This window comes from Nicotiana sylvestris, chromosome 1 (assembly GCF_000393655.2).
Source record: "Nicotiana sylvestris chromosome 1, ASM39365v2, whole genome shotgun sequence".
Lineage (NCBI taxonomy): Eukaryota > Viridiplantae > Streptophyta > Magnoliopsida > Solanales > Solanaceae > Nicotiana > Nicotiana sylvestris.
This window is the reverse complement of record NC_091057.1, coordinates 124,346,470-124,418,558: the sequence shown is the minus strand read 5'-3', so window position 1 is coordinate 124,418,558 and position 72,089 is coordinate 124,346,470. Positions and strand designations below refer to the sequence as shown.

General features: G+C 36.5%; 2 protein-coding genes and 1 long non-coding RNA gene across 3 annotated transcripts; all 3 read left to right on the top strand.

The window, feature by feature from the left end:
- The first annotated feature begins 13,943 nt into the window (after positions 1–13,943).
- On the top strand, positions 13,944–16,646 carry LOC104214767 (zinc-finger homeodomain protein 4). Its single transcript, XM_009764481.2, has 3 exons — positions 13,944–14,214; positions 14,403–15,155; positions 15,702–16,646. Exons 2-3 carry the CDS (start codon positions 14,926–14,928, stop codon positions 16,390–16,392), a joined length of 921 nt encoding a protein of 306 aa, XP_009762783.1. The 5' UTR covers positions 13,944–14,214; positions 14,403–14,925; the 3' UTR covers positions 16,393–16,646.
- Positions 16,647–20,643: 3,997 nt separating this feature from the next.
- On the top strand, positions 20,644–31,633 carry LOC104214768 (CLP protease regulatory subunit CLPX2, mitochondrial). The gene is made up of 15 exons (XM_009764482.2): positions 20,644–21,512; positions 21,709–21,770; positions 23,005–23,111; positions 23,431–23,510; positions 24,820–24,870; positions 25,548–25,622; positions 25,700–25,777; positions 25,950–26,006; positions 26,431–26,501; positions 26,589–26,688; positions 26,856–26,960; positions 28,182–28,244; positions 28,349–28,471; positions 29,224–29,382; positions 31,380–31,633. The coding sequence occupies exons 1-15, from the start codon at positions 20,781–20,783 to the stop codon at positions 31,449–31,451; spliced, it is 1,935 nt and encodes a 644-aa protein (XP_009762784.1). The 5' UTR covers positions 20,644–20,780; the 3' UTR covers positions 31,452–31,633.
- Positions 31,634–47,860: 16,227 nt separating this feature from the next.
- LOC104214769 (uncharacterized) lies at positions 47,861–68,760 on the top strand. Its single transcript, XR_011405199.1, has 4 exons — positions 47,861–48,411; positions 50,352–50,593; positions 61,863–61,950; positions 68,609–68,760. It is a non-coding gene; the product is annotated as an uncharacterized lncRNA (long non-coding RNA).
- The last annotated feature ends 3,329 nt before the right edge of the window (positions 68,761–72,089 follow it).

Here is a 72,089-nt window from a genome sequence, read left to right as displayed (position 1 = left end):
GCACCTCATGTGCAGATCCAGGCGATACTAGTCGCAACGACAATTGCTGATTGAGGTTCCACAGTTGGGAGACTATCGAGGTATCTGCACGGTGTTCGCAAGTCTTGACTCTCCTCCTTTATCATTTGTCATATTTTCAGTTTATTTCTCTAGATACTATAGTGGACTGTATTCTGATTTAGACGCTCATGTACTCAGTGACACCCTAGTTTTGGGCTGGATTGTATCGTATTTTGGAATTTATTATGTTTCAAAAAGGTTTCTTTAAATTCTAAATGCTTTAGTTTTATTTTCAAACTTATTGTTGATGTGATGGGTTGTTAAGTTGAGGCTGACCTAGTTCCACGATAGGCGCCATCACGACAGTCGATTTTGGGTCGTGACAAAAATTATTTTTCTTTATAGTTGTTTGTGATTGCAATTTTATTTTTCTCTGCATAAATTTGTTGCAAACAGAAGGTCGGCCGGAAATTGGCTCGTCGGAAACTTTTCCAATGGACCTCCCTGGATGTTTTTGGTCGGAAAATTTGCTTTGTTTTAATTAGTAGGGCATGTTATGTGATAAGTAAGAGTGGCAAACAGGCAGGTCGGGACGGATGTGGTTCGGGTAAAAAATAGGTAATGAAAAACGGATAAATTATCTGACCTCGACCCATATTTAATGCGGATAAAAAATGGGTTAACCGGTTACCCATATTATCCATGACTTCTTGTATATGATCACTTTTGGGAGAATTTTTAGTCTCTCTAACTTGAGGAACCCCTAATTTGAGGCTTTACAAATGTAAAAGTTAGACTCATTGGTTATCCATTGGTTACTCATTGGTTATCTATTTTCTAAATGGATAATATAGTTCTTATCCAAATTTGACTCGTTTTTAAAAAATTCATTATCCAACCCATTTTTAATGGATAATATGGGTGGTTAACTATTTTCTTTAACCATTTTGTCACTTCTAGTGACAAGGATGAATCTTCTTTAAGAAGTTTGAGTTGATATAAAGAACTTTTACACTACGAGTGCAATTTAACTGGTATATAAGGTTCTTATAACTTTATATCTAAATTACTATCATATTAGGCTTGACGAAGAGTTAAAGCATCTATTCTACTTGATGCTTTTACAAACATATACATTGTCAGTAAATAAGAATTTAAATTGTTAAAGGGTGGACCAATCATCTGAAAGTGCTTGAGAATTAGAATCTCCAAAGTCTTTTTGTTTTCTCAATAACTGCAGATTATAAAAGCTGGTTCAGAATATTTACTTTTTAATCCAGCTTCTTCTTCTTCTTTTTTTTCTTTTTTCTTTCAACATGGACCATTGAGCATGTACTATTTAGAATAAAGGAGCTTATAGCATGTAAAAAAGGATTTGAAGAAGAAAAGCAAAGAGCATGCAAATATTCTCTAATGAAAATTTGTCGTGTTTTAACCACGTCATTGAGGTTTGTCTGAGCAATCTCGTATTGGAATGTGTGCACATTGTTCTGTCAAGGAGTAAAGTTTCTTATTCTTAAAGTGATGTATGATATTCTACTTAAGAATGTAACGTGACATATATATAGTGCTAGTTGCTATGTATTAGGCTCAAATTCATGTGGGCAATTAACTAGATTTCTTTGTATATATCGTTGTTCTTCATTACTCCAAGTGTGTGTTATCCGGGCACAATGGAACGTCGCAATGGTAAAAGTTGTTATTTCTACGATAAGAAGGTCATAAACTTGAGTTATAAAACAAGTTTTGAAGAACCACAAATAAAAGCTATCTTCTGTATAATCAAACGTGCTCCGACCCTTTCTTAGAGCCATGCATAGCAAAAGTTAAATGCATCAAACCGCCATAAATAAATTTTTTATTTAGTTGAATTAATACAAATCAAACAAATGTAACGGAATCAGCTTCGTAAAGAGAAATAATTATATCGATCGATCTATTCATTAGTTCTATGCAGAGCATTATATTCAAAACTTTTTTGAGGCTTCAATATTATGTCATTTAGCTGATTTGAAATAGTATTAGTTTCCCATTACCATGCGTGTGTGTTTTATCTTTGCTATATTGCTAATGAATTTTGATGTTTCTATTTTGAATCTTTGATTGAACATTAAATGAATATCTTATAGTACTCTTTAGGAAGAACTATTTCGCTATCTCTCTGCCCCTTAGATTCAGACTCAGTACCGAATCATCACATAATCTCTACATCTTATAGATTTTGGATGCACTTATATATATATATCGAAAATTCACTATAAGGCACCAAAACTGATTTAATGCTATTTAATTAATATTCTTCAAATTCTCAAACATCATTATCTAGAGGAATTTAACTCCACGTTGTCGCTTTTTCCTCATTATCTCCAACTATTTTTTTTCTTGTCAAATTATCAAACATCAAATTGGAAGGGCAGTGAAATCGGAATTTTAAGTAAAAGGGATTTCAAAATATATAGAATTGAACACAAAAGAAGCCAAGTAGGTTCAACATTTACTATATAGTATATACATAAAAAATAATCCCGACATTATATATATATATATATATATATATATATAATGTAATTTTCAAGGGAAGTAAGTTCGTATCGCCCATGCAAGGGGGTGTTGGGGTAAAGTAGAATTATTGTAAGATATATATACAATGTAATTTAACTCCACGTTGTCGTTTTTCCCTCATTATTTTGAAATATATGTTTTCCTGCCAAATTCTCAAACATCAAATTACAAGGGGCAGCAGAACTAGAATTTTCACTAAGAGAATTAGAAATATAAAGAACTAAATACAAAAGAAATCAACTAAACTTAACATTTACTATATACATATAAATAGTCCTAATATTATACTATATAAAATGTAATTTTCAAGTGAAAGAAATTCGTGTGAACCCTTTACGTCCCTAGCTCCACCCATGCAAGGGGTGTTGGAGTAAGAGAATTGTTTTAAGATACCAATGGATATGTTGTGTAAAAGAAAAGGTAGTCTTTTTAAAATGTAGTTGCTTTGAATCTCATGCCTTGCCTTGAAAAAGAATATAAATTAATGTCTGGTCTGATGTGTGCATGTGGCTTTTCTGAATCTAAGTCCGATCCAGACAAAAATTTAAAAGCCGAAAGAATGTTCTCAAATTAACGGCTACTCGATCTTTAATTTGCCTTTTGTTTTCAACCTTTTCAAATTTTCAAAAGAAGAAAAAGGGAGACATTGCTTATGCCTTGTCTATATCATTGCACAATCCCCTCTCTCATTTAATAACAGCTTGAAATTGACGTATGATTCCCCCCACATATGCATTTTCCCAACAAAAGCTTTTGTTATCATTGTTTTTCATCATAGTATATATGAAGTTAATTCTATTTAATTGATATGTCAATTAATCTTACGAAATAGTAGGTCACATTTCACCTATTACACAAATAGCCGGCCAAATTTTCTAGCCATTAATATATATAATTCATTCGTTCGCTATTTTTAGTTTATGAAATTAGATGGGCGGCTACTTTTAAAACTAGATGGTTGGGCATGCCTACTTGACTTTCCGATCAGATTTATTGGATTTTCAAAGATATAGGGCTGACTTTGCCTTATTCTTGAAGCTATATTGTCTTCCTTAATCGACCTATACTTCGTCCTACCTCTGTCTTAGCCTTAACCAATCATAAGTACAATAAATTTTAAGTGACAAAATCAGTTTATTGACTTTTGTGAAATAAAATAAAAAACATAAAATTATTTTGGCATTACTTACGTGCATCCCGTATTAAAATCTTGAATTCTTAACGTATATGATAATATATACAAATATAAAGTTGGAGAAAGTCACGTCTTGCATAAGTGCAAAATGTGGCAAAATGATGGTAGTGTGGCAGCTTTCGAAAACCCTATACTATGACTAGAAGCAAAGCAATGGCACATATAACTATTGAATTCTAATTTCTAAGGAATCCCATGGTTGAAAGCTGTAGAGCTTCTATATACTTATAATATATTTGTCAGTCATCATATAGCTTCTATATCTGTGGAAGTATATGAACTTGAGCCCACGTTACAATATATCCATTTTATTAACATATACAGAGAAAAGGTAAAGATGTATAATAATGAGTATGAAGTTAGAGAACAAAGATTGATACTACAATAATGGGGTTCACTGTTTCTGCTGTAGCATTTTCATGTTTATGTACATATATAACCTATATGTTTGAGTATTTCCTATACAAAGGCCAAACTTCAAACAGAGGCAATTCAGAATTTTTGCAATGAACAATGATTCGGGAAATAAGATTTTTCTTTTCTTAAAACAGGAAAAAAAAAAATACATCCCCTTCTTTCTTAACGAGAATTTCCGAAAAATACTAGTTTATTTTTACGACGGGTTCTGTATTTATATATTTGTATATAAGTATTTTCTATATATTCTATAAGAGAAGACTTTTTTTATTAATATTAAATGTTAAATGAGACCAAAAAAGACGAAATGAGCAGACAAATTGTATATATCAATGAGGGAAATATCAATGGATTTTAGTCTCTAGCTCTGCCCCTGACATCAAAGGCCTTCTTTTTCCTATCTTGAAATGTAATAGACTTATGCAATAAGAGAAGAGCAGGAGGAGATGCAATAAATCAATGATTTTATAAATCTTTTCTACGTATACTGAAGCAAAAATGATTATAAGGCTTTTATTTCTTGTTCCGTGGTGGAAGCGTAAAAGAAAGAGGAAAAATTGAAGCAACTTATTATATTTTAACATTAGTATATATCTATATGAAACAAGAAGAAACTAAATAAGGTGGGTACTTCCTTTGTTCTCACACTATTTATTAGTATAATTTCAGAGACTATAGCAAGTTATTATTGTTTTATATTGCATGTTAATTATCATATCATGCTTGCTATAAATTAAGGAATTATACATATTATATTGGATGATTTAACATAATGATATGAGAAATTTATACATTATCAGCACATATAACTTAATTAAATACTATTTCAAGTAGATGATATTGTTAGAGCTATTTTATTTGAAGCTGTAGTTACTAATACAGCCTTTTGTTGGCTAAGATCGACTAATTCTTGAATCAAAATATTTAAGGACGCGCAAGCCCAACCAGGTAATTGAAAAGAGTTCCATTTCTTTTCTCCTTAAATATTTTGAAGGAAAAAAAAAGAGTTAAATAGTAGGCAAAGGTGATATTTCAAGCAAAAAAGTAAAATTTTAACGATTTTCATAAATAAGTTAACACCAAAGTAATATTAAATATTTATTTATTGCTATTTTACTTATAGAGTTCGCATGAGTAGTAAGCAAGAAGCCATAGGGGTTATTATGATAAGAAAATATCAAATATGCTATCTGACAATTGCAATTATCTGCGTGATAACTATGGTCAAACACACTTTTAAAAACAAAAGGAAGCATGAAATAATTCTCCTTTTGAAGTAAAAAAGAAAATGAGAAAAGAGAGAGAATTTGCTGTAAGTGAAATGATTGGCTTGCTAAAGCAGCTTTATATATAGTTAACCTAAAATCTACTAATTACAAATTTGTGGAAAGGTTGTCTGAGATTATTATTAGAACTAAAAGCAGATGATAATTAAGGAATATCTAGGAATTTGGTTTTGATCAACTATTATAAAATCAAAAAGTTGATCTTCTTTTAAAGTGAATTTCGAGGATTAAAGTTTTAGTCTAGCTTACAAAGTATTGCGGGATCAAATGATCATTTTGCTTAAACTAAATCTAGCAAAAAGGCGCAGCTATAATTTAAAGTTTACGAGTTCTGAATTTAACTCGTCTTTGTTATTGAATTTGTAATTAAATATATTTTAATATAAATACAATATCTAAGTAAAAATAATTAGGTGCGATCGAACCTGAACCTAATAGGCTCGCTCGGGCTGAGCGCGCCCTTGGTACTTCAATAGGGTTTTGCCCCCGGTTGTGGCGGATCCAATTTTTTTTAATTATAAGTGCTCTACTATCTTTAATATAAAAATTACTACTTTAATTGGTTCTTAGTTAATATATTTATTTAATTATTAGTTTTTCTATTAAAAAATAGTGTTTTGTCTTCAAATGCAATGAGTGCTTATCCGCCATTGAGAAGAAGTTATGTTTCATCGCAAATATAATCCACCCTTTTTTTACTACCTCACAAACTTAATTTTTTTATGACTCACACAATGGTGAAGCATTAATTTCTGTGAGGACAGACACTGATCGATTTAGCAAAAATTAATTATAAAAGATTTTGTTGTTATTTAGTGTAGCTGGTTTGTGCAAAAATACACGTAATAAATGCTTGCTTTAAAACGTTTAAAAAAAACATTAATAGTGAATTACTCGAGAAACAATAACATTGAAGGATCGTTCAAATTCTTAAATGATAAAAAAGCTAGGCCTTTTGAATGTTGACTGTCACTACCAAAACTGGACATTTGCACAAATGGCCTTTTTGGTGGCCACTATCTTACCTTCTTGTTTTCCTTAAGCTTTCCTAGTTGCTTCCTACAACAACAACAACTACAACAACACAGTATAATCCCATTTAGTGGGGTCTGAAGAGGGTAGTGTGTACGCAGACCTTACTCCTACTTTGGGGTAGAGAAGCTGTTTCCAAATAGACCCCCGACATCATTCCCTCCAAGAACTTCCCACTTTGCTCTTGGGGAGACTCGAACTCACAACCTCTTGGTTGGAAGCGGAGGTTGCTTACCATCAGAGCAACCCCTCGTTGCTTCCTACCTAGTATAGTTTTTCCATATCATTTTTACGTATGTCACCTTTTTAGAATGCAACCTTTTTACTTACTAATCTACAATTAACTACTAGTTTCTCCCATAAGATAGATTTTCATCTAGCTGCATAATCGGGCGCACATTGGGACAGACTGTCTACATCACATTTCTTGAGGTGTGATTCTTTCTCAAACTTTGTGTGAACGCATAATATCTTGTGTACTAAATTGCATAATTGGTATCCTGCAATATTTATTTAGCATATACTTCGATAATATAGATACATGAAATACCGAATATTGTATCAATAGCTCATGGAAGTTAAATCGATGCACAACTTTTCAACTTTCCTAGATATTAAGTTTTCACATATATCATTATCTATTCCAATTCTACGAATTTAAGAGTACATCTATTTAGTCACAAGATGGTACAATTAGAAATAACTACATATAACTGTAAATTACACAAATGGATGATTCTGCTAGAATTTGTAAGTCTAACTAATGAAACATTGACAAAAAAACACAAGGAAAGTGTGAGATAACAATGACGAAAATAAATACACAGATTATTAGGGGCTGGCAGTGATTGAGATAGATGGACTCAGAATCTTGAAATTTGTGATCAAAGTTGTATGTGTACTGTAATGTATTCTATCTACCCCCATTTATTATTCATGTGGCCCTGCTTTCTTACAGTACCATAATAATTAACCCAACTTCCTTTCTACTCAATATTCACTCAGTCCTTACCCTTAACCCCCCACCCCCCACCAACTCAAAACCACTCTATTTGGAATGTTGAACAAATCCTTTTTTGGTATCAGAAGTTGAAATACCAGAAATAGTCATCTATTTTTACATTTATATTTAATGAAATTTGAAAAGGAAATTATTACATCTCTTCTGTCAGAAACAGTAAATATTTTGTAGTAGTACATGTCTACGAAGAACTAAAAAAAAATAGGAAAAAAACTGAATTGTTTTGCTTTTTGGGGTTGACTAATTCATAGGGTAAAATAATGGAGAAAAAGAGAAAGGGAGGATGGAATCATATGGATTAGTGGATTTGGAATAAATAAAGGAAAGGATAATGAAGAATATTTCAATGCCCTTTTTTTTTGGATAACTTAGTAAAGAGAAGGGTGTATAATTTGATTGCAGAATTTTCTACATTTGATTGTTTATTTTTTTTTTAAGATCCAAACAAAAAAGTTTGCAAGGAATATCCTAGTATTTACAACTTTTGATTTTTGAAAATACAGTCAAAGGGGTCTTTTAATACCATGAAAGGGGTCCAGATAAATTCAGCAGCTTTTGCTTAGACGGTATATTTTTATTAAAAAGGTTATTAAATATATATAAATATTTATTTATAAATACGGTAGCTAAGACGAATTATAAATCAGACAAATTAAAAACTCAAAAACTTTAACTTTATCTCCGCCTCTAATTACATTTTCTTCTCTAAAATATGTTAATACTAATGGACTAAGGCTACCAATAAAGATCTCGGGTTCGGACCCTTAAATATGGAGTCACCTTTGTTAAGGAACTGTGTGATAAATTAACCTACATAAAAAATTGACTCGTAAACTTCATATTTAAAAGACGATTGCTTGTGTCCCTCGTTTTTTTCCGTAAAAGATGGTACCTAAATTTTGAAAGTGGTTCCTATGGCTCTTTTATTTTTGTTTTCCATTCGACGTGGTACCCACATGAAAGCTTAATTATATTCGGATTCATACTGCGTAGGGCCTCATTCGGGGAAAGCGACTTTTTACAGGTACCTAAATTTTTAAAGTGATTCCTATGGCTCTAATCTTTAGGAAACAAAGAATATAGGCGGAGTACATATTCCTTAAATTTTTACTAGATAGATTACATAATTTATAGCAAATGTTATAACATGTACCGTTTAAAAATATTATTGACACTTTAAAATATAGAAACTTGAGAAAAAAGCAAAGAGACGATAACAGAAAAAGGAAACGAAAATAAAAATTAATTAAGGAGGAGTGAATTGTCTTCGAACTCAGACTTTTTAACCCGTGGAATTGTCTGTGTTGGTGAGATTGCGTGTTTGAAAGAAGAAGGTGATGGACTCTGAACAAAATGCAGTTGTCTTTTTGTTTTATAGTATTCCACAAGGAAATCATTATCTTGTTCAGTATTTTCTTATTCATTTCAATCTGATTATATAGTAGTAATAATAAAAAATAATTTAATTGATTGACAGTGTAATTTTTTAAATGGTTAGTATTTTTTAACAGGTTGTAGAAAAATTATTTTATTTTAATAAAAACATTCAATTAACTTTTATTTAGAATCAGACCATAAACGAAAATTGGACATAGGGGTTAAAAAAAGTTCTATCACTTGATTAGGTCTAGGGGTGTACATGGACCGGATTGGTTCGTTTTTTATCAAAACCAAATCAAACCAATTATATAGGTTTGGATTGGTTCGATTTTGTCGGGTTATTCGGGTTTTCGGGTTTTTGTTACTTAAATGTTATTTCAATTTTACTTTGTTAAATTTTTTATAAGTAAATATATGTTTAGTAAAAATATTAAAAAATTGACAAATATATTATCATTTAAAATATTCTTATGAGAGAATTTTCTTAATAACACATAATAGTTATTTTTCTAGTCGTCTGACAATAATTTTCGTTGATATATACTTTCAAGGTTAACCGAATTTAGTAATTAAACATAAAAATCAATATGATACCTAAATAACAATAATCACTCCGCATTCGAAAAAGAAATAAGAATTTAATAGATCTTAACATAAGATATGAATATGGAAGAACAAAGAGATTGGCGCATTTCAGTAACACTTGATAAGAAAGTGATCATACAACCCATTATTTAATGTTAATAAATATGGAGCACTGCATATTCTTTTAAATATTATATTCCGCAAGAGAATTTCATATATTTCTAGACATTTTTAAAGAAAATTCTATATAAAATCGTAAAAGTATATATAAAAATTATATATTTATATGCCGGTTTGATTCGGATTTTTTTATTCAATACCAAACCAAATCAAACCAAACCTAGTCGGGTTTTTTAATCGGATTGATTTGACTTTTCGGTTTGATGCGGTTTTCCGGTTCGGTTTGTACCCCTAATCAGGTCCCTCTAATTTAGTGATAATTCAATGAACTTTGACTCTAATTTCAGAAATATAAAATCGTCACTTTGGTGGTTCGTTGAGCCTACCAAAATACTTTTATTTGTAGATTGCTATGTCGGGGCAGGTTTGCCGTTCTCTTTTCGACCAAATAATAAAGAAAATAGAACTTCGAACTGAACAGAATATATATACATTAAATGAAACGCATTCATATTGACATCTTTTAGCAATATATATAATTCACTTTTTGTACTACAGCCCTAAATAAATAAATAAAATGCACACGAATTTTCAATTTTCTTGTTTTAACTTTTTATAGTTTTGAGGTCGATACACTAGAATCATAGGGTAAAATTAAAACAAGAAAATAATAATATGTTGACGATATAATATCATTGTTTTAAAAAATCCTTGTAATATAGGGGAGGTTTTTACTTTTTCTCCCTTATGATTCAAATTTTTTTTTTTTTTAAATTTCTCATGACCCGGTATCCGGTACCCACATTGGAGCCCGACTAATCCGGATTCGGGCCGGGAAGTCCCACTTTGGGGGGTAAAGTGCTCCCTAACAAAGGCGACTTCATACCTAGGGGCTCGAACTCGAGACCTCTAGTTAAAGATAAAGGAGTACTTACCACTCCACCACAACCCTTGTTAGTTCAAAAATATTATTTCAGCACTAAGTTTGTTTATGAAAAGCTTCATGCACGTGAAATGGTGATTTTTCTTATTCTAATTACACCGAAAAGTTGATTTGCTTTTCACTGTTAATTAAGTGCTTTATTAATTAATACTCCTATATAATTGCTTCCAAGAAACGTACTAGATTCTCTCCTTTTAAAACAAAAAAATTATTTAAGATTCGTGCTTTTATAATAGGGTGTTAATGTCATTAAGATTCACATGAGTTGCATGGATAGGGGATATTTGGTCAAAGCTAGTCTTAAATAGAGTAGCTTTACATTAATAATATATGTAACTAAATCACGAGTGGCATAATGAGCCAATAAAAGCTTTGTTGCTATATTTCATGCCATTTGCTTTGCTAGATATAATTAATACGGTCTTATCATCCTTTCATCACTTTATTTTTTAAAATTTTAATTTATATACATTGATAGTGCAAAAAATTTATACTGTTAATTTTTATTTATATGTTGTGACGTCATTTATATGTTTATAGGATCATAATGCATGTTTGTCATTTAAAAGTTATATGTTATTAGCTATGTGATATGATATTGTAAAATTTCTTGTCAATTTAAGCATATATTAGTTAAACTCTTCTTCAAAATGAATTTAGGTTATACATACCGACAATATAAAAGTTTTTAACACTATATCAAATTATCAATACATAACTTAACATGTGATAGTAAGTTAGTATTATTTTTAAAGATAAATTTCACAAATGGTCATATAATTATGACGTTTTTTATTATCAAAGTCATATAACTATATTTTCTTACACAAAAATCATAAAACTTTTATTAACTCACACAAAAATTATAGTGACCGAAACATATAACTTTTCAGTCACGTATTTTTTTTAGTCTAACAAAAAATAACCTAATTAAATTAATACTAAAAGTGAATCTTTCAAAACACGAAACTTCTACATTTTGTTTTTCTTTCAAGATTTCCATTCAAATTGATAACATTTTCGTTTTAGGCGCTCTTTAGTTATAGCTTTTTTTTTTGTGAGAATCTCATCCATTCCAAACTAAGTTTTTTTGTGGGGGAAAAATTTCACTTTTAGTATTATTTTAATTTATGTATATGGGTATTGACCCATTCCTATTTTAAGGAGAAAATATAAAATTGATCGGTCGGTTGAAACTAATTGCATTCTCCAGCCAAAAAATATATAAATATGTATATAATACACACGCAGACATATAAATATATATTCTATCGGCTATAGCCTATATATATATCCTATTTTAATTGGATTATTAATTACTAGACTAAAAATAAAAAATAAAAAATGAAATAAGAAAATACTACCAAAAAATTGTGTTTTCCCGTTACAATAATATTTGTGTGAGTTAGTGAAAGTTTTATGATTTCTATGTGAGAAAAAAAGTTATATGACTTTGGTAAAAAAAAAAGTCATAATTATATGACCTTTTGTAAAGTATACCCTAATTTTTTTATATGCAACCTATTAGTAATATTTATGAGTATTTTTTTTACCCATTGCACTTTATAATGTATAAATAGTTGTTATAATATTTAAGCAAAAAAAAAACGTTAACTCTTTAAAAATAATTAGATATAAAACTCTCATCACCTTTAGCCCCGACTCACATTTATTTCTTCACCTTTTTTGGTTTCCTCGAAGATAGCCAATTGTTTCCTCTAAGTAATGAAGTTTAACCTCCACCTCCCCCCCCTCACCCCTCCCCCCCACACAAAAAAAGAGGCTAAAATCAACCATCAAGAAAATTTTATATACGGAATAGCAGGGGCTAGCCAGTTTTCGGACTGGTAATTGAAAAATAGTCAGCATTTGCAAAGTCATTGAAAAATAACCATTTTTTTACTGCAACATGAAAAATTCTAGCATAAAATACTGTAGATTGATGCACTTGTGTATGACCTTCCAGCATATTATGCTTATCTCCAACACACGAAAAGTTCAGTATAATATATTGAAGATTGGAGCACTTGCGTATGAACTTCCAGCATATTATGTTAGACAGTATATTATGCCGGAACTCTAGTAATTTATGCTGGAATATTGTCCCGATTTTGAACAGTATTTTCGTTCAAATTTATATTTACATAAAAAGCGACTAAATTTTGATTACTTTTGAAACTGTGGCTATTTTTCAATTATCGCTTATAAATCTAGCAATTTTTAAATTTCACCCTTACATTTATTATAATGTGTATTCACAAATATATTATGGCTGTTAGTTGTTTTGCTTTTGAAACTCACCTCAAAGTAAAAGAATTGAAGGGTGCAATTTTGAGGCAAAGAGAAATGTCCACCGATCACCTCTTGCTTGCCCTAATCTAGCAGTTTAGATCTATGTGCTTCTTTCACCAATATTCATCTAATTATATGTTCAAAGAATTTTTCTTTCTGTTTTAAAGAAAAGGAGGAGATTGCTTGTAACACAGTTTATTTCTGTAAAATTAATTTGAAGGATAATTTATTTTCTTTTTTATTCATTCAAAGAACTCTTTATTGGATTCTCTCTATCTCTCTCTTCCCTTCCTTTATCCTCCTTACTCTGACACACTGCACTCTCTATATGGCGTAAGTTTGGTGCCTGATAGTGCAAGCTAAGCAAGCACCCCACTTTTATTTTTGCCCTTTTAATTTATTTTCCAGAAATAATTTATCTCCACTGTGTTTAACCAAAAAGAAAAGATAAAAATAGTGCTCTCCTCTGCCTGTAATAAAATATACATTTATATTAATTCCATCCGATATTTGGTAGCTATTTTTTGTCGGTTAATTCAATTTCGCGGGAAAAACTCTAATTTGGGGGTAAAACGCTTCCCGTCAAAGGCGACTTCATTCTCAAAGTTTGAATATAAGACGTCTAGTTAATGATGAAGAGATATTTACCAACTCCACAACAACCTTTGAACGTGTATTAAAATAATTATTTAAGTTATAAAGTTAAACCTTTCTATAACAACCTCGTTTGTTCTAAATATTTTTGGATGTTATAGCGAAGTGTTGTTACAGAGAACATATATTATAACATACTACAAAAATTGGTTCCGAAAAAGCTTGGCTTTTATAGTGAAGTGTTGTTATATAGGGATGTTGTTATAGAGAGATTTGACTATATATACTGAAAGTATAATTTTTTTTTGTATAATATACCGATTAATGTAATTTAATTTATTATAACAAGTTATTAACTATTTTTTTTATAAATTATTGATTAATATTCATCATAGAAATTTACTTGAAATTACTAGCTTATGAAAATAAAAAGTTAAATTTTTTATACACAATAAAATTTGGTTATTCCATTTTATTTCTTTCGTCTCTCTCCTCTCTTTTTGAGTCCTCACTACTTCTATAAGCTTATGTTTAGTGCTTCACTAGCAAAACCCACTGCAAAACACTCTTTCCCTTTGTCTCTTCATCCCATTCCTTTCTTTTTGTCTATCTCTTCTTCTTCTTCTTCTTCATCATCTCTTAGTACAATTATATATTATTCCAAATTAACTCCATTTCCTAGTCAAAAGAAAAGAAGAGAAAAACTACAATCTTGATCATTTTGTAGTTTTGTCTTTTGCTTTGGAAGCTGCTGTCTTAAATTCAAAAGCTAAAGAATCTCAATTTGGTAACCCTCTTAAATTTCTGTCTTCACTCTACTTCTCTATACAATCTTTTTTTTACTTAGAAAAAAAAATAACATTACTGAATTGCTAGTATAGTAACTAACTAGCTTTATTTTCATGCCATATTGACTTCCATTTTCCTTCTTCATTTGCAGTTCTAATTTTTTTCAACTATTATTGTCATTTTCAGGAGAACAGTTTTGGAAGTGTTTGACCTTTTTCTCTCTTTCTTCTTCACTTTCAAGAATACACTTCATCTCTTTTCTTCTTTGGGTCCAAAGTCAAGACTATTTTTAGTTGAAGAAATTACCTACATTTAAGAAACTAAAAATTAACATGATCCTAGTACCCAAAAAAACTTTCTTTATTCTGCATTTCCATAATAAAATGGTGAAAAATTAGTTCAGTTGATGATGCATGCAAAAAGAAGAAGGGGATAATGGAGTTAATAATGCATTATTTCCTAGTTGTGTAGCTTCTTGTTTCAAAAAGAGTGGACAATTGTGAAGATCTCCGAGGTTTATAATATTTTTTTTTTGTTTTTCTTTCTATTCTTTTTTAGTTGAAGTCAGCCACAACTTTCAATTTAATCATTTAGTCTAGCTAGTTTTTAATTAATAAGTTCCTATCCTGTCCTTTACACTTTTGGACTACACAAAAATATTAAAAACAAGGAGTTAGTGGAATTTAAGACACTTTGAAAGAGGTTAGAAATGGAAATTCCAAGTCAAGAAGAGGAAATGCCAATGCCAATTAACAGTACATATGTTGGAGGAGGAGGAGGACATGGTCATGGCCACATAATACATCATGATCCTACACCAGTACCCAACAATACTAATCACATTATACCTTCTTCTGTTGCAAATTCCATCAATGGCCCTCCCATTGAAGCAACACCAGTATCAGCAGATCATCATGTGCCTTACAAGAAGATTGTCAGGTAATGTCGAACTGTGACACCATCTCATTTAAAAGTTTAAACGGACGACGTACTTCTAATTAAATTATCTCAACTTGCCTCTTTACTTGTGGGACTTTTACATGTGAGACTCAGTATTTTGTTCTGCTCTGATATTATGTTGAATTGTGTGATCATCTCGTTTAAATGCCAAAAAAAAGGAGCAATCTGGTGTATTAAGCTCCCGCTATGGGCGGGGTTCGGAGAAAGGCCGCACCACAAGGTCTATTCACTGTTTCCACCGCTTGAACCCGTGACTTCCTGATCATATGGTAGTAACTTTACCAGTTACGCCGAGACTCCCACTCGTTTAAATGTTTAAAATATTATTTTTTTAAAAGTAGCTTGGTGCACTATGAAGACCGAACTACCAGGATCTACAGTACGCAACATTATCTGGCATATCTGCAAGAGGCTGTTTTCATTGCTCGAACTCATAACCTCCTGGTCACGGAGCAATAACTTTATCACCTATGCTAAAGCACCCATTCGAAGAGCATAATTTAATTATAGTATGTGTTTCCATAGGTACAAAGAATGCCTCAAGAACCATGCAGCAGCAATGGGTGGAAATGCAACTGATGGATGTGGTGAGTTTATGCCAAGTGGTGAAGAAGGTACAATAGAAGCACTCATTTGTTCAGCTTGCAATTGTCATAGAAATTTCCACAGAAAAGAAATAGAAGGTGAGCAGCAACTTCTTCAACTACAACCACCACCTTCCTCTTGTGATTACTATAATCTCAACAGGGGAGGGAAAAAAGTTTATTTAGGACACTCACACAACCATCACAAAAGCCTTTTGGGACCTGAACAATATGGAACTATAATCCCTTCTAGAGCAACAGCACCACATCATCATCAGATGATTATGTCATATAATAATATGGGGTCACTTCCTTCTGAGTCAGAAGAGCATGAAGATATTAATGGTGGTGGTGGGGTTATGGCTATGGCTATGGCTAGGCCATTACATCATCATAATCAAATGGTGAAGAAAAGGTTTAGAACAAAGTTTACTCAAGAACAGAAGGAGAAAATGTTCAATTTTGCTGAGAAAGTTGGATGGAAAATACAAAAACAAGAGGAAACTGTGGTGCAACAATTCTGTCAAGAACTTGGAATTAAAAGAAGAGTACTTAAAGTTTGGATGCACAACAATAAGCACAATCTTGCCAAGAAAAACTCCAACGTTACCATTCCTCAAAATCAAGTTTAATTATCCTTTTTTATTTTATTTTATGTAACTCTTTAATGTTTGAATTTTATATTATGGGGGGTATGGTCATTTCTAGAATTAGCATAATATTTAAAATAATACTTACTTTGGTAATGTAATATAGTACTACTACTAGCTAGTGCATGTGGGAATTGGACTGGTGTAGCTTCTACTTATTGGTTGGATTTTGTTTTACTAATTAATACCTCCAGTGCGGACTGGATTTAATTATATTTATACATCCTTATAATGGATTTCTTGGGATTACTATTTTAATAATCAGTGCAGTTTATGAGTCAATTTTATGTAGTAGTATTGTATTTGGCCCCAAACACTAGAATATAGCAAAGGTCTTACATTAATTTGAGTAGGAAAAACATATGTTCGTACGGAGGGTGCTTGTGTGAGCTTCCAAAGCAAAACAGCAATCCCTAAAAAAAGGGAATTAATCGGACCCCAAAAAAGTAAAAGGAAAAAAACAGAAATTGAACTTAAAATTACTCGTAAGATCTTGAGAAAAAATCAGAAATAGTCAAATTCAAAACTAATAGTTGAAAAATAGTGCGTAACAGTTTCAAAAGTAATCGAAATTTAGTCACTTTTTCATGTAAAGATAAAATTTGAACAAAACCCCCTTAAAAATCCGGAAAAAATTTCAGCATAATCTGATGGAGTTCGAATTTTTTACATATGAGATTTTAGTATAATGTGACGTGCTAGAATTTCATAATGTACCAGAGTTCCAACTTAATATGTTAGAAGTTTATACGGATGAGCTACATAATCCAGCATATTATGCTGGCACTTTTCGTGTGCTGGAGTTCCAACATAATATGTTGGAAGGTTATACATAGGACCACCATAGTCCAGCATATTATGCTAGAACTTTCCGTGTTTCAGTAAAATAATGGCTATTTTTCAATAATTTTGCAAATGCTGGCTATTTTTCAATTATTGATCCTAAAACTGGCTAGTCTGTGCTATTTTTACTAAGATCTTTTAATCCCCCAACCCCCAAACCAATGTAGGGATAAATTGGGAGCATCACAAAATAATTTTCTTCTTAAACAAATTTAAACAACTTTATTCAAAATTATAGTTGTGCGCGTTCTTCTTCAAAAGTAGTTCTCCGAAGAGTAGGCCAAGTCAAAATCCAATTTGAGACAAAATGTTTAATATGATACTCTAAATATCTTAATTTTAGTCCAGTGAACTAAATATGTACCAATAAAAGTATATTCACTAAATAATCTCATCATTATTTAATCTCTATGTTATAATCCTCGCATTAAGAAGTGGCCTACAAATGAACCTGGCTGACGGATTTGCTGTTATTTCTGAATTAAAACAGATGCAGATATGAAAACAACTCATAGAACAAGCGCAAAATTGTTCACTTCCCAAAATAGTGAAATATATTGAAGTATTGAACTCTATACCAATTGTTCTCTTTTAGTTTTGTTTTTTCTAAACTCTACATGTAGAAATTAAAAGATTTTCATGACCACAACATATAGAAATTAAAAGGCCATTAAAATCTCAGACCGACAAACAACTATATATATTGTCGAGGTAAGACTTAAAGTAGTAAAAGTTACAAATATAACATGAATACTATTGCAGCTAGCTGAAATGAAGATGTTTGATTTCCAGCTAGAGAGCTGAGAGTGTGACCACATATGAAACTTGCATTATTCTTGGTATAAGCTTGTGGTCCATTTTAGAAAAATCCAGATTGGTTTGACTTCCATCTTTTTGGATCTCAAGCAAGACCTGAATATCACCATATAAGATGTATGAATTAATTAGAATCCACTAATCAAAAGATTGCACTGTTTCCACCAAACAGTTGTTCCTTGAGTAAAGAGGTAGAGAAAGAAAAAGGAGTGGCAGTTACATTACATCATCTGAAAATAATAAAGTGGAGAAAAGAGGAAATTAAGATGATTCCAGATCTCAGTAGAAGAAACCTTACTTCTTCTGCAAATTCAACTCCAAATATTATGTATGCAGAATGTCAACACATGGGAAGTCCTCATTGGACTAAGTCACAACTTGACTACATCATGGGTGCGGTCCTTTTTCAGACCCCTGCATGAATACGGGATATATGTCTTGTGTACCGAACTGTTTTTTTACCAAGTCTAAAGCTGTGATTAGATACGATTAAGAAGTAATTATAACATCTTTCAGCCATGCAAAAATGTAAAATGATTAAAAATATTATAGTCCAACTCTTCCAATCTCACAAATATGCTGTAATTAAACCTGCTCAAGCATACAAAGTGATTTATAGTATCAGGCCGGCTCTGTTGATTAAAAACAAATAACTTTTGCATACTGAACATATTAAAAGTTTACAAGATAAGTTTGTTGAAAATCAAAACATCTCTTAGTTTTCGAAGATATATATTGCATGAGTAAGATAGTTCGCCCCAAGATTATATTTGCTGATTCCTTTTTATATCTAAACTACTAACATTATTATCAATCTTTAATGTAGTTTTCATTATCCGCTCTCTCTATTGACATATATCCCTGTTCAATACTATGTATTTTATACAAGTCAATAGTCATTATCTCCAGAACCATCAATATAAATTCTTTAGTTATGACGCTCGACGTACAAAAAATTGTTTTTATCACTCGCGATGTACAAATGCTCCGATCCATAAATAGTCTGTCGGATTCATTGTTTATTTTTTCTAATCTATATACATAAACTATACATTGATTATACACGATTGCATACATATCATATATGAATTATACATATATTAAACATCTATCGGCTATTTTTAATTTAAACAGTTGGGTGAACGATTATTTTGGTTAATTCTTCTATTTGTTTCTGGAGTGAAGAAAACATTCTCTTCATCATAAATGCAGAAATGTGGAATATGGACTAAATAAAAGCCCATATAAGTTCAATTCTAAGGGAGAAATTCAAAAATAGCCCAGTTTCAAAAGTAATCGAAATTTAGTCATTTTTCATGTAAAGATAAATCCGAGCAAAAATACTGTTCAAAACCCAGAAAATACGCCAGTATATTATACTGGAGTTCCATCATAAGTATGCTTGATCCTGTATATTATATTGGAGTTCCAGGATAAGTATGCTGGAACTCCAGCATAATATGATGGAGTTCCAACATAAGTACACTAGAACTCCAACATAATATACTAGAGTTCCAACAAGTATAATTGTCCAGTATAATATACTGGAATTTGGAGCACTGGTGCTCCAGTCTCCAGTATATTATACTAGAGTCAACAAAGTATACCGGTCCAGCATAATATGCTGGAGTTCATACACAGGTGCACCGAACTCCAGTATATTATGCTGGACCGGTCTCTATTACAGCAAAATAGTGGTTATTTTTCATTGACTTCGTAAACGCTGGCTATTTTTGAATGATTAGTTCGAAAACTAGCTATTCCGTGCTATTTTTACGATTTACAACTGGTCGTTCAAAAATAGCCCAGTTTCAAAAGTAATCGAAATTTAGCCACTTTTCACATAAAGATAAATTTGAGCGAAAATACTGTTTAAAAACCGGAAAATACGCTAGTATATTATACTGGAGTTCCAGCATAAGTATGCTTGAACTCCAGCATATTATTACGGGAGTTCCAGGATAAGTATGCTGTAACTCCAGCATAATATGATGGAGTTCCAGCATAAGTACACTAGAACTCGAGCATAATATACTGGAGTTCCAGCAAGTATAATTATCCAGTATAATATACTAGAGTTTGGAGCACCAGTGCTCCAGTCTCCAGTATATTATACTGGAGTTAGCAAAGTATATCGGTCCAGCATAATATGCTGGAGTTCATACACATGTGCACCGAACTCCAGTATATTATGCTGGACCGGTCTCTGTTGCAGCAAAATAGTGGTTATTTTTCATTGACTTCGTAAATGCTGACTATTTTTAAATGACCAGTCCGAAAACTGGCTATACCGTGCTATTTTGGGGGCATTTGCACAGACAATCACTTTTAATGCTATTCTTTAAAATATGGTAAAATATTAGAAAATTAGTGCAATTTTAGCCATAATGAAACTTTAAACCAGTGGTCTGAAGTTTCGAGATACAACTCTACGAAATAAATCTGAAGTTCAGCCCAGTAGGGTTCTTGTGCCGTTTTTTCTTTTCTTTTTCTTTTAGGTTTGCAACATTTCTTAAAATTTGACTACATTTTAAATACAGGCCACACAAGTGGCTACCTGATGTAAATTATCCCAAGTGGGGCGGGTATCGGGTGCCCATTTTCTTCCACAACTCCTCCGCACCAATTCTCTCTCAATAGCAAAACCTCCATTGAAATGCTCGTGACTGAGCTCAGAAGAACCAAAGAAGAAGACGAAGAAGGCTTAACAAATGTCTGTTATATTCAGATACAAATCAAAGCTCCATAATTTCACTTTCAGAACATCTCTTTTTTTCTTATCATCTTCCAAGTTCCATTCCTCTCCTTCTTCTTCTCTCAAATCCAAACCAAAACCCGCGCTCTTCTTCAACTCATTTCAAGGTTCTAGAATAAGTTTAGAGTTTAAATTCCAAGGTTCTAGACTAGGGTTAGGGTTTAGGCATAAATGGGAAGGAAGCTCCGACAACTATGATCATATGAAAGCAGAGGTGAACTGCCCGCGTTGTTCGAAGTTGATGACGGTGCTATTCTCCAACCGGCCGTTGTCGATCACCGCCGGCGAGACAGGAATTTATCAGGCGGTGAATTTGTGTCCTCATTGCCGGACGGCGTTTTACTTTAGGCCGTTTAAGTTGGAGCCTTTGCACGGGAGTTTCATTGAGATTGGGAGAGTTAAAGAGAAAGAGAATGATGGTGAAATGGTGGGGAGTTGTGGGAAGAATGACGGTAAAATTTGGGAAAAGTTGAGGTCTTACAGTGGGACTAGTGGTAGAGGCGATGATGCTGGCGGGAAGAGTAGTTGTGATACTGAAATGGAGAACAATATGACGGTGAAAAAGGAAGAAGGGTGTGGTGAAGGAGGAGGGTGGGGAGGTGCTAATTTAGGGATGGAGTTGCCTACACCAAAGGAGATATGTAAAGGGCTTGATCAGTTTGTTGTTGGTCAAGAGAAAGCCAAGAAGGTAGGTAATCTTTGTTCTGCTTTTTCTTTGATTGGATTTTTTTGCTAATATAGATAATTGGAGTAATGAAGTGTGGTTAGATATAAGGGATCATATTTGGCAAGGTTAGTTACTTAATTCTTCCCTTTGGTTGGGGGTGAGAAAAGCATGGGATTCAATTTAGTTCCTACTGACTTGATAATACTCCATCTTGCAGGTGCTCTCTGTTGCAGTTTACAACCATTACAAACGAATATACCATTCCTCTTTGTATAAAAAGTGAGTAAATATGAGCTGTTAAATGACATATCATCCAGCTAAAATGTACTGAACTTGTGAAGTTGTCTTGCCTTAGTGGAGAGTCTGATCCTATCGCCGGCCATTCCATCTAGAAACTTGTTTATGTTTTACTTGTCTCGAACAATATCAATTAGCAAGACATTGACTTCTCCTTAGATGCTGTAATTTTATTGCCAGAAACCTGCTCTTGATGCTTTTCAAATTTGAAAAAATCCCCCATCGCGTTCATGAAATGTAAAAGGACTTTGCAGCCACTTAATAGGATTTGATTCAAGCGCAAGAGGGAATAGTAACTAAAGGGTGACCAAGGATCCAATGTAACAAATTGGTAATGTCGCATAGAACACTTTCAGAGGCCAGATTAGACTGTGATCATATCCATTTGAAGACAAACGAGCATAAAGAATTCTTTTCTAATCTTTACGAAAAAGACGAGATTTATTTAATAAGTGATAAAGTACAAAGAGGAAGAAACGAAATCTTTCAACATAGAGATGCCATGAGAATGGGACATGCTTCCTCCACTTTGATGGTGGTTTTCTTCTTTGGCAATGTCTAATTCTGGTACAAACATGCAAGGGAGGAGTTTCAGGGTACTATTTCAGTGTTTTAGCATCATAATGGACCATGTTGATTAGTTCGCAACTGAAGCATGAAAGATGGAGCTATTTGTCTTCCGGATCTGACATCATCCAATAGCTTGGTTGACTGCTATCGTCTCGCTTCAGCTAGATGTATTGTGATGTCTTGTCCTTTGCACCTTTTAATTGTTAAAATGCAAGTCAAAGCTGCAAAAACATTTGGCATGCAGAAAACATTGTATTCACTTTAGCATATTGCTTTTGGTTCAAAGTGAATGAGTGGGAGACAATCCTTGAGGTTTTTTTATTTTAATTTTTTGGGAGAAGTGATCCTTGCGATTCGTCTACGGATATTGCTGAGTGTAGCATATATTGCAGATGATGCATGGTAACTATGAATGTAGTTACCTTAATTATTGGCAGATGTGATTGTGTACAGGGATCCTCCTTTTTTGTGTTCAACACTAGCTTAGGTTGGCTATTTCACTTTTGAATGACTTTTCCTTATGATGGGAAAAAAGATTTAAGCATAAGATGAAAATTTTAAAACAAGCAGAATAGTGTGCTTTGGGAGAAGAGGCATTGTAAATTTTATTTGTTTTGGTCCCTGATAGTTCCTATTTTAATGTCAGGTCAGATTCAGATTCCAGTAAAGTTAGAGATTGCCTGGAAATGTTTGATAATGATTCCGTCGAGTTAGAGAAGAGCAATGTTTTGTTGATGGGCCCCACTGGCTCAGGTATGATATCTGATTCTAGTTTGAGGAGTGTTTGGGGAATAGCCTCTCATTCTTAGTTTCCTTTTGGTGCACCCATTGAGTTTCATTTTGTATAGAAGATTAGGTGCTTGTTTGTAGAGAACATATTGTGTTCTATATTCTCTACTTTTTGGTATATACTATTACTGCTAGTACACCGGAAATGTTCCCATTATTAGTAAAATTATATTACATTATTAAAAGAAATGATATATGGTCGTCTATCCATAAGAATTGTAGTTTTAGTAGACTTTATTGGTCATTGTGTTCTAACTTGTGTTTTCTGTGAATGAAAGGACAGGGAAGACATTACTTGCGAAGACGCTAGCTCGTCTCATCAATGTTCCTTTTGTAATCGCAGACGCAACAACTTTAACACAGGCAGGTTTGCAATAATTTTTTCGCTTCAACTTGATTCAATGCTATTTCATTTTTCCTTTGTTCCTGAAATAGCTCTAGGTTGTGTACTTTTCCACTTATGAGGAACTCAAAAGTAAAAAATAAAAGATGACTGCATGCTTTGATTCTTCTACATATCAAAAAAAATTGGGGGGTGGGGGGGGGGTTTGAATTTAACAGCAGCATACTTTGAAATTGTTCCTTTCTCCACTTAAATACTAGGTTCTTGTCTTTGGCAACATTTGAACCCATAACGTGCGCTTAACCCTCACCTTGCAAATGCGCTCTTACCATTAGACCAAAACCCTGGGGGCTGACACTAATGATTGAGTTTTTTACGTGATAGGACTAATCTGGCACATTCCATAAGAAGATTAAACGAGGAGGATAAAATAGTACAGCTCTCTTTAATTTTTATTCATTTGTCATTGAACAAAGACAAACTTACCATTTTTTTGTTTTCGAAACGACCAAACAACTGAGTTTGTTGTTTTTGTTGAAACGACCAAACAACTGAAGCTTCAACTGCTGGTGATCAAATATCTATGTCTGTCTACTTCCCTCTCAAGATTATCTCCTAAACTTTGTACTGGGGAAACACACATCGTTTTAGAAGTCAAAGAGACTCTTATTAACTGTAGCACCAAGTGCGTGCTTGTAGTATGCAGTACAAAGCAAAAACTTAGCTCACTTATCACACATGGAGTGAGATACGGAAATCAATGAATCTGCATCTCCTGTACATCTGCATTGTTATGGTTGGTTTAAGTAGAAATAGAGAAGGTTTAGCTCACATGGAAGAGAATGTGAATAAAGAAGTAGATAGAGGTTTTGCTTAACCAAACACAAGTAAGAAGTTCATCAGTCCTTCCTCCGATGCCTCCCGTTCATTCTTAATCATTTCATTATTTTGTTGTGTTATTCTGTTCATAGGCCCAAGCCCACTAAAAAGTTAATAAAGATACGTCTTTTTCCATTTATCTGAATGTTGCACACATGTCAAATTCATTATTGATCTGAAAGTGGTCGAAGATTATATTTGTCGTTGCATTTTAAAAGATATGAGCCTGGTTGTGGAGTTGATTGAATTTTACTTCTGTTTATTCTTGCCGTACCATTGAGCTCTGGTGACCTATGTTTTCTGAGTCTAATTGATTCTTATAATTGTCGACCATCTTTAAGTAAACCTGCTTCTCCAAGGAGGTGAAATGAATTTTTAGTTTATTTTACCTTTTGTTAGTAATATCAATAGCATGCAAATAATAAGTATTTATCCATCTTCTCTCTGTAGGCTGGTTATGTTGGTGAGGATGTGGAATCTGTATTGTACAAATTACTCGAGGTAGGCATGATAATCTAATAGCGTTTGAAAATAACTTCTTTCTGTTCATGCCCGGTCTGCTCAGTTAGCTCATCTTATTTACATCCCTTCAAATCAGAGTTGGTGAAATTAGGAGTTTAGATCAGAAAATGGTCTGACGCCTGTACTTGTGTGGTATTATGAAGCAAGAGGGATATGATCCAAAATGTTTAGTTTTCTTGTTTCCAGCAATATTACAAAAGATAGAGGCAGGTGGAACAAAATTCAACTATGTTCTCAATATCGATACTATCAATAGATAACTTTTTTACCTTGTGCAATCTTTTCAATGTACTTTTTGACTTCGGTGTTTCTAATACCTATGGTCAGTCATCCTCTGAGTAAAAATCTTGATGGCTTCTCTTTGGGTACTACTGCTTGTGATTCTTTTTTGTTGATTTTGCAATTTCGTTTCACATTGTTGATGATAAACACTTACATTTCCTCTTTTATGTTTCATATCTGTCTATCTATCTCTGATATATGCATGATGATATATTGTTTGTGCACCTGATATATATTCCACATTTCGGGCTTCAGCTTTCTATCTCTTTGTCAAGCAATTGGCGTAGTTTCTCTTTTGTAATCTGCTTCACTTTTGCACTATCAGCAGCGTAGTTATTCAACCCTAAATTTTTGGTGTTCTTGGTTGTTTTCAGGCTGCTGACTTCAATGTTGAAGCAGCTCAGCAAGGGGTTGTCTATATAGATGAAGTTGATAAAATAACTAAAAAGGTCCAGTAACGATTATTTACTGTATGAGTTTGGATAATTGATTTTAAAGTAATCACTATCATCAGTCATCTGTGTAGGCTGAGAGCCTGAACATCGGCAGAGATGTATCTGGGGAGGGAGTCCAACAGGCGCTGCTGAAGATGCTTGAAGGAACTGTGAGTATTTATTGCAAATTGTTTCATCTGTTCGTTCCAATTGCCTAATACTCTTTCGAAAATGCTTACAGATTCATGCCTGTAGTTCCTTGACTTCAAATATGTTCTCTTTTGAAGCATTTTCGGATATCAATAATCTCAGTTGCTGAGCTTATCTTAATTTCTTCTTCAGATTGTAAGTGTACCTGACAATAGAGCACGGAAGCAGCCACGTGGCGATACTATTCAGGTATACTGAATCTAGTAAAGCCTTTCTATCTACTTTTTTCTTTTCTAAAAATTGCTGGCTAACAGTTTTTTGGGGAAAAACACTTACCACTGGCTTTTTGGATGGTAATATAGTTTACAAATTTAAAATCAATTTGCTTAAGTTGGCCTTGGAAAGAAATCTTTACTGGAATGTTTGCTTGGCCATGGAAATCAAAAGGTCAGACAGTAACCTATTCAACAAAAATAAACAGGATGTCTTCAGTTAAACTACACATATTTTTGGAGGGAGGAAGTCAAGTCAAATACTGGTTTATATGTCTTGCAGCAATCACTATGAAAGATGTAATGTTGTATCGAGATGGATGCTACTTGTTAAATGCCTCATCACTGTTTTTTTCCAGATGCTGACTGCTTTTTATATTTTACCATATACTAATTTGCAGATTGATACTAAAGACATTCTTTTTATCTGTGGTGGAGCTTTTGTTGGTTTAGAGAAGACAATTTCAGAAAGGTATTTCTGTCAAACTCAACTAAATTCATGAAACACATTTAGGTTAAGTGATATATTATGGTCATCTTATCATTCCATTGCTCGCAGACGACAAGATTCTTCAATTGGATTTGGAGCACCTGTGCGAACTAACATGAGAGTTGGTGGTCTAACTGATGCTATAGTCACGTCATCACTGTTGGAATCTGTGAGGAGATCCCTGTGACTCTTGAGCGTAGTTTCCTTTTCTGAATCTAATGATTGCTTGACTCTTTATTCTCGTGAAATTCTAGAAGCCAAATGCATTGGAAGCATTTGAATTCTCTAAACCAAATGCATCGGAGGCATTTGTTTGACACTGCTTTCTGTATCTAGGTAGAAAGTGACGATCTCACAGCATATGGACTCATACCTGAATTTGTGGGGCGGTTTCCAGTTTTAGTGAGTTTATCTTCACTGGATGAGGATCAGCTTGTTCAGGTTTGTTTACTCTTTTTTGCATTTTGGCATTGTAGTGTTTAGTTTCACGTTCTCCTGCTTTAATCAGCCTTTTGGTGACTCAACCTGACTCAGGAGGTTGATGACCAACTTAAAAACAGTCAAATGATGATGAATCCTCATAGTAATACATGTATTGAGGTGTTCTATTGAAATGGGCTCGACCAGAGTGGAATTGCACTCCGATTAGGTTGAGGTTTAAGTTTGATTGATTGAATGGGGTTTGTGGGAGTTTTACGCTTTGCTTTAGGTGCTACCGTGGACTCTTAGCTGACTTTAAGAATGGAAGAATAATAAACTCCATGTGTTATGTTAAAGGTACTCTCTTCCGATATTGCCTTTTCTCTCTTTCTCTAATCCTTTTTCCCATGATGACATCAGTTAAAATCATGAACTTCTCTTTCTGTGCCTTTGGACTTAAAGTTTGGGGCGCTGCCACTGCCGCCGCCTGCCAACCATTACATTATTAAGTAGGCGTTTGGACATAAGAATTGTAAAATTCGAAAAAACATGGTATTTGAAATTTAGAGTTGTGTTTGGACATAAATTTCAGTTTGGGTTGTTTTTGAAGTTTTGTGAATGGTTTGAGTGAAAATTTTGAAAAATAGCTTTTTGCAGTTTTTCAAATTTTCGAAAATTTCCAAAATGCATCTTCAAGTGAAAATTGAAAATTTTATGAACAAACGCTGATTTCGAAAAAAGTGAAATTTGTTTGGAAAAATCTTCCATCAAATTTTATGTCCAAACGGGCACTAAACTTCTTCAAATAATCCTCCAGTCCTTTCAGATTCTTTGCATTTATAGTCTACATCAAAAGTTCTATCGAACCTGTTGCTATTTAATTCAAATATCTAATTTATGTACCTTTAACCTAGTTAAATGCTGTAATCTTACAATAGTAGGTTAAAACTTGGATAGAGAAACCAACCAACTGAAAAAATGAAAAATGCATAACTGTGTATGTTTGTAAACATCACCGAAACCTGTTGTGAGAAGACATTTTTAATTTCAATTTGCGTGCATTTGGAAATTATGTTGTTTATGCCTTTTGGACTGCCAGGGAAAGGAGAAAAAACTATAGGCTGCTTGAAGATGAAAGAAAATATTTGAAGTTGGTGTTCTCTTTTGCTATTCTCCTGTCATATTGTTTCTTAATTCTTACTTCCTTTTCTTCCTTTTGGTTGTGGATTTTTATTTCTGCAGGTTCTCACAGAACCCAAAAATGCTCTTTGCAAGCAGTACAAGCAGATGTTCAACTTGAATAATGTAAGGTTTTAGCTCAGTGCTGTTTAACCGTATGATACTTCATTCCGATGCACTGGATCAAATTCAGTTAATGTATTGTGAAGTGATTTGTTTTTATGTTACAGGTCAAATTACAGTTTACCAAGAACGCACTTCGACTTATTGCCAAGAAAGCCATAGCCAAAAACACCGGTGCACGCGGTTTAAGATCTATATTAGAAAGTATTCTAACTGAAGCCATGTTTGAGGTATTGCATGGCACCACCACTGTTTTGCTTTTTGGCGTTAATTCTGGAAGAGCTTGGAAAAATATCTCACCATTTTACTCTTATCACATTGAGGCTACTCAAGGGAGGAGAAACTTCACATATTTATTTGAAAGTAGGAACAGTTTGAGCCATTTGATGAGTTCCGTGTTCAAAATGTTTCCTGATTTTCTGATAAGCCCTTTGTTTCATATCTGCGGATTATTGTGCTAAGATATTTCATACTTGGAGCCTGTTTGCTGGTGTGGTAGCCTTTGAATTACCTGCTTTGATTGTTACTATCTAAAATTTTACTTGAGCATTCCATGAGTGGTTGGCATAACTATATTATAAAGAACTTATCTCTCAAATTACAAGATTAACCTAAACATAATATTGTAGTGTCTTTTGGAATTGTCCAACTTTAGGCGCAACAGTGGTTTCAAAAGCTTCTATCAAAGTGCTTTTCCTTTCAAACCCTTCTTGACTATATGTCTTTTTAATCATGTAGCGAGAACTTGAAGAATTGCTTTTTTCATGCTCAAACGCATCACATTCCCAAACGGCGCCTCAGTGAAACATTGTTTTCTTTGTCAAGCGTGCCTCTGATTTTAATGCAGCCTGTCCATTTAAAAATCGACATCTTTACATAGCTCTTGAATTCGTGTGCTTTTTTCGGCCACATGGCACTTAGAGGATCCTTTGTACAAGTCACAACTGTTCTCATAAACCATATCTTGGAATATTGTGCACAGGTTCCTGGAAGCAAGCCAGGCGAGGACTTTGTAGAGGTTGTCTTGGTTGATGAAGAGGCTGTTGGAACAGCTGATATATCTGGATGTGGAGCAAAAGTTCTTCATCGTAGCAGTGTGCTGGAGCATGCTTCTCGTCCTCCAGGATCAACAGTGACAATGGTATGTCTCCTTTTATCAGCCCGTCGCATTATATATCTCATTATCTACTGAGGTGTAGTTCCTGCCAATTGTAGATATGTTTGTCTAGGATTGACCATAATAACTAGAAATAAACATGCAGTCAATGAATTGGGAGGAGACCATGGGTCTCAGGTTCAAATCCTTAACTTTTAGGGGTCGTTTGGTTGATTGTGTGGTATAAGTGTATAACTAATACCAGCATAAAATTCTGCATGAAATAATACGAAGTTTAGTTGGTTGCGTAAGAAAAAATATGTGCGTCATTATTTAATGCAACGTTTGGTTGGTGGTGTCAAATAATATCTGCACCAAGTTATGCGGGAATCTATATATTGTTTTATGCGAGAGAGAATGTAAAATAAAAATACGTGTGTTAGCATATGAGAGTTGGACTATCTAAAGACGAAAATTCCCTTAGAGTAAGTAATTATTGTATAACAATAATCTCTTCATATTGATCACCTCATAACAATCCATTTGTTAATAATCAACGCATAAACAATCCCCACATAAGTTCATAACATTCATCAAGAAAATAATTTCCGCATAACTAGTTGGTGAACCAAAATGATCCCTTATTGAAATAGTGGAACCCAACAAGTTTGAGATTGAGGCATAGTTGTTTCGTAACACACACACCCGAAAAAAAGGAGAAAAGGGTGTTGTTGCCGTCGTTGTATTTCTTCTTGAAATAGTCTTGTTAGAAATGAGGAAATAGTCAGGTTTACCACTTTTCTTTCTCCGATGTTTGAGACTAGGGGTGGCAAACGGTTGGGTTAGATCGGATATGGGACAGGTCGGAAGCGGGTAATGAAAAAACAATTAAATTATCCGACCCGACCCATATTTATTACGGATAAAAAAAGGTTAACCGACGGATAATATGAGTAATTATATTATCCACGACTTCTTGAATATCATCACTTTTGGGAGATTTCTTAGTCTCCCAAACTTGAGTGAACCCTCAATTTGAGGCTTTACAAATGTAAAAGTTAAACCCATTAGTTATCATTGGTTGGATAATATGGTTCTTATCCATATTTGACTCGTTTTTAAAAAGTTTATTATCCAACCCATTTTTAGTGGATAATATGGGTGGTTAACTGGTTTCTTTTAACCATTTTGCCATCACTATTTGAGACAGTTTGGAGTGGTCTTTCATTTTTTTTCTTTTGTGGATGTTAAACTCTGTGACTTGTGACCATGGTGAGAATGGTCACAAGTCAGTTATTTGCCCCTTCTCAAAAAAATTGCACTATGACTACTAGTGACCATTCTCACCATGGTAGATTGTCTAGTAACAAGCTTGAGAATTTTCCTCTACTTCAATGATAGATCTTAGAATGTGCTCACAATCTTGTCTGTTTGCTATTGCCTTTAACTATTATATTGCAATTCTGCAAAGCTTCAAGTTACCTTTATGTTATCCTTAACAAAACTTGAGGACTAGTAATATAACAAGTTAACCTTTTAAACCAAAAAATAAAAAACAAAACTTGAGGACCATGGGGAGCATAACTACATTACCATGTCAAAGTTGAGTTCACCAATTAACGTAGATCTGACTGTCTGTGTGAACGCCTTCCACCTTCATTCTTCAACGTTCAAGTATGGAATTGAGAGACGAATGATTTGCGATGATGTTTATTTGTTTTGTGACTTTGTATAAGAAAAGAGTATGTACTAAAAATCCTTTACATTAAAACATGAGTATTCCGAACCAAAGTAATGAGTTGGTGTATGTTGCTTTCCTAAATCACTAGTGAGTGACTACCTGTCACTGATGATCTTTCTTTTCGTATATAAGGATTGTCTTTTCTGTCAGGAGCATTATTATGATTGTCAGTTGCTCACATACTGAATCTTGGCCAAAAAGTAGAGAAATGTGTCAATCAAACTGTTTGCACAAGATTTTCTACCTTCTCTAGTAGGATTGCTAAGTGTGATTTATTGAGTGATTTAGCCTATTTTTTCAGGAAAAGAAGGAAGCAACAAAAGAAGACTTGGACTCGGAGTCTGAGGCTCCATCAAGAGCCTTGAGCTTGTAATTTCAGGGGTCTGTTTCTTTTCTATTTTCTTTTTCTGTGTCAATTCTTGTATATAAAGTAATTAAACGTGCAAAGCCTGGTTGGGCTTCCTTCTTCTAAAGAGAAGGCTTTTGTAAACCTAGATTTTTTTTTTGAACTCCCAACTGAGTTTATATAAGTTCGGCACAGCCTCTTCCCCTGGATACCCGGCTTTAATCCATTTTGAAATTCAGGAAGATGCTAAAAGTGATGCAGTTCTGTTGTCTTTCTTGTTAGAGGTTCTGTTTGAAAGCGCAAGATTGCTTAATTTAAATTTGAAATAGTGTTAAGGGGATGATATCTCTTCCCTGTATTTTGTATATCGGATGAACTAGAGTTTCCAGTATCTTGCGATGGTGAGATGAGTTTTGCTTTGATATCCTCGCCCCTCTTTTTTCCTTTTCTGTGAAGCAATAAGAGAGTAGGGATCACCAAGTTCCACAAGGCATAAAGAAGCATATAATTTTCACACCGAGTATGGAAAATTCTGGTACATGCATATACGTTCGTCACCTCGAATATGCATCACCCTCATATGTAGAAAACAATACCATTTAGTAGGAGAAATTCCCTCAACAAAACTAGACAAGATACTTACCTCATTCTGAAATAATTTTCACTATCCAATACCGTCTTCCTTAGAAATACTTCTCAAAATGATTAAAACCTAATCAAATATTATCTAAGGAAATCAAATAATACTAAAGAAAATATCCGCAGTCAATAAGGATTCAATATTTGCAATGAAGTATCAACTGCCGCATGTTAATGATTTATTTGATTAGCTTTAGGGTGCTAGGTTTTTCTCAAAGATGGACTTTATCGGGGTATCACCAATTAAAAATTAGTGCTTCAGAAGACGGTTTTTAGGACTCGTTATGGGCATTATGAGTTTTTGGTGATGTTTTTTGGTTTGACCAATGCCCCAATAACTTTCATGCATTTGATGAAAAGTGCGCTCCACCATTATTTGGATTCTTTTGTCATTTTGTTCATTGATGATATTTGGTAGAGCTATTAATATGGGTCGACCCGGGTTAGCCCAGCCCACATGGGCTTTAGCAATTGACGGGTTGGGCTAGGCTAGCCCACTCTTTTGATGGGCCTTATAATGGTCACCCACCTCAACCCTATTTGGCCGCGAGCCCTAAGGGGCCGACCCATCATTTTTCAAAATATAATTTTATATTTTTCTTTAAGTTCTTACCTAAAAAAAAGATAAATATTTTAAAGTTAAAAAATATCTTATTGAAAAAATTTCACAAAACTTAATACCTTTTTATACTATCTCAATATATCACAATAAACACTAAAAAGGTAAAAAACAAGACTATATTTCATTCACTAAAATTCAAAAGTCAAAATAAACTTTTCAAGAAAATGTCCATGACGCTTGTGAGATATCCAATACATCATCTTCATCAAACATATTTGAATCTGTTTGTGACAAAGTTGTCATAACCTCTTCACTTGCATCTACATCTACAATTCATATGTAAGAATAATTAAATTTTAATAATTAATAATATTCAAATTAACATAAAAGATATTAATTTGAATTTGGGAAAAGTCGTGAAGCCAATTTTGAGTAATAACAAGTGTTTGGGCATTTTCATGGCGGATGCAACTCCTGTACTTTGTCAGAACACGCCCGCCAATGCTAAATGTTGATTCCAATGCTACTGTGGTAATAGGAATACTAAATACATCATGCGCCATCACTGAAAGATCGAGATATTTTCTAGAATGGTCCTTCCAATATATTACAACATCCATCTCTTGAAATTTCTCAGGATCAAACTTTGGTTCCTCTATGTAAAGATCCAATTACTTTCTATCGCTGGAGGCAATATATTTTAAATAAATATTTTTATTAGGCCTACGGGCCGGCCCAACCTAGCCTCAGTCAAGCCTCACGGGCACAAGCTTACTCGGGTTGGGCTTGTCTCATTTTTAAATGGGCTCCAAAAATTCTAGCCCAACCCTGCTAAATTACGGGCTAGGCTGGGCTAGGTTGGGCCAACAGGTCAAGCCCATATTGACGGCCCTAATATTTGGTATATTCACATATTAGGTAGGAGCACGAGCAACATTTGAGGATTGTGCTTTAGATTTTGAGGGAGGAGACGTTTTTTCGCTAAATTAAGTGTGAATTTTGGTTGGACAAGGTGCTATTCTTGGGCCATGTGGTGTCTAGTGATAGGCTCAAGGTGGATCCAAAAAAGATTGAGACACTTCAGAGTTGGCCTAGACCTTCTACCGTTACAGAGATCAAGAGTTTCTTAGTTTTGGCGGGCTGCTAACATCGCTTTGTAGATGGATTTTCATCTATTGCAACTTTATTGACCAAGTTGACTTAGAAGGGCGCTCCGTTCAGATAGGCTAACGAGTGAGAGGAGATATTTCAGAAGCTCAAGACTGTTTTGACTACTGCTCCATTTTTGATATTGCCCTCAGGGTCAAGGATGTATATAGTTTATTGTGATGCTTCGCATGTTGGGCTTGGGTGTGTGGAGATGCAGGATGGTATGGTGATTCTTTCAATTGATGGAGCCGACATACAGATCGTGGCAGACTTATGAGGCAATTAGGCCAACTAGTTCAACATCACTGACATGGTCCTAGTTCTCAGATCTTTTCTTGGGGGAGTTTATCCCACAGACGGACAGACCTGCAGGGATGAGTTGCGCATTTAGTTTAAGCATTTGCGCCAAGAGGGTATGACCGTGACCCGATATGCTTTGAAGTTTACAGAGTTATCATACTATGCATCTCCTTCGATTTCTACTAAGAGAGAGAAAGAGTATTTGCATATCCACAACACCAACACATAAGTTGGACGCAACATTCTCCAATCGTAATAGAAATCAACACTCCTTTTATGAGATTAATCAAAGTTGTGGGTGTGACGGTCAAGTTTATTCATGAACTCGAGATCGAGCGGCTGCCTTGATTTTCTTTTACCGAGCAATGAGTGCATGAGTTGAGTCCAAGTTTGCTAATAATAATCTTTCCTCGTTTCACAAGAAGCTTCATTAGCAGAAATATGGAACGCATTTTAAGCAAGAAAAAAATCAATCTAACTTTCTATAATTTCAAGTAAAAATATAAAACAATTACGTCATTGAATAAATTTAAGTACCTATAAAAAAAACACCAGTATCGCATATACGCCCCTTATGAGTTTTCTTATTCACGACCTCTTGTACTTAAAATATTTTATATATTAATAACTTTTAATGTTATAAGTGATATAAATTCATCTTAGCCATTTGCAATATTTAAAATGCTGCGAATAAATAATATCTGATTTCCCCGAATTAGTTTAAAGATATATTTAAAAGTTTTGATGTGGTTCTTGGACCGGACAATAGCAAGCTAAAGTTAACTATTTTAAGTAAAAGGCTTTCTACGTTCGGGAAGAATCAAGGTTGCAATAGCTATGGCTTTCGATATCCACAAACACGATTAATTCAAACTCATGCCGTGTATGACCCATTAAATAAGGAATATTTCTTAAAATAGGAACTCAAGCAAAAAGAAAAAATACTTGAATAGTAATTAAAGGAGGTTTTCAAGGAGGCCAGAACAAAAATGTTAGTTTTTTTGACTCGCACCAAAATAAGCAGAGAGAAAATTAGTTACCTTTTTATACATAGCGCATGAATTACATGCGTTATACCTGTTAATTTACTGACCCACGATAATTGCTAGGTATAGCGCATAAATTAAATCCACTATATATAGCATATTTATTAAATGCGTTGTACCCTCCAATTATTGTATCCCTCGCACAGAGTATTTGCTTACTTAAGGAGCTTCATTTTTTCTGCAGAAATTCATTTAAAAAAAAATCATTCTTCAGCATCCTTTATATTTTTCTTACTCATTCCGAAATATTTTCTTACTTAATTTTTCTGCATTTTGGCATAATGTCTGAAGAGCAAAAAATTAGGGTTGCATTATATTGGGGAGGGGTGAGATTGTCGTGGAGAATAACTCAGTACACTATAGTTGTTCTCCACAGTGTATTGTTAAGTTGTCATCACATTGGAGCACGATAGATTGGTATCTTTGATATGTAAAAGAATGAGTGTGAGTAAACGTTCAGTTAATATTAATGTAACCGGAAGATATCCATAGTCGCTTACTCCACAAGGGGTTGCTTGTGAAGCTGAGTTTAACATCGAAGACGATGAAAATCTGGAAGTTTTTTTGAGGACTCCGAATGAACACTGGGAATTTCTTGTGATAAAAATGCTTGAAATGTACATCAAGTCTGAAAACGTACGCAATATTGAGGTTCCACAAAATAGGGATAACCCTTAATCATATGGTGGTATTTTTGGAGCAATTTTATCCGAACAGGTTCCGTTTGAAATAGTCGGGCCACATCTAAACATATCTCCACGGGCGAATGAGGAGCGATGCCATAATTCACACGTCGAATAGTAAATTTCAATTTTCCTTGTTCTAGTATAATTTTTTATGTGTCATATCCGTACTAACACTCATATCTTCTGAAAGGAGTACCGGCCAGATATAAACTTTACAATTTATGAACCAGCCAACAACTGGAATATGCCCGATTTTTTGGGTTTGGATCATGCTGGTCCATCCACGAGTCATCAGCAACTCGATAATGTGCATCATGGGCGATCAACAGATTATGAATTGTAATTTAAGAGACAAAGTTAATATATAATGTTAGAATGACTTTAAGAAATTCATTATTTTATTGTTTGTGCAGTGAAAACGAGCAACATGAAGGTCATGTCCTTACTCAGTTGCCCGAAGATGATATATTTAATCAGGATTTGGCAAACACACAAAGTGAGGGAGTTGATAGTGATTTTGATAACAATGTTGATGTGTCTTGACATGATACACCCTTCCCTGATGAGGTTGACGATGATGAGGAAATGCGCTTTGCGGATGAGAATGAGAATGAGCAACATGATTTGACAAGGGAGCATGATGCCACCAATGAGCATACTTCATATATGCAGACTCCACATACCGTTAGACCCAAAATGTACGAGTCACATGTGCCCTTTCATTCAAGGGAGATTCCCTTTCTTGATCAGTTGCCCAGTGTGCCGGATGTGGATGCCCTCACAAGGGATCTTGATGACATTCAGACAACTGTGAGGGATGAATCTATACCAATGGAGTTGTCAAAGAATATATTTTTTGCTGATAAAGCATGCCTTAGCAGGGCGGTGTGAATTTACAGCATAAAACATTGTCATGAGATTAAGGTTTATGAGTCATCTAGTAAGTATATAAGGTTATTTGTAGTAGATGGTTTCAAGGTTGTAAGTGGATGTTGCACGTAAGAAAGTTGAAAAAAAATATGTGGGTGGTGGAGAAATACATTGGCAACCACACTTGTTATATATGAACACATACAATGGAAATTATTTTAACTTGAATGTTGACTTGATTTATTTTGTCTTGATTTTACACATTGAATCGTCCATAAGGTACAAGATTAAAGAGTGTATAATATCTGTCCATCAGGTATATGGCTATACCATTACCAAAAGAAAGACATTTCTCGAGCATAAACATGTGCTTTAGATTGTTTGTGGTAATTGGGATAAGTCATTTGCCGATCTACCCAGGTACATGGTTGCTTTGAAATACTTTAACCCTGGGACTGTTGTTGAATGGAAGCTTGAGCTGAGTCTGGAAATACAAGAATACATATTCAGATATGTGTTTTGGGCATTTAAACTAGCCATTGATTTTTTTGCATTGTCGGCCAGTAATCTCCATAGACGACATACATGTCTATGGAAAGTATGATATTAATATGTTGATTACTATTGCAGTAGATGCTAATGGAAGCATATTTTCCCTCGCATTTGCTATTTGTGCCAATGAAAGTCAAAAGACTTGGACATGGTTTTTGAACTACTTGAAGGAGCATGTTGTGAGACAACGGTCATGTATTTGTCTAATATCTTATCGGCATGGTGGGATTTTAAGTTCTATACAGACTTTGGATACATGGAAGGAACTGTATACCTACTAGTATTTACTGTGTTAGGCACTTGAAGGCCAACTTCCAGCGAGTTTATCCGATAAAGAGCTTACATGATTTAATGTGGATGGCTGCAACAGATCATAAATAGTGTAAATACAAGATGCAAATGAAATTGATTAGGCAGGAAGACCCGGGAGCTTATCGTTGGTTGATGCGACATGAGCTTGATAAGTGGAATTTACATGAGGATGGTAGCAGAAGATGGGGAATTTTGATTACAAAGTGTCAGAGTTTTTCAACGGGTTGTTGAAGTCTGCCCGTGGATTGCCTGTCACTGCTATGGTGCGGATATCATTTAAGCAGATGGCGGAGAGGTTTGTTGAAAGGTCCTGAAGTGCATTGTCCTTATTGGAAAGAGGTCTTCAATTTATGTCACAGCCGATGAAACGATTTAAGAAATATAGGAAGCGAGCACAGTAGCATACCTATTTGCAATATCACAACGAGCGAAATATATTTGAAGTTCGCACTAGTTTGTGCCAAAATCGCGGTAATAATACCCACACCATCAATGAATCTAACAGATTATGTTCGTGTGGGAAATGGTCAATCTATCACTTGTCATGTTGACATACTATGCAGTGTTTTCAACATGTTAGTTTTGCTGCGACGAGGTACGTTGATAAAGAATACAGTGTTGCTGCATACGTGAACACCTATAGTAACCACTTTCAACCAGTGAGTGCTGAGCATTTGGCCGCCGGAACCATTTAAAATGGTGTGTAACAAGAATTATATGCATCGCCGACCAGTGCGAAAAAGAACGCAATACGAAACCAAATGGATGTTAGTGATACCATTTGTAGACATGTGATTTTTGACTCTCCCCAAGATTTTTTATATTTGAGCATGTAATATTTAATTTAGGCCTAATATCACTATTTCAATTAATTTTGACTCTTTTACTTTATTTTATTATAAGAAAATAAAAATTACAAAAAAATAGTTTCATTAATGTGTTGTAGTCATTTTTAATCTTGAAAAATACAAAAAAATAGTTTTATTTTAACAGTCAGTCTTATTTAACAGTTATTTTACTTAAGTAGAACTAATTAATAAATGAGATCGTATTTTAGTCTCGTTCGTGGGGAAAGAATGAAACTTGAGCTCGAGCAACCCATTTTTAGGCCTAATTTTTGGACCTAACCCATAATTCCCAAGCCCATAATCCCTAGGCACATACCCCTAACCTAAAAAAACCCTATAAAGCAAACAAGACTCTAGACCTAGATGGGGACACACAGACTAATCCGTTGTTTTTCTCTGGAAAGGATCAAATACACACAAAAAGCCAAAAGGCTCAAAATTAGTCGCAAGACCCTAGGACCTAAGAAATCAGGCGCCGCAATTCACATAGAGACCTCCCCTAATACCTTCTTCTTCACAGAAGAAGGACTTCTTCTCCTGCAGATTTTGAACGCCGAACCAGAACACAAACAACCCCCTCCCTAACATATTCTTCTTCACAAAAAGAAGGGATCGATACATAGTAAAGAAAAGCTTAAGCATCAGCCATTAGACCTTCTTCAAATAGAGAGACCTAGAGAAAAATCAAAAGAGGCCATCCCCTGAACTTCACCTGCTCACCCCCTCTTCAACAAGGAATGAACAGATCTGAATTCGAAAATGAGAAGGTTGGATTGGGTTGAGTTCGTCGAGGTTGTCGTGTACAGAGTTTCCGATCCTGATTCTATTTGATTTTTTATTTATTGCGATTTCGAGATCCGATCATAGCTACGGTGAACTTCATTTATGTAGTTGCTGGAATTTTTGTTAGCCAAAAAGATTATTTCAGGTTCATCTTTCTTTTCCCCTCTGTTATTTGCGGTAATTCTGTCATATATTTCATAGTTAAAAAATGGAGAAAGCTTATGTTTGATTGTTCCGACTCAATTCGTTTGAACATTGTGTTGGTGGGTATCTTCCTTACTAGCTTTCTTAGCTTAAGATTTTAATATTTCTTCCTTTTGAAATCCAAAGTGGTCAATAATAAGATAGTTTTTTCAAGTCTATTTTAAGGGCTAATCTCCGTAGTTGATCAAATTGAATTATAAAATCTGTTTACAAATTAGCTTGTGTTGGAGTTAATCATGAAATCTGGGCATTGATTTATGTTAAAAGGCAAGTAAGGAATAGGAAGACAGATTTATTAAGTGAACTCCTTTTGATCCATTTAGTTAAAGTCGTGACTGCATTACTAATTTCGTTGTTGAATGAGCTTCTCTATACTGCTGAGACATTTTCATAGAGACGGTACATGCATAGGATTGTGTTTGTGTGACAAAGGACAGAGCATGTGTTAAACTTCTGAATTTGGAAATGCCTAGCCCGTTAGTAATAAAAATTACTTACATGTTTAGGAGTTGGGCTGGTTGAATGCATGAAATCTCTTTTAGTAAAAGTACTTCATAATCCCGGGCTATTCTTTATCACAATCACCAAATTGAGAATTACACAATTCACAAACATCGTAGTTTGCTTTAGGCGTGTTTATAATAAAATCATCGTGACTATGGGTACAGTTCCTGTAACGTAGTTGCGATACACAATTGTTATAAATTCGGGGGTACATTTCATGTGTCCCAGTTCTAATTTTCAATAAGGTTAAATAGAGCGTGTCGTGAACCACGGGTGCATTTCATATAGCGTGGCTTGAGATATTTTTTAAATAACCTTAAATTAATTCTTTGCATAATTAAAAGCGGCTAAAAGGTTAAAAAAATGCACATAGGTTTAAGAGTATTTTAAAATAAGATAATTAGGCCAATAGTAATAGTTGAGCGACCGTGCTAGAACCACGGAAGCCGGGAATGCCTAACACTTTCTCCCGGGTTAACAGAATTCCTTACTCGAATTTCTGTGTTCGCGGACTGAAAAACAGAGTCAATCTTTCCTCGATTCAGGATTTAAAATCGGTGACTTGGGACACCATAAATCATACCAAGTGGTGACTCTAAATAATAAATAAATAATCTCATTTCAGTTGTCACTTAAATTGGAAAAAACACCCTTATACCCTTCCGGGGGTAGTAAAAAGGAGGTGTGACGGCTCTGGCGGCTCTGCTGGGGATAAAAACCTAGAACTTCTGGTTCAGGGTTCAAAATTTGAGCTTAGAATAACTGTTATAGTTGGCTTAATTTATTATCTGATTTTATTACATGTTTGGGCCTAATGTGCTAATTGCCGCTTTTTACCGCTTTGATATTGTTTGGACTGTATATAAATTGTTACGAAACCCTTCTCTCTCTGAGTCTTCTAAATCATCTAGGAAGTGTACACTTCGTGTGACTTCTCTTCTGTTAGAGTCATATCCCAATTTTAGAACGAGGTTCGGACAAGTTGCAAAGCCGGTGAAGCTTCTGTATTCCTAGTACGTTCCCCCCGGCTCGAGCTGTCCGCTCGGGTAAGCTAGGTCTAGAACAAATAAACCCAGGTTTTTAAACCTAGAAAAATACAACCTCATGCCGAATCCCTAGTAGAAACATTTGCTTGCATCACGTACATTTGACTTTGGACTCAACACAGGGGTTGGGTCCGTCTAGGACAGGTATATCCCAAAAAATAAAAGACCATCCTGATGCATCCTAATGTGCTACATTCAAGGATAAAAGGGTCATTTGACGGACCAATGATAGTTGAGGGCCAATGAAAAAAAAAGGAAAAAAAATGAGAAAGAAAAGAGGGTGAAGTGTGAAAATAAAGTAAGTAGGGCCCAATTATGTTTTTATTTCACATTTTTTAAGAAAAAGACAAAAAAAAACAAAAAAAAAACAAAAAGATTTTGCACTTTCCCATCATTTTCCAAAAAAAAAAATATCAAAAAGAGGAAAAATAAAATCCAAAAAGAGTTTACATGTCTCATCATTTTTCAAGGAAAAGAAAAAAAAAATATTTTCTCTAAATTAGTTGTTTTTTCTTTTTTCGCCCGTATCCAATCTGCCCGAACTATGCATACCTGATTCTCGTCTTTCGGGGCGTGATACGTAGGCAACTCACATAGGGTCCGGTCTTCCTAGTGAATCTTAGGTTCTTGGCTTCGCGGGGTCTTAGCCAAATCTTGCTATTTTAGCCACTTTTAGCCACATAGGTTAATTTTAGAAAAATAGTCACAATCATGTCTTGCATGTGTCCAACAGGAAGGGTTGTTGTCTCACATAACGTTCTAGGTCTTTAACTTATTTGGTTTTAATTTTTCTCACACATGTGTGGATTTACTTACCGGGGTTTGAGCATGACAGACGCCCCAGGACCATCTAGTCAGGATCGGTCGATCAAAAGTGGCTTAAGGAGATTTTTTTTATTTTTATGTTTTCAGTATGTTTTTCTTTTTTTATGTCGTCTTTTACCTTCTAGTTTTGTAAAGTAATGTCGAGTCTTTTGTTATTGTATTTCCTATTTTGTATTGAAAAAAAGATGTATAATAAATCAAAAAACGAAGAAGAGATTTTGCATTTTTATATTTCTGTTAGAAGTTTTCTTTAGAATACTAATTCTAGAAATTAAAAAAAAAACAATTCTTTTGAGGATGTTTTTCCTTTAGAAAATTAATATCTAAAACTCAAAAAAAAATTTGCTTTTATATTTCCTTTAGGATACTAGGACTAAAAACTCAAAAAAAGAATGGGATTTTCTCTTTTGATCAGGATCGGTCGATCAGAAGTGGCTTAAGGAGATTTTTTTTATTTTTATGTTTTGAGTATGTTTTTCTTTTTTTATGTCGTCTTTTACCTTCTAGTTTTGTGAAGTAATGTCGAGTCTTTTGTTATTGTATTTCCTATTTTGTATTGAATAAAAGACTTGTAATAAATCAAAAAAAAAAGAAGAGATTTTGCGTTTTTATATTTATGTTAGAAGTTTTCTTTAGAATACTAATTCTAGAAATTAAAAAAAAAATAATTCTTTTGAGGATGTTTTTCCTTTAGAAAATTAATATCTAAAACTCAAAAAAAAAAAATGCTTTTATATTTTCTTTAGGATACTAGGATTAAAAACTCAAAAAAGAATGGGATTTTTCTCTTTTGATATCTCTTTACAAGTTTTCTTTAAGATATTAATTTCAAAAAGCCAAAAAGATTTTTCTTTGAGGTTCTTCTTTCGGAAATTAAAAAAAAAAATTCTATTTTACTAGAACTTTGGGACATTGTACATAGAATGAAAAAAAACATACTGTATCTTTTGTTTATCATTAGAATTTCTCCTTTAGGCAATCAAAATTGAAATCCAAAAACATTTTGTTTTATCTTTTTCATTGCTTGTTTCGATATCTTGCGTCAGTATATCAAATGAAAATTCAAAATATTTTTCTGTGGTTTATTCTTTAGATTTTCTTCCTAAAAAAAAGAGAATCAAAAAATATTTTTCTCTTCTAAGGTTTTTTTTTCTTAATAATTCCCATAGAGTATTTATTTCAAAAAGAAAAAAAAGAAAATATATGCTCGTTAAGCTTGTGTTTAAAATAGGTCATAGAACATTAAGTTTAGAAAATTCAAAAAAAGGGATTTGCTTCTTTTATTTCTCTTTTCTCATCAGAGTAGTCATTAAGGTAAAAAAGAAACGAAAAGGGAAAAAGGAGAAATGAGAACGATAGTTTGTTTACTTTACTTCCGATCTTCCCAAACTATGCAAAGATCTGATTCATGTGGCGTCATGATACGTAGGCAACCTACATAGGGTTCAATCGAATCATTTTTTATTTAAAAGGAAAAAAAGGATAAATTAAAAAAAAGGAAAAGGAGAGGATGAAGTTGTGGGACATGAGAAATGAGAGGAAAGAAAAGAGCGTTAATCAGAAAAGAAAAAAAAAAGAGGAAGGGAAATGAGCAAGCCAAGAAGTGCTAGAAAAGAAAGAAAAAAGAAGATTAAAATGAACAAAATTGGGATGATGCCAAGTGAACTTGTGACCCTAAAAGACATTCTAGAACCGTTAATTGTTGCTAGGTGTATTGCATGCAATGTGATATTTTTTAGTTGTTAAATGCCCTAATACTAACAGGATGTCACTATTTTGTTCCTTTTGTTGTCTTCATTGAGCAGAAGGGTGGTTGGTTTGTTGTTTTTAAGTAACTTGCCCATACAACACAAGGTTAAAGAGAAAGGTAGCCATGGCTAGCAAAGACTTGGACACATGGATTATTGATCCGTCTAAGGGAATTGTTGAATCAGAATCTGAGTTGAAAGAAGAGGACTTGAGGTTGAAAGGACAGATGGCCAAAATATACCAAGCCTGGATTAGTGGGCGTCCTCCGCCATTAGTTACCACTAATTACACTGAAAGCCTTGTCACCATTCCTCTACTATCATAAGTCCAGGATATCTCCCCACAACCTCTTCACACTCCACCCCCAGAACCACTTCATATCCCGCTCCTTTGGCCACTCATGCTTTTGTAGCTCCTCCACCATCTATTTTTCCTCAATACTCTAGCGAGACTGTGTTCAAAATCCCTGATGCCCAACACTATACTCCAGAACCAACTTTCAAGGTCTCGGGTCCATACTCCTATGCTCCTCATTTTGAGCCTCCTAGTTAGACTGCAAAGCCTGCTAAGACCTCCTCACTCTCTCTCTCTATCTCGATGGGGAGTCTGACAAGAGCATGGCGAGCCAAGTCGATGAATCTGGTCGCATACTGGGTAACAGTCATGGAACCCTGTTGAAGACGCTCGAACTGCCTCTAATAGGTCTCTCTCTGAGTGATGGGGAGAAACTTCTCCAGAAATAGCTGAGTGAACAGCTCCCAAGTCAAAGCTGGCGACCCGGCTGATCTAGCCAAACAGAAATCCCTCCACCAAGTCTTGGCGGATCCAGACAAGCGAAAAGTGGAAAAATCGACCCCATTGGTCTCAACTATCCCCATGTTCCTAAGAACCTCGTGACAACTGTCAAGATAATCTTGGGGATCCTCAGTAGATGCACCACTGAAAGTAGTATTGAAGAGCTTGGTGAACCTATCCAGTCTCCACAAAGCATCGGTAGACATAGCTGCTCCATCACCGGTCTGAGCTACCATACCCGGCTGAACTGCTCCAACTAGCTGAACTGCTGGAGTCTGAATCTGGGGAGCTACCTGCTCCGAAGTGCAAGTATCAGGAGTCTGGGCTCCTCCTCCAACCTGGGAGACAGCTGGTGCTACAGGAAGCAAACTTGCCCGGGTGACAGTCTCCATAAGGCCCACTAGACAGACCAGAGCATCTTAAAGAGTTGGAGTAGCAATAATCCCCTCTGGGACCTGAGCTGGGCCCACCGAAATTGCTGGGGACGGAACCTCATCATCAAAGTCAACCTGAGGCTCCACCGCTGGTGCTGCTGCTCGGGGTTGAGCTCTGCCCCTACCTCGGCCTCTAGCACGGCCTTGGCCTCGCCCTTTGACCCTCGTGGGAGCTACTGCTGGGGGATCGGGCTGCTGGTCAGTGGATGAGGAAGCATGTGTTCTCGCCATCCGCAAAAGAACAGAGTAGAAATTCAATTAGCTTTGAGAAACCAAATCGCACGATAGGAAAGAGTAAATGTGAGGTTTTCCTAACTCTGTAGCCTCTGGGGGATAAATACAGACGTCTCCATACCGATCCCTCAGACTCTACTAAGCTTGTTTGTGAACTGTGAGACCCATGTAACCTAGAGCTCTGATACCAACTTGTCACGGCCCGGATTTTCCACCTTTGGGAGTCGTGATGGCACCTACTAATACAATCTAGGCAAGCCAATCAATTGCAAAAATTACCTTTTTACCCATTTTATATTCATTAACAATTTCGAAATAATAACAGTTAAACAATAGAATTTAACATAAGTGGAAGAAAGAAACAATAAGCTATCTCAACATGAATATACAATACAACTGTTTGAGTCTCGACTACCCAGAACTTGTGTCACAGTTTCACAGACGGTCTAAGAATACTACAAATAAAGGGTCTGAAAGAAATAAATAAATACAACACTGTCTCAAGAAATGCATGAAAGAAACAGGAATAGTAGATAGAAGGAGACGCCAAGGCCTGCAGACGCCTGCAGGACTACCTCGGGTCAGTCAGCAATCTCACTGCGGTCCGAAGTCCACAACACTGGGGTCTGCACAAAAAAGTGCAGAGTGTAGTATCAGCACAACCGACTCCATGTGCTGGTAAGTGTCTAGCCTAACCTTGGCGAAGTAGTGACGAGGCTAGGACCAGACTACCAAATAAACCTGTGCAGTTCAAATATATACAGCGGAAAAGAAATACAGAAATAAACAAATAAAGATAGGAGGGAAAAACATGCTTTAGGGAATAACAGGTAAAACAGAATATCAAGAGAATTATAAAGGAATCAAAATCAACCACTAACAAGAATAAGAAAAACAAATGCAGAGTTCACTTTCTTTTCACATCTTGTTGCAGGCGTACAACCCGATCCCATTTCCTGTATCGCGTGGCAGGCGTACCACCCACTCCCATTTCATGTATCTCCTGACAGGCGTGCCACCTGCTCTCATTTCATGTATCTCGTGGCAGGCATGCCACCCGTTCCCATTTCATTTATCTCGTGGTAGGCGTACCGCCCGCTCCCATTTCATTATATCTTGTGGTAGGCATACCACCCGCTCCCATTTCATTATATCTTGTAGTAGGCGTACCACCCGCTCTCATTTCATTATATCTAGTGGTAGGCGTATCACCCGCTCCCAATTACAAGCCAACAATAATCATAAGGAATCCCGACAAGGGAACAATAATATCAAACAAACATCCCCGCAAGGGAACAATGATGATAATAACATGCGAGGCACAATAAACCACAACGGAGTCATAACAATTTATAACACAAGATTTATGGGCATGCTTGACACTGACGTATAGATACTCATCACCATGCCTATACATTGTACTCCACAATTAATACGTAGCAAATAGACACCACTCCTAATCCCTCAAGCTAAGGTTAGACCAAACACCTACCTCGATGCCACGAACATAATTCATGTTTCAATTATAGTTTTACCCCTTGATTCCACTACCAATTCGCTCGAATCTAGCCACAAGTTACTTAATTACATCAATAAACGCTAAATGAATCAACCACAATGCATGAAAATGAGTTTTCCAAAATTTTACCCAAAAGTCAAAAATTGCCCCCGGACCCACATGGTCAAAACCCGAGGTTCGAACCAAAATATGATTACCCATTCCCCCACGAACCCAAATATATGATTTGTTTTGAAATCAGACTTCAAATCGAGGTCCAAATCCCTAATTTTTGAAAAACCTGGGTTCTACCCAAAACATCTGATTTCCCCCATGAAAATTATTGATTTTGAGTTAAAATCATGTTAAAAGATGTTAATGATCGAAGAAAACTAGTTAAAAATGACATATAATTAATTTGGAGAAGAAGAAACCTTTGAAAAATCGCCCTGATGTGTTTATGTTTTGAGAGGATATGAAAAATGGGTTTAATATCGTCTAAGTATAAAGTTGCAGGTCGCATGTATGGGAAATGCGAACAGGGGTTCGCAATTGCGAAACCCGACCTTTGCTAAGTTGGGAAATGCGAGACAGGACTCGCATTTGCGAACCCTTCATAAATGTTGGACTTTCGCATTTGCGAGCCAGGCTTCGCAAATGCGAAGCCTGCAGGCCTGCTATGCACAACTGAAAACCTACAATTTTCTATGTTCAAAATGCACCCCGTGGCCTATCCAAAACTCACCCGAGCCCTCGGGGCTCCAACCCAAATATACACACAACCTCAAAAATATCCTACGGACTTATTCGTGTAATAAAATCACCAAAATAACATCATGAACATCGAATTACACCTCAAGATCAATGAAATTTCTCAAAACTTCTTTAAACATCAAATTTTGCATTTAAGGTTCGAATCACATCAAACGAATTTCGTTTCTTGCCAAACTTCACAGAATTATCTTAAATCATATATAAGACCTGTACCGGGTGCCGGAACCAAAATACCGGCCCGATACCAACATGTTCTAATCAAAATTCATTTCCAAACCTTATGAACAATTTCAGAAAATAATTTTTCTTCAAAAATCATTTCTCGGGCTTGGGACCTCGGAATTCGATTCCGGTCATACGCCCAAGTCCCACATTTTCCTACGGACCCTCTAGGACTGTCCAATCATGGGTCCGCATTCGTTTACCTAAAACGTTGACCGAAGTCAAATTAATTCATTTTATAGTCAAAATTTATCATTTTCCACAGATTTTCATATTTAGGCTTTCCAGCTACACGCCCGGACAGTGCATGCAAATCGAGGTGATGCTAAAAGAGGTTTTTAAGGCCTCAAAACATAGGGTCATCACATAAAGCAAACAAGACTCTAGACCTAGATGGGGACACACAGACTAATCCGTTGTTTTTCTCTGAAAAGATCAAAGACACACAAAAAGCCAAAAGGCTCTAAATCAGACGCAAGACCCTAGGACCTAAGAAATCAGGCACCGAAGTTCACAAGGAGACCTCCCCCAATGCCTTCTTCTTCACAGAAGAAGGACTTCTTCTCCTGCGGATTTTGAATACCGAACAAGAATACAAATGACCCCCTCCCTAACGTCTTCTTCTTCACAAAAAGAGGGGATCGATACACAATAAACAAAAGCTGAAGCATCAGCCATTAGACCTTCTTCCAACAGAGAGACCTAGAGAAAAATCAAAAGAGGCCATCCCCTGAACTTTACCTGCTCACCCACTCTTCAACAAGGAACGAACAAATCTAAATTCGAAAATGAGAAGGTTAGATTGGGCCGAGTTTGTCGAGGTTGTCATGTCCAGAGTTTCCGATCCTGATTCTGTTTGATTTTTTTAATCGCCATTTCGAGATCCGGTCATAGCTACGGTGAACTTCATTTGTGTAGTTGCTGAAATTTTTGTTAGCCAAAAAGATCATTTCAGGTTCATTTTTCTTTTCCCCTCTGTTATTTGCGGTATTTCTATCATATATTTCATTGTTAAAAAATGGAGAAAGCTTATGTTTGATTGTTCTGACTCAATTCGTTTGAACATTGTGTTGGTGGGTATCTTCCTTACTAGCTTTCTTAGCTTAAGATTTTAATGTTTCTTCCTTTTGAAATCTAAAGTGGTCAATAATAAGATAGTTTTTTCAAGTCTATTTTAAGGGCTAATCTCCGTAGTTGATTAAATTGAATTATAAAATCTGTTTACAAATTAGCTTGTGTTGGAGTTAATCACGAAATCTGGGTGTTGGTTTATGTTAAAAGGCAAGTGAGGAATAGGAAGATAGATTTATTAAGTGAACTCTTTTTGATCCATTTAGTTTAAAGCCGTGACTGCATTACTAATTTCGTTGTTGAATGAGATTCTTTATACTGCTGAGACATTTTCATAGAGACGGTACATGCATAGGATTGTGTTTTTGTGACAAAGTACAGAGCATGTGTTAAACTTCTAAATTTGGAAATTCCTAGCCCATTAGTGATAAAAATTACTTACATGTTTAGGAATTGGGCTGGATTGAATGCATGAAATCTCTTTTAGTAAAAGTACTTCATAATCCCGGGCCCTTCTTGCTCACAATCATCAAATTGAGAATTACACAATTCACAAACATAGTAGTTTACTTTAGGTGCATTTATAATAAAATCATCGTGATTACGGGTACGATTCCCGTGACGTAGTTGCGATACACAATTGTTATAAATCTGTGGGTACATTTCATGTGGCCCGGTTCTAATTTCCAACAAGGTTAAATAGAGCGTGTCGTGAACCATGAGTGCATTTCATATAGCGTGGCTTGCGATATGTTTTAAATAACTTTGAATTAATTCTTTGCATAATTAAAAGCGGCTAAAAGGTTAAAAATGCACATAGGTTTAAGAATATTTTAAAATCATATAATTAGGCCAATAGTAATAGTTGAGCGACCGTGCTAGAACCACGGAATCTGAAAATGCCTAACACCTTCTCTCAGGTTAACAGAATTCCTTACCCGGATTTCTGTGTTCGCGGACTAAAAAACAGAGTCAATCTTTTCTCAATTCAGGATTTAAAACCGGTGACTTAGGACACCATAAATCATCCCAAGTGGCGACTCTGAATAATAAATAAATAATCTCGTTTCTGTTGTTACTTAAATTGGAAAAAACTCCCTTATACCCTTCCGGGGTAGTAAAAAGGAGGTGTGACACATTTATGTGCATAAATGAGATATATGTTCCTAAACAGGATACAATCATCGTAAATATCCTTCAGTCGATTTGGGAAGCGGTGGTAATTCAGCTCCCGATGGCAGTTCATCCAATGTGCCTAATTTTCAAGGATAAACTTAGTGATTTGTTGCAGTATATTTTGTTGTACTGGTACATACTGCCAATTTTTTAATAATCTTATTCCTGATTAAAACAATACTAAATACTTAATTTGTTTCACTATTTGATATTATTTTTAAAACTTTACTACTAAGTATTTATTTCATTCATAACGATTTTTTTGTTAATGTAACACCCCGAAAAATTTCGAAGTGTTTAAGACCATTAAGAAGATTGATAGGTGTTAATATATTAACTTAGGTATGAACAAGACTAATAATATGAAGGATATCATTTGATCATGATAATATATATTTGAGGTACATTAAGAATGGTTTATGGTCTAAGAAGATCCCTAAAACTAAGTCAAGTTTGAAATTATATAATGGGCTAAAGTTTTAAATGAGTTGGCACGAGATCTAAATTCAAACGAGTACAACTACCAATATATGAAGATTTATGTAGTGTATGACCTATCAAACTAAAGAACTATGAGTCTAGTTTGCAATGTTTCAAACCGTTTGTCATTTGGATATTTTTACAAGAAGTTATAATTTTTTACTAAAGGGTACCACAACAGCCACGTAGTAGCTACGCTGCCCTGGGCATAGCGGATTTCAGCAAGGTATTCAAATGAAGGGGGGCTGAAGAGGAAGGAAGCGTAGCTATGTTGGAGATATGCGTAGTTATGCATGCCATCAAAATTATAAAAGTGACTATTTTGAGGAGAGAGCATGAGATGGAATTTTGGACAAGGGTCTTGAACTTAGAGAGAAGTAGGAGCACATCCCTCGTCAACACATTTTAAGGTAAGTATTTAAAATGCATTTGTGGTGAATCTTCAAGAACACCAAAAAGAGAAAAAGTGAGATTCTTCCACCAAGAGGTAATCCCTTCACTTGAGCTTCACATATATGATATATTGAAGTGTGGGTGACATGTTTATTAGTTTTATTTGAAGTTGTAACGGAATATTGTATGAACTCTAAGGGTGGGTTCTTGAAAATAATATTTTAGGCAAAGAAAAAGATGAATAGTGATGAATCGATATAAATGGATATGTCTTGAGTTTCTAATGACTCATATAGATTGATAACCTAATTTATGAACGAATTGAATCGAGAATCACTATTTGGATAAGTAGGGATGTAAATAGGGCAGGGCAGGGTGTGGCGGGGCAGGACAAGCCTTGACCCTGCCTTGCCCCATTTAGCCTTTTGTAAAAAATTTGCCATGCCCAGTCCCGCCCTATTAAGCCCTGCCTCGCCCTGCCCCATTTGGACATTTTTTATTTTTTTTTCTCTTTATTTTTATTTTGTATTATGATTTTAATTTCTTTTGCCTTTTCAACTTTCTATTGAAATAGTTAAAATATTATTTAGTTGTTTATGCATATTGATTGAATAAAATATAATTTTTACCAATGACATATAATTTATCAAAGACTAAGTTCCCCTTGTATTAATGTTCCACTCCAAGAACAAATACAAAGCAGTTAGATGGACTCACTATAGAAGAGGTTCTATGAGTTGATTGTTTAGTATGTAAAAAATTAAAGACTAAAATAGCTACTGAAGACTATATCAATCCAATAAATAATGGGGATGTTATGCTCTCAGTAACATATGAAAATGAATTGTATCATATGGTTTCATCCTTATTGAACAAGAAAATAACTTATCCACATTCAATATTTAGGTTATTCATTTATTATGTGCTTTGAATTATAATAAACATAAGATGATTTACTTAGGACGGGTGTAGTCAAGTTAAACATGTTGATAAAAATTTGGGTAAGAGAAACTTCTGGATCACGATTTGCGATGGAGATCACATAGACATAAATCAATAAACCTTTTTATCTTATTTAATGAAAAATCAAAAAGCTATAAGAAGAAGTTAATAGAATACCACAAATTTTATGGGTTCCTAATTTGAGTGCAGTTAAAATTCTTAGTAAGGGGACATTTAATCTGAAGAATATTTCATAAGACCAAAAATAACGACTAAAAGAAGGTGGAAACAAAATAGGGAATTACACAACTTTGGCTACAAAAGAAAATTCCTATATAGATTATCGCTTAGAGCTACTACAATTCTATATAAATGTAGAAAGGTATTCTTGTTTTCTAAGGAGTAAAACTATTGTACCATAACAAGTTATGTTTTCATTAGTGTTGACCTTAAAGATTGATAAAGCAGTAAATGAATTTGCAGCTAAAATTCTACCCTATACCTGCCCTGATCCATTAACTATTTTTTGAAAATGTGTTTTGATCTGCCACGCCCTGCCCGGTCCCATTAAGACTTTGCCCTGTCTTGCCCTGCCCTGCCCCATTAAGGATTTCCCTGCCCTCCCCTATCCCGCCCTGCCCCGCTCTATTTTCCATCTCTATGGATAAGATATAATACTAGTTCTTGAATCTAGGGTTTTGTTGGAGAAGACAATGAATAGAGACTTGACGATGTTGGGTAACTAACGTAGTATCATTAATGACTCCAAATGAGTATTAAATGATAAGAATAGAATTGAATAGGCTAATGGGTGAACCTATTGGATAATTTGGAATGGTTGAAGGCTTGTTGCCAATTGTGAAGCCTAAATAGATATTTATGAATCTTTTTGCGTTTGTTTTGATGTAGTTGGGATATTTAATAGCAAATATTGAATTGTTGGCGGTGTTTGAGCATTTGATGTAACGACCCGATCGATCGTTTTGAGAATTTGTACTTCACTTGGTAGTTTATTGGCATGAGCAACTCCATATGATGTATTATGACTTATGTGAATCGTCGGTTTCGGTTTTCAGGTTATTCGGAATTGATTTAGAAAAATGAATTTCATGGTTTAAGTTTTAAATTGGAAGAGTTGACCAAGTTTAAATTTTTAGTATTTGACCTCATATTGGAGTTTTGATGGTTCCGTTAGGTCCGGATGGTGATTTTGAACTCGGACTTATGCCCGAATTTGCATTTGTATGTTCCTAGAAGAATTTGGCACTAATTGGGGAAGGTTGAAAATTTGAAGGTTTGGAAAATTCATAAGTTTGACCTTTTTGGATATCGGATTCGGATTGTGGTTCCAGAAATTGTAATAGCTTATTTATGTCTTTTGGGACTTGTTTGGCATATTTGGATAGGGTCTCGAGGGGCTTGGTCGTGTATCAGATTGATTTCAGACTATTTTTCCTTCATTTTGCATTGTTGGTTATGCAGAATTCTAGGTATTTGGTCTTCTTAATCGCGATCGCAGAGCATGGGTCGAGATCGTATAAGATTGTTTGATGGATGGTGTCAAGTTGTTCTACGCATTCGCAGGTTCTCAGATGTGAATGCATAGGTTGCTACGGAGTGAGCATCGCATTCGCGCTAGCGTGCACGCATTCGCATAGTGGTTTGGACTGAGCTGGCAATGGTTGCTTCTTCTTCGCGTTCGCAGTGTTTGGTATGCGATCGCATAGAGTAATTTTGGTGGCAATATATTTTGTTCACCGCGAACACGATGGAATTTTCGCATCCGCATAAGAGGAATGCTTGGGTATATTATAAAATACTCTATTTCATCGGTTTCAGTTATTTTTGTATTTTTGGAGCTATGGAGCTCAGATTGAGGCGATTCTTGAAGTAATTTTCACCAAGTGGACTGGGTTAAGTATTCTTTACTTATTTTTGATTTTATATCATGAATATATCTTTTGTTTTGGAATTTGATTGAGGGTTCTAAAAGAGAAATTAGGGTTTTGTCACGACCCTAACCGGACCCGATCGTGATGACGCCTATCGTGAAATAAGGCCAGCCGACACAAACCCCTACAACCAACTAAACAGTTATAATAATTCATTTTTAAGTTATTAATAAGCTATAAATCCCAAAAGTATAGAGTAGAATAGAATAGTGCGAAAACAAACACAGCCCGACATCGGGGTGTCACCAGTCATGAGCATCTAAAATGCGTCTAAGAGTATGAAAAGACAACATAGTCTAATACAAGGATAGTACAAAGTGAAATAAAGATAGGAATGAGAAGCACTGGGATGCGAACACCGAGCAGCTACCTAGTCGACTCCGAACAATGCCTGTTGGAAAGCAAATCAACACTCGCTAGCGTGACCCGAGACTCCTGGATCTGCACACAGGGCGCATGGAGTAATGTGAGTACACCAACTCAATAAGTAATAAAAGTAAAGGCAACTGAGCAATAAGAAAATATGTGAAACATAACATAATGCTACAACAAAACAATACAAAACTAAAACAATGCAATAAAACAGTAAAAGCTCGTAAAAACACCTTAGTTCAATAAAAACCTCTTTAAAAACATCTTTTAGTAGTTCATACGAGTGATGAAAATAGGGAGATAAGGATAGAAACATAAATCAACCCCTCGGGCAAAATACCAATAGAACCAGCCCCTCGGGCTATCTCACAATCACTCATATCAGCCCTTCGGGCAATAACATGAAACAACAACAACCCCTCGAGCAATATCACATCTCACACTTGGTACCCGTGCTCACTAGAGGTGTGCAGACTCCGAAGGGGCTCCTACAGCCCAAGTGTTATATCAAGTCATCTCGTGGCATAATCAAACTGGCCCTCGGTCTCATAACACGCCACCTCGTGGCGTAACAAATCAGGCCCCCGGCCTCATAATTATGAATCAGTACAATACTGCTGCGACGCGCATCCCGATCCTATAATATCCTCACAACACAGGCCCTCGACCTCACTCAGTCAGAAAATCTCTCAAGCCACTCGGGCATAGTAAAACATGATGCTCAACCCAAAATATCATTTAAAATGTCAAAACGGAGTAAATATGGCTGAGTTATAAAAACAGTAGAATACAGCATAACTGAGTATAAATATGAAGTCAAAACGGTGAGGAATAGTAGTAAAAATCCTCTAAGGTCCAAAATAATTGGCACGAGGCCCAAATATGGCATTCAGTCCAAAACATGATAATACATTCCAAAACACAATGATAGTAAACAGTTTTCAATCAAATACGCAGTTGAACAGTCATATAGGACGGACTAAGTCACAACCCTCAATGGTGCACGACCCCACGTTCGTCATCTAGTGTGTGTGTCACCTCAAAGTAGCACAACAATGTGAAATCTGGGGTTTTATACCCTCAGGACAACATTTACAATCATTACTTACCTTTATCCGGTCCAAACTCTAGCTTGCGATACCTTTGCCCCTCGAATCGGCCTCCGGATGCTCCAAATCTATCCAAAAACAGATTTATACCATCAAAATATGCTAAGGGAACAAAGCTCACTCGAAATTAACCAATTTACATCAAAAACATCGAAATTGGCCAAACCCGACCCCCGGTCCCACGTCTTGGATTCCAACAAAAATCACAAAACTAGAATCCTTACACTCTCACGAGTTCATACATATCAAGAATACCAAAATCCGACCACAAATGACCCCTCAAATCCCTAGATTTAGGTCTCCAATTTCCAAGCCCTAACTTCCAATTTTAGGCTTTAGATTCCACAAATTCCATGTTTAATTAGGTAAAAATTACATTAGGATTGAGTATTAAGTCCATAAATCTTATCTCCAAGTGTTTCCCCTTGATTCCCTCTTTAATCCTCCTCAAAAAGCTCCAAAATCGCTCAACAATGGTGAAACTTAGACCCAAAATTGCAAAAATGGCCTTTTAAACATTCTGCCCAGCTATTCACGTTCCATCTTCGCGAACGCGGCCAACGCCTCACGTTTGCGAAGCACAAAATCCCGTTGACCACTTATTCCTTCATCGCGAATGTGACACCCTGTACGCAAACGTGAAGCCTTAGCTTTTCAACCCATCGCGAACGCGACTACCAGCTCGCGAGCGCGAAGCACACTGACCCCAACTCTTCGCGAACGTGAGACCCCCATCGCGAATGCAAAGGGCAAACCTCCTGCCGCTCATCCTAACCCTTTGCGAACATGAGGGCCCACTCGCAAACGCGAAGACCAACTGTCTGCAACATTAACAACAGATTTTTCTTCAACTTTTTCCAACATGAAATGGTCTTTTTAACCACCAGAAACTCACCCAAGGCCCTCGGGACCTCAACCAAACATGCCAACATATCTCATAACCTCATTCAAACTTGTTCCAACCTTCGGAACTCTCAAAACAACATCAAAACACCAAATTGATATCAGATTCAAGCCTAAGAATTCCAAAAACTTCCAAATTTTGCTTTCGATCAAAAAGTCTATCAAACCTCATCCGAGTGACATGAAATTTTGCACACACGTCACAAATGACATAATGGACCTACTCCAACTTCCGGAATTCCATTCCGACCCCTATATAAAAATCTCACCTATCAACCGGAAAACGCCAAAATTCCAATTTCGCCAATTCAAGCCTAATCTACTCTGGACCTCCAAAACACATTCCGATCACGCTCCTAAGTCCCAAATCACCTCCCGAAGCTATCTGAACCATCGGAATTCACATCCGGTCCCTTTTTCACATAAGTCAACATCCAGTTGACATTTCCAACCTATGCTTTCTCAAAAGAGAAACTAAGTGTCTCATTCCTTTCCAAAACCTCTCCGAACCCGAACCCGAACCGACCCGATAACACATAATACACTTGAACAAGGCAAAAAGAAGTAAAAATGGGGGAAAAGAAGCGATAACTTATGAAACGACCGGCCGGGTCGTTACATCCTCTCCCCCCAAACAAACGTTCGTCCTTGAACGAATCAAGAAACATACCTGAAGCCTCAAATAGGTGAGGATATTTGCTTCGCATCTCCCGCTCAGTCTCCCAGTCCACGAGCCGACCTCTCCACTGCACTTTCACTGAAGTTATATCCTTTGACCTCAACTTTCGAACCTAACGCTCTAAAATGGCTACTGGATCCACATCATAAGTCAAATCATCATCTAACTGAACTGTGCTGAAATCCAAAACATGAGATGGATTGCCAATATACTTCCGGAGCATAGAAACATGAAATACAGGATGAACATTCAATTATGTGGGTGGCAACGCAAGCTCATAAGCCATCTCCCCATTCCTCTAAAGCACCTCAAAAGTCCCAATGAACCGAGGACTCAATTTACCCTTCTTCCCAAATCTCATAACACCCTTCATGGGTGAAACCTTCAATAGAACCTTCTCGTTAACCATGTAGGACACATCCCGAACCTTCCTGTCCGCATAACTCTTTTGTCTCGACTGCGCTGTACAAAACCTCTCCTGAATCACCTTCACCTTGTCTAAAGCATCCTGCATCAAGTATGTACCCAATAGCCTAGCCTTACCCGGCTCAAACCAACCAACTGGAGATCTACATCGCCTCCCATACAAAGCCTCATATGGAGCCATATGAATACTCGATTGGTAACTATTGTTATAAGCAAACTCTGTGAGCGGTAGAAACTAATCCCATGACCCTCCAAAATCAATGACACAAGCACGCAACATGTTCTCCAATATCTAAATAGTGCACTCGGACTGCCCGTCCGTCCGTCTGAGGGTGAAAAGTTGTGCTCAACTCAACCTGAGTACCCAACTCTCGTTGCACAGACCTCCAAAACTGTGAAGTAAACTGAGTACCTCTATTTGAAATGATGGAAACTGGGACACCATGCAAACAAACAATCTCCCGGATATATATCTCTGCCAACCACTCTGAAGAATAGGTAGTACACACAGGAATGAAGTACGCAGACTTGGTCAACCGATCCACAATCACCCAAATAACATCAAACTTGTTCAAAGTCTATGGGAGCCCAACTACAAAGTCCATGGTGATCTGCTCCTACTTCTACTTTGGAATATCCATCTGCTGAAGCAAGCCACTCGGTCTCTTATGCTCATACTTTACCTGCTGACAATTGAGACACCAAGCTACAAATCCCACAATGTCTTTCTTCATTCTCCTCCACCAATAATGCTGTCTCAAATCCTGATACATCTTCGCGGCACCTGGATGAATGGAATACCGCGAGCTATAGGCCTCCTCCAAAATCAACTCCCGAAGCCCATCTACATTGGGCACGCATATCCGGCCCTGAATCCTCAATAACCCATCATCACCAATGGTCACATCTTTGGAATCGTCGTACTGGACTCTGTTCCTAAGGACAAGCAAATGAGAATCATCATACTAGCGCTCTCTGATGCGATCAAATAAGGAAGACCGAGAAATCACACAAGCCAATACCCGACTGGGCTCCGAAATATCCAACCTCACGAACCGATTGGCCAAGGCCTGAACATAAACTGCAAGAGGTCTCTCCCCAACTGGAATATACGCCAAACTCCCCATACTCACCGCCTTCCTACTCAAGGCATCGACCACCGCATTGGCCTTTCCCGGATGGTACAAAATAGTGATATCATAGTCCTTTTGCATCTCCAACCATTTTCGCTGCCTCAAATTGAGATCCTTCTGCTTGAACAAGTGCTGGAGGCTACGATGATCAGTAAACACCTCACAAGACACACCATACAAATAATGCCTCCAAATCTTCAACGCGTGAATAATGGCAGCCAACTCCAAATCATGAACATGGTAGTTCTTCTCATGGGGCTTCAACTGATGAGAACCATAAGCAATAACTCTATCCTTCTGCATCAACACACACACGATACCAACTCTTGAAGCATCACAATACATGGTATATGAACCTGAAGCTGATGGAAAAACTAACACTGGAGTTGTGGTCAAGGCAGTCTTGAGCTTCTGAAAGCTCTCCTCACACTCATCCGACCACCTGAATGGAGCACCCTTTTGAGTCAACTTGGTCAAGGGTGATGCGATAGATGAAAATTCCTGAATAAACCGACGATAATAACCCGCTAAACCAAGAAAGTTGTGAATCTCTATGGCTGAAACTCTGAACCGCCTCTATCTTCTTAGGATCAACCTAAATACCATCGATGGTCAAACAAATCATCGATACGAGGCAAAGGATACTTGTTCTTGATTGTTACTTTGTTCAACTGCCTGTAATCAATGCACATCCTCATCGTGCTATCCTTCTTCTTCACAAATAGAACCAGCGCACCCCAAGGCGACACACTAGGCGAATAAACCCCTTATCAAGGAGTTCCTGAAGCTGCTCCTTCAACTCCATTGGTGCCATACGATACGGTGGAATAGAAATGGGCTGAGTTCCCAGCACCAGATCAAAACCAAAATCAATATCCCTGTCCGGTGGCATGCCCGGCAGGTCTATAGGAAACATCGAGAAAATCCCTCACAATAGGAATAGAATCAATATACTAGGAGTCTCTGCACCGACATCCCACACAAAGGCTAAGTATGAAAGACAACCTTTCTCAACTAACCGCTGAGCCTTCAAGAACGAGATCACCCTACTGGGGACAAAATCAATCGAACCTCGCCACTCAATCCGTGGCACACCTGGCATAACCAACGTTACTGTATTAGCATGATAGTCCAAAATAGCACAACACGAGATAGCCAATCCATGCCCAATACCACATTGAAGTCCACCATACAAAGTAATAACAGGTCCATCGGGTCTCCAGACCCCCAATAGTCACCACACATGACCAGTACACACGGTCCACAATAATAGTATCGCCCACCGGAGTAGATACACGAACAGATGAAATAAGAGCCTCACGGGGCGTATCCAAATAATGAGCAAAAGTGGAACTGGGATCAAATAACACAGAGGCATCTCTGTGGCAGACTGAGATAATACCTATAATCACGACATCTGAAGCAATAACATCGGGTCTAGCTGGGAGTGCATAGAAACAGGCCTGACCACCACCTGATCGACCTCCCCCTCTAGGGCGATCCCTAGTTGACTGACCTTCACCTTTAGCTGGCTAGGTGGGTGGTGGTGAAGTAACTGGCGCTAAAGCCGATAGCTGACTCCTCTACTAAGATGAACCCCCAAGACGATGAGAACACTGCCTCCACATATGACCCAACTCTCCACACTCATAACAACTCACTAGTGTTGGAGACGGGGATTGAAGGGAACCCATAGCACCGGAATGACTAGCAGATGCACCTGCATAGAAGAGCCCTGAACTGATGGAGCACGGGATGAAGTCTAGGCTAGAAAGGCACTGAGTGATGAATGGCCCTGATGAGAACTGTGAGAACCATGACCTGATGACGCCCCACAATAACCTGGGCGAGCTGACTGAGCATGTCTAAATGGATGGCCTCTGTCATGCTGAAACTAACCTCTCGAAGGAGCACCACCATAGCTACCAGATCCCCGAGACCTTTTGGCCTCCCTATCATCTTACTCCTAGCGACGAACTGACTCAATCTTGCGAACAATGTTAACAACCTCCTCAAAAGTAGCACCAAACACCTTCTCCATGGTCATGAGAATTCGAAGTTGATATGTGAGGCCATCAACGAACCTCCTGATCCTCTCTCTATCTGTAGGAACCAACCAAACAGCATGACGATAACTCCGAGAACCTCATCTCATACTACGTCAAGTCATATCTCCCTGATGTAACTGCTCGAACTACCTGCATAGCTCCTCTCTGCGAGACTATGGCACATACTTTTCCAAAAAGAGAATGGAGAACTGCTTCCAGGTAAGGGGTGCTGCACCAACAGGCCTACGCCTCTCATAAGCCTCCCACCAAGTGAAGGCAGCTCCAGAAAACTAAAAGTTAGTAAATGTAACCCCGCTGGTCTCCACAATACCCGCTGTATGAAAAATCCTCTGACACTTGTCCAAGAAACCGTGGGCATCCTCGCCCTCTGTACCACTGAAAGTTGGAGGCTGAAGTCTACCAAACATCTCCAATCTGCGCTGCTCATCCTATGGCATACCAGGAGCTACATAGTCATGAACAGCTACAACTGGTTGGGCTGGAGGTGCCCCCGGTGTCTGAAGTCCCTACACGACCTGCTCTGGTATGTGAGCAGTGGGAGTCTGAGTGCCTCCCCCAGCCTGAGAAGTAGTTGCGGCTGTAGTAATTGGGACTGCCTGAGCTAGGCCATTGCATACTGATAGAATCTGGGCCAAGGCCTCCTAAAGACCTGGAATCACAATGGGCACAACTGGTGCCTCAACTGGTGATACTGGAGCGTCCACAACTGGGACTTGATCATGAATTAGGGTGACTAGTGGATTTGCAGGTGCTGCTCTAGCTGCTGTGCGGGCTATATCCCTGCCCCTACCACGGCCTCAATCGCGTCCTCGACCTCTAGTGGCCCCAGCTGGTGGTACTGGTGGTCGTCCATCATGACCGGTAGCACGTGTCCTCACCATCTGTTAGAGAATATAATAAGAGAAGTTTAGTACTCGGATCAACAGATTCGCACGACAAGAATTTCAAGATTATGAAGTTTTTCTAAAGGTCTTGCAGCCTCCCGAGGATAAATACAGATATTTCCATACCAATCCGCGAGACTCTATTAAATATGCTCATGACTCGTGAGACCTATGTAACCTAGGCTCTAATACCAACTTGTCACGACCCTAACCAGACCCGATCGTGATGACGCCTATCGTGAAACAAGGCTAGCCAATAAAAAAACCCAAAACCAACTAAACAGTTATAATAATTCATTTTAAGTCATTAATAAGCTATAAATCCCAAAAGTATAGAGTAGAATAGAATAGTGTAGAAACAAACACAGCCCGACATCGGGGTGTCACCAGTCATGAGCATCTAAAATCCGTCTAAGAGTATGAAAAGACAACATTAACAAGGCTAGTCCAAAGTGAAATAAAGATAGGAAAAAGAAGCACTGGGCTACGAACAAGGCAAAAAGAAGCAAAAATGTGGGAAACAGAGCGGTAACTCATGAAACGACTGACCGGGTCGTTATAGGTTTTAGCCTAAAGTTTTATAGAGTGACTATTTGAGTTTTGAACATCTATTTGGAGTTGGATTTGAGTGAAACTAGTATGGTTGGACTCGTAATTGAATGGGTTGTTGGATTTTATAAGTTTTGCCGGGTTCTGAGTCGCGGGCCCGGATTTTGACTTTTTTGCCGATTTTGGACTTTTGATTAAAGATTCGACTTTATATACTGGGTTTGCTTCCTTTGGCATTATTTTATGTATTTGAGTTGGTATTGTCTAGTTTCGAGCCTTTCGGAGGTTGTTACACATGGGATGGCATTTGTGGAGTATCATTTGGCTTGCTCGGTATTGGATTTGGCTTGTTCGAGGTAAGTTACACTTCTAAACTTGTTGTTGAGGGTATAAAGACCCAAATTATGTGATTAGTCTTGAGGTGACGCGCATGCTAGGTGACGGGCGTGTGGGCGTGCACTGTGTGAATTGTGACTCTGTTATTTTTGTGGTATTGTGTATTACCTGATCTTACCTGTAATCATGAAATTTCTACGTACTTGAGCTATTGAGTTGTGATCCATGTTAGAAACCATGACTAGGCTATATGATTATCCTGTTGGGACCCACTGAGGTTATTTTTACTGTTGAGTTATCTGCTTTCATTGCATTACATACATAATCATACGCATTCATATGCATATCATATCTCAGTCTCTATTACCGTTTTATTGATACATCATATCATTATTTTTGGCTGATTTTTCATGACATTGAGAGCCCGAGAGACTTGAGAGATTGATGACTGAGTGAGGCGAAGGGCCTGATTGTGAGGATGTTTATGGGATCGCGCTGCACGCCGCAGCATGTTTTATTGATTTATGCCATGATTGGCTTGTTATATCACTTGGGCTGAAGGAGCCCCTCCAGAGTCAGTACATACCCTCAGTGAGTGTAGGTACCTACTGAGTGTGAGTGCCGAGTGATTGGGAGGACTGAGTGGCTGTGAGGACTGAGTGAGTTAATACTCTGAGAGTATGCATATGGTTTTATCACTGAGTCGCATCACATTTGACATGCACACTTGACATACATATATAGAGATGTATTTTTCCTTATGATGTACGGTATCACGTCATTCATGAATTATTACACATGTTGACATAGAGGTATTGAGATATATTTTTCTCATGCCATTTGAAAATGAAATATTTACCTGTTGAAAGCTTTTTGTGGAAAAATTTCAGTTTTCAAACTTACTCATATTTTTTGGCAATTTCGGTAAAAGATTTGGGTTTTCACTGATATTTTTGAAAAGCAAGCCTATTTTAATGGAACTTAGGATGCTCTGAGCATTTTATATCTGAGTTACTTCTTTTATTACTTGCATTATGTCGTTATGAACTGTGTTTGGCTATTGGTGTTGGGTGAAAGACCGAAGCTCCACATTCCTAGTACGGATCATGAACCGTTCCCCAACAAAATATAGGACAAGACTAAAGAAGATATAAAATATGCAATAACAATTGATATAAGAAAGAAGTCATCATATTAATTAACAATTTAGAAAATGAAATACAATAAGATGGTAAAAACATATTTCAAAGTCTTTGTTTAGCATTAATCTTTGCGATTAATGTTAGATTTTTCATTTACTAGGAGCACAATACCATCACCGACACGAGAAAAAGTCAACTAGGTCATGTACCTAGTGACAAGTATCACATACTTTACTTGCTCAGGTCGTCTCATCGTGGTGTTGCATGAATCGACTCAGCCGTGCTAATAAAGTATCACAATAGTACCCCCTAATGGGAAGTACTATGTCGTAGTCCCCAACCGTAAGGTAGGTTCTACGCCTAAACCGACACATATAGTTTCATGACCTAATGAGGAAAAATGTCCAAGGTCAATCTCAGTGAACTTAAGTAATTCTCAAAACCTTTACATTTATCAATGACGATATTCATAGCCAAATCAACTATTTGAAAATAGTTAAATCCAAAATATTTTACAACTCATGTATTTGCGTCTCAAAAAAATACTACAAGTGCTATTCTCATTTATTTAGTTTTAAAATTTGAATAACTTAGCACTCAAATCTTTTATGATGCAAGAAATGGTACAATCCCAACTCGCTCGTCCCCACAAGATAGGACTCACATTTAGAAGCTCAATTTAATCGTGTTTCGATATGAGTTTGGAGAAAAGCTCTGAGGGTAATAAGTTTCAACGTACCTCAAACTACTTTCAACCTTACCCCAAATGATCCAATAATGCCGACGAGTCACAATCTACATATTCGAACCCACATAAATTAATAATGTGTCACAACAATACCAACTAACCCAACTAAGTGTCTAACACTTTAAGTCCAATTTCATAAGTTTAGCAAAAATTTCCATTTCATCATTTGAAGGTAAATCCTTGAATTTTAACTCCAAATCCTTTATTAAACATATTATGGGATCTAGTCGTTCCACTAAAAGCTCAAAATAACATCGTTCAAATAAGACCCAACACTATTCATCATCCCTACCAACCAACTCTTCTAGGGTTTCATGAATAGAAGTTTAAATACAATCCTACATTCATAAATACACTCTATTGCATTCATGGAGTATAATACCTAAGTTTGGAGTGAAGAGATTACCTCTTTGTCAAACCCTAGAAATTTCAAGATTTGAGTTCTTGAAGTATCCTTGAGATTTTCTTCAAAGATCTATGAATTCCATGATGTTGGAAGGTTAAGAGATGTAATAAATGAACTAAATTTACTAAAGAAAGGCATTTAATTCTTACCTTGAAGATGTATTAATGGTAGATGGCTCTTCCTTCTCTCTAGACTTCCAATAACTAAGTCCCAAATAATTATAATATCTTATCCCGTAAAGCATTAAAATGATTCAGTCATTAGGACGCGGGGACAGGCGCGACGTGCCACTATCGCGTGACCTATCCTATTTTCTGAAATGTGCGGATGCCGACTTTGACATTACCACGACAGTGCACTGCCTTTGCAAGTTAGTTGCTCTAACTTGCCTTGGACCTCTTTTTTGACTTCTCATTTTATATCCAAATGAGTTCCATTATCAAGCTACTAAATTTTTCTTAATTTTCGTTCATTTGTTCATTCTTAAATCCATTTAATGCTCTTGTCTCCTCGTCCTCTTAGTCATGGAAAGCCCTTAGTTTCTTACTGATCTAATAATATAGTTTTATTAATTAATCTCATGTAGTTCAGTTTAATTAACTTACATCCTTAATCTCGAAATTAGTCCGAATTAACTATAAAAGTTCACGGGGCTTTACATTCTCCCCCACTTAGAAACATTCATCCTCGAATATAGATACTTGGTCATGTTAAAGTCCAAAAGTGTAATCTCTAAGTCTTTCCTTAATCCTCAACTCTTTAAGGCTTCGAAATTTGACCAACTCTCCAATTTTCTTAAAATTTTCGGCAGAGTTTCTTTTGTTAATAGGCTTATCTCAACATTCCAACCTGACAGCGAGCCATAAGAATACATTGTAAAAAGGCCACACACGGCTTTACTCATCAGAATTACGTCCCTAATCGCCTTCATGGCCCCATATACCTCTAAACACCATTGTATAGCCTCTTTCGGCATTACAACAATAAAACCTATCACCATGAGACAAGTTTAACACCCACGGGGAATAGATTAATCAGTTACATCAGAAAATCGTACTGAATCCCAACTCATAAGTAAGATAAATAAATTGCTTACTCGCTCCATGGAACTAAAGCATGATAAACTCCAAACTCGAATTTTCAAGGAAATAGTCATACCTGAATTAGCGAACAAGTGAGGGTATCTGATCTTTATATCCTCTTCGGCCTCCCAAGTAGCCTCCTCGACGTCATGATTAAACCATAACACTTTTACTGAAGCTATATCTTTAGTCCTCAACCTACGGACTTACCTATCAAGAATCTCAATCGGTTCTTCTTCATAAGTTAAGCTGTCATTTATTTATACTACCTTCGATGAGATGATGTGAGCAGGATCGGGCATATACCACCCGTAGCATCGACACATGAAAAATAGGATGAACCAAAGTCATCGACGCGGGCAACTCTAGCTTGTAGGCTACTTCACCAATCCTTTTCAAGATTTGATATGGACCAATGAATCAGGACTTAGCTTGCCTTTCTTCCCAAATCTCATAATGCTCTTCATTGGCGATACTTTCAAGAACACTTGATCACCCTCTTTAAACTCCAACTTACGTCGACGTATATATGTATAGCATTTTTGTCCGCTTTGAGTAGTCTTAAGTCATTGTTGAATCAAATCCACCTTCTCTAAGGCATCATGTACAAGATCGGGACCAAGTAGTCCTACCTCAGCCGGCTCAAACCATCCAATAGGCGATCTACAACGCCGTCCATACAAAACCTCATAGGGAGCCATCTGGATACTAGCATGATAGCTATTATTGTAGGAAAATTCAATCAGAGGTAAGTGTTCATCCTGTAAGCACGTGATTTTTGCTCCACGGACAATCACTCCAAAATACAATCATTGATTCCTCGTTGTACAATTTTTGATTTTACGTGATATATGTTGTTAGTCGCTCGTGGTTCTGTCCATTTTTCAGTTTTATCTTATCAAGTAAAATACAAAATATGTATGTCATGTTAATTAAGCCATAATTTAGCCATTAAAAGAAAATTCACAAAATATGCGTCTTTTATTTTAGGCTGTGATTTAATCATTTAAAGAATTTGTAATACGTGTGTGATGATTGTGTTAAGTGTTGATTAGTGTTGTTTTAAACTCATTTTAATTTAGTTGAATTTTAAAATTAGAAAACAAAGAAAAAGAGTGCAAAGTATTTAGAAAAATCGGATTGGGCCTATTTGTTTCAAAATTTTAAGGCCCAAAAATCAGCCCAAACACATGCTGCCCGGACACGGCCAAACGGCGTCGTTCTGTCCCGTCTATGCTGGGCCATTGATCTAGAGTGGATCGACGGCCAGGATTACACCCCCAGATCTATTTAACATAACTCGATCCAATAACCGGTTCAGCCCAGCCCCTCACTTAAACCAAACGACCCCGTTTAAATATCAAACGACCCCGTCTCATTTCTCACCATCAGATCCAAGCCGTTGAGATCATCTGATCTAACGGCTCAGATCCAATCCCCTACTCCGTATATAAGCTTTCCCTCACACCCCACGCCCCCTATCCGAACCCCACCCTTCACTCGTCTCCTTCCCCAAGCCCTGAAACCCCAAACCCTAGCAGCCGCCCTAGGTTCCCTTTCACCAGAACCCGGCGGCATGAACGCCGGTGACCACCTCCTGAACACCCTAGGACCACCTCACTGTCCTAAACATGGATCTGCTATCCATTTGCCTCGAATCACCTTCCTTCGTCTCGAATCTTTGAAGATTTGAGTCAAAACTCTGATCTATACCAAACCACCCCATCTTCATACCAGACACTCCCCTGACCCTCCTCGTGACCAAACCAAACTTGGTTTGGTCCGAATCTACCCACAACTCCCCAAAAACCAGATCTGAGAATCCAAAACCTAGAACACGGATAGCCTTGGAATCCAGCCGACCTTAACAAGGGTTCGAGGTCTAATAGACCTTAATCAAGGTGTTCTCATGTGAGAACACCCTGATTAAAGTTTGTTCGGCTTCAAATGGTCAAAGTGGTGTCAGTTTTGGGTCAGTTTGGTTTAAACATTTTTCGGTAAGTTTTTCTTTTCCTTTTTGTTTATTCAACTGCCAATTAAGTCGTTAGCATGCTTTGTTGTGTTTGTTTGTTATTTTCTGATAGTTTTCTTAATTTCTTCCATCTCTGTCAAAGACCTGTTTATTTGGTCGATTGTTTTCTGTGTATGATTTAAATGTATCCTGTGATAAGCATGTCCGATTAGGATAGTCGTCGCATAAATAACTTATATAGGTTCCCAGTGATCGACCAAAGTTGTCCGAAGCCCTTTAGGTCCCTGTATGTGTTTGTTTATTTGAACGATTGATTATTACCTGTTATAATTAGTATAGTCGACTCGATAAATGTCGTCGATTAGTTCTCTATAACTAATGGATCAAATAAGCTAATAATTTCACATGACTAAATGAACCATGTCACTGACTGAATGCTCGACATTGCCTGAGATTATCCTATAAACTGCATTACAAAACAGCTAAAAGATTCAGTCTAGGGCAGCTTCGATTTTAAATTTTTCAGAAGTCCAAAATAACCCATTATTGCAGAGGGTCAAGACAGTGATAACCAGGGTTTAACAGGGGTAGTCTGGGGTTTGAAAAGAACAAAAATGATTAGTTTAAATGAGCTGACAAGTAGGGTACTAATTTGGGATTAAACTAATACCAATGGGGAACAAGACACAAGAGTATGGGGTTTAAAATGAATACTTAAATGAACCCATAACCTTTGATTAAAGAAAAGCCAGGCGTGGGGAACAAAATGGATGGCATCAAAAGATGCTTAAGCATGGGTTTAAAGGGTATGGGCAGTCTGCAAAATGGAGGATCCAGGCAGCTTGACTGCACTGGTCGATTGGCTTATAAATAGGCCATTTCGGAACTTAAAAAGGGCTAGAATTTTTAGTCTTGAGAGAGGTCTTGTGAGTTTAAAGAAAACTGAAAACATAAGGAAATTTCCAGTAAACATTGTAACCAAACACTGTCTGAAAGCTACATAAGAGTTCATATTGGTCAAGCTGTCTTGGCCAAGTTCTGTTGTTTGCACTGATTGAGCTGCTTGTGATTGTTGAACTGCTGGTGTTGCTGCATTGAACACTCTGTTACTTCTGTTGTTTCATTACTCTCTTCTGGGATTACTTGTTTGGTGCTCGACCATCTGCTGGTTTTCTTTGTTTTGGAAATTGTTGCTGGTTGTCTGTGGACTGTGGAAAACACTTGTGATTATTGGTTTGTTGTTGTGTTGTTGCTGTGTATCTACTGTTGCTGTGTTTACTGCATACTGCCCAGCTGATCAGTCCTTTCTTCTTTGTCCTCTATACCAGGTACACAACCAATGCACTATCAAATGTAATTGGAACATTGAGCATGAATGCAAAAAGAAAAGACCTGAAGTTGATTTTCATACATAGATTGTTATATTAGATATCATGTACTGTATGATAATTTTCATTCCTGTGTTGACAATAGAAGCAGCCTGTATGCCCAGTGTATATCAATATAGATTAGCTAAATGGTAGCTTACATATGTATGCTGATAGGTGAAAATATTCTCAATGAAATAGGTTGCATCTCAGACTTAGTTTACTTTGTAATATATGCTGTAATGTATGCCAAGCATGAAAACTGTACATCATTGGCTAAGTTCTTCCTTTTCTGATTAATGGTCTCATATAACTAGTAAACCACCTGTTAAGACAAAGAACACAAAACTTGCAATCTCAACCTCATGAAGGTCGAGCCCAGGTCAAAACAGACCAAGCAGGCCCGCATCGAACAAGCAGTGGCCCAGGTTTGGCCCATCACGCATGGGCTGGATTTGGGCCCGTGATTATTTGTTCGGCTGACTGTGCACGCAGCCTCGTTTCTGATTTTTAAGCATTTCTGAATGTTGTTATAGATAACTTGCAAGCACGTAATTAATTAGGACTATCTACTGTTTTCAATTAGTAGAGACAAACGCGACAAGAAACGTAGTTGCTATAGGATATCCTTTTAAAATAAGAACGAGATGAGCCTCGACAAAAATAAATAAAAACGCACGAGCTGCGGGGCCCTCGTTAAATGTATATTATCGAAGCATTCAGTTTCCAGGATGGGTCGTTTAGCAAATCTCACGGCCCTCCCAGAATAATAACGCGATAGTCTCTTTAAGCGCGTACTTAATAATGTTATCTCCTTAAACTCGGGTGCACATTTATGTGACCCAAATCCCAATCTCAACGGAATCGAAATGTGTCTCTAACCACGGGTACATTGATTGTGGCGTGGTCTGAGATGCATTTCCACGACGTTGCAAATTCTTTTCATAAGGAATGAGACGAGCCTCGACAAACAAAAATGTACAAAGTGCGGGGCCCTCTAAATGTATATATATAAAATACTTAGAATTCGGGACATGCCGTTTAAGCGAATTTCATGGCTTTCCCCGAAATAACAACACGCTAGTTGCTTTAAGCGCGCCTTTAATAATTTATTTTCCTTAACTCGGGTGCACATTTATGTGACCCAAATCCAAATCTCAACCGAGTCGAGATATGTCAATAATCACGTGTACATTGATGTAACGTGATTCGAGGTATGTTTTCGCGACGTTGCAATTCCTTGTAATAATAATAATGATAAAAGCGGTTAAAAGTTAAATTTTGCACATAAGTTTACATTTGTATAAAATCAGATAATCAAGCCGAATATAACAGTTGAGCGACCGTGCTTGAACCACGGAACTCGGGAATGCCTAACACCTTCTCCCGGGTTAACAGAATTCCTTATTCAGATTTCTGGTACGCAGACTGTAATATAGAGTCATTCTTTTCCTCGATTCGGGATTAAAATTGGTGACTTGGGACACCCTAAATCTCCCAAGTGGCGACTCTGAAATAAATAAACCAATCCCGTTTCGATTGTCCTTTAATTGGAAAAACTCCCCTGCGCCCTCTCGGGTGCGGAAAAAGGAGGTGTGACAGCTCTGGCGACTCTGCTGGGGACTTATTTACACCCAGAACCACTGGTTCAGGGTTAAGAATTCGAGCTTAGAATAATTGTTATAGTTGGTTTTATTTAGAATCTGATTTTTACACGATATATGCCCAATGTGCTAAATGATGCTTTTACCGCTTTAATATTATTTGAATTGTGAATATATACAACTGTTACGAAACCCCCTTCTTTCTGAGTCTTCTGAATTTATGGTGTACACGTGCGCGTGACCCACCTTTCTGTTAAAGTCATACCAAATAAGACGAAGTTGGGACAAGTAACTAGGCCGGGCAGACTTTCGTGCTCCCGGTACGTTGCCCCCGCTTCGGCTCAAACTGTCCGTTTGGGTAAGCCAGGTTTAGAACAATCAACCTCAGGTTTTACACTTAGAATAACTCAGCCATGTACCGGATCCCTAGTAGGAACGTTTATTTGCATCATGTGCATTTGACTTAGGGGACTCAACACAGGGGTTGGGTCTGTCTAGGACAGATGAACCCGAAATAAAAAGACCATCCTGATGCATCCTACTTGCTATATGTGCATTCATTTGCCTCGAACATGCTTGCTGACCGGCTTAAATGAAATCATGGTAAGAACTGAGGAATAAAATGGGTTGTTTTTTAAAAAAAAATAAAAATAAAAATAAAAAAATAATAATAAATTAAAAATAAAAAGGTAAAATATAGTTTTCAAATCTTGAAATAAAGGTATTTAATCTTGAAAGGTATTTAATCTTGAAAATAGTTTGAAAAATTCCCAAAAATAGTTTTAAATCTTGAAAATAGTTTTGACTGAAAATGATTAGAGTATGTTTTCAAAATGAGTCTTGACTTTATTAAATTAAATTTCAGATACAAAATGAGCACCACACAAAACCCCTCATCCGCAAATACAGAAGAGTTTCTATTCCAGCTTCAAATGTGGTGGTGTGAATTAGGCGAAGATGGTCAAAAGTGGGTCATCAAGCATTTGGGAAATCTCCCGGATATTATGAAAGTTAAACCCCGTGATGATCTGATTGCGGCATTAGTAACTTTTTGGGACCCTGTTCACAATGTCTTTCGTTTCTCTGACTTCGAGCTCACTCCTACATTAGAGGAGGTAACTGGATATGTTGGTTTTGACGGAAGTTTAAGGAATCAAAGCTTGATATTCACGAAGGCTCCCTCGGTACATCGATTCTTCGGTCTTCTGAACATCAGCAGTCAAATCAGGAAAAGCAATGTCGTCAACGGATGTTGTTCTTTCAACTTTTTGTATTCAAGGTTCGGAAAGTCAGATGGGTTCGAAATTCATGAGAAAGGCCTTACCAACAAACAAGACAAAGACGCATGGCAGGTTCACCGTCGCTTCGCCTTCATGGTGGCTTTTCTAGGAATCATGGTCTTCCCGAACAAAGAGCGAACAATCGATATTCGCACCGCAAAAGTTGTGCAAATCCTCACCACCAAGGAAAACCACACCCTTGTCCCCATCATTCTCTCAGACATTTATCGGGCTTTGACTTTATGTAAAGCAGGAGCGAAAGTCTTCGAAGGATGCAAAATTTTGTTGCAAATGTGGCTGATTGAACATCTCCAACAACAGCCCAAGATCATACAGTATGGGCCAAGCAACGATAATTACATCGAGGGTTATGAGGAAAGAGTGAAAAATTATCAGGTTCCAGAAGGGATAGAAGCATGGGTATCTCGGCTAAGGGCTCTAACGGCAAATCAAATTGAATGGACTCTGGGATGGCTCCCGATGAGGGAAGTGATACATATGTCAAACTCAAATAGTTATCTGCTACTATTGGGATTGAGAAGCATCCAGCCGTATGCG

What these genes read in the sequence shown, in the direction of transcription:
- LOC104214767 (XM_009764481.2), top strand. Translation starts at nt 14,926, where the DNA reads ATGGAAATTCCAAGTCAAGAAGAGGAAATGCCAATGCCAATTAACAGT. An exon ending in CCTTACAAGAAGATTGTCAG is followed by an intron (nt 15,156 to 15,701) that starts GTAATGTCGAAC and finishes GTGTTTCCATAG; the next exon opens with GTACAAAGAATGCCTCAAGA.
- LOC104214768 (XM_009764482.2), top strand. Translation starts at nt 20,781, where the DNA reads ATGTCTGTTATATTCAGATACAAATCAAAGCTCCATAATTTCACTTTC. An exon ending in GTCAAGAGAAAGCCAAGAAG is followed by an intron (nt 21,513 to 21,708) that starts GTAGGTAATCTT and finishes TCCATCTTGCAG; the next exon opens with GTGCTCTCTGTTGCAGTTTA. An exon ending in GAGAAGACAATTTCAGAAAG is followed by an intron (nt 26,502 to 26,588) that starts GTATTTCTGTCA and finishes CATTGCTCGCAG; the next exon opens with ACGACAAGATTCTTCAATTG.